The following is a 67,886-nucleotide window of genomic DNA, read 5'->3' as shown; positions in this document are numbered from 1 at the left end:
GGACACAAATTTACTTCTATCTCCACAGGAAATGAAAAGCTGTAGATACCATCAAAATTGATAAAACATTAGAGAGCAGCAGAAAACCTTGGTCACTGACCTGAATATTTAATTGAAAAATGTCTCTGTTTCATTTCCCACAATTAATGGCTTAAAACAGAAGGGAGGAAATGTGAAAATTCTGATTTTTTTTAAAATACAGAAATACTATAAAAATATGTTTTTATTTTAATCCCAGGCATGGGATATGGGTACTTTTTCGAACTGACTGGAGCAGCCCACTATGATTTACCTTGTACTTTTGCAGAAGCATGGTTTTGCCAGCAATTGTGGGTACATAAATTCAAGGCCAAGGGGGGAGAGGGGTCAGGTTGCTGTTGGTCCTTTATTGAGGTTGTTTGCAGTTTGTTAGTAGCCGTGGTCAAAAGTAGTCAAAGAAGAAAGAAAAGGAAAGAAATTAGATTCAGGAATTTTCCTGGGGTTGGGGAAGATAAAGGATGGGAAAAGAAGAACTCACAGAGTAGCAAAGACTGCCAACTTATCCTACGCCTCGGAAGGAATATATCTGCATCTGCACACCACTGGGCTCCTCAGAATCACAAGTTCAAAGCTCCTTCCTGCCTACTTGGTCCAAGCAGCATAATGTCATCAATATTGTGAACCAATGTAATATTTTATGGAGAGATAGAAAATCAAGATTCCCTTCTAAGTTATGACACTGTTAAGTGACAGCTGACTCCATTTTTCTTTTTAGTTAAAACAATGTTAGACTTTGATCATATCCTTAGCTAGGGGTCAACTTTCTTTGGTTGCTGTTCTTTCTCAATACCCTTGTGAATTACACATTATAAATTGTTTCCATTGTTCTGAGAATTGAGTGACCATAATGTTTCCTGGTATGTTAATTGTCTGTCCATAAATCCCTAACAGGTAACTTTCTCATGATCATAAAAATAACTGCAAAATTCCAATTTTTAATTATTTGCTCATTTGCCATAAAAAGGACTTTCTGTTTCTGGTCTGTGCCTATTCATTCTCCTACCAAGGAGAACTGCAAGTTTGGCCTGGTCATAAAAATAAAATTTTTCCTTGCAACATCTTGGTGTTAGCTCCTGATTTTTGACACCATAACAACCCAGGGCTGAAGAGTTAATACATCCCTGAGGTAAAAGTGTAAAGGTATATTACTGGCTTGCCAACTGAAAGCAAAATTGCTTCTGGTGGTCCTTATGGCCATGTACCGAGAAAAAGGCATTTGCAAGATCAATAGCTGCATACCAGGTACCAGGAAATGTGCTAATTTGTTCAAGTAAGGTCACTACATTGAGTTCTTTCCTTCAAGAAGACAAGACCCAAGGGATCCCCCAAACACCTGCCACACTATGAACCCAGAATGGACTTAAACTCAGTTCTGTCTTAGCCTCCCAAGTGCTGGAATTACAACTATGTAATATCTGTTTTCTAAAATAAGATCTTTATACCTTTCTGGGCCCCTTAAACTTTCAGGTTAAAGTAATCCACCTAGCTCAGCCCTAGAGGAGCCAGTATTATGTTGTGCACCACATGATGCAGTTTACACAAGCTTTTACATTGATGTATATTTTTATTTTCCAAGTCTATTTACAGGAGTGGAATTGGCTCATTTGTGTCTAGTCTTCAGAACAGCCTGACTGTTTTCACAGTGGGTGTGCCATTTTACTAATAGCAATGAGATTCTAGAATGTCTGCATCTATGCTGACATTCGCTACTGTCCTCCTAGTCTGATATGTATTGTGCCATTGTTCTGTTTTGTTTGTACAGTGTAAGGACTCAGGTAATGACATGGGCCTTGCACATACGAGCCAAGTACTCCACCACTGCACTACTCCTCTTGCCCTGCTTGCTTTGATTTGCATGTCCCTAGTGGCTAATGATAATGGAATCTACTCATGTGATTAGTTATCGTTTATATTACTTTATTTTGGCAAACTGCCCCTTTTCCATTTCTGAGTCCAGTTATTTCTCTTTTTATTACTGAACTGTGCTCTTGGAAGTACATGTCTTAAATATTTAAGAAGTATAATCTCTTTTTTCCTCCAAACTGAGTCTTGGAGACATGACTTCAGCAAGGTAAAATGTTTTTACAACAGGATTTTTTTGTTTGTTTTGGGAAACAGGGTTCTTCTAGTTATCCTAGTTATCCTGGAACTCACTCTGTACATCAGGCTGGCCTCTAATTCAGAGATCTGCCTGCCTCCTGAGTGCTAGGATTGAAGGTGTGAACTAAAATGCACGACACTATTTTTAATATTTATTAAATTGTGTGTGTATGTGTGTGTGTGTGTTTGTGTGTGTGTGTGAGAGAGAGAGAGAGAGAGCACGAGCATTCGCACCACATGCATGAAAGAGCCTTCAGAGATCAGAGATCAGAAGAGAAGTCAGATTCCCTAGGATTGGAATTAAAGACAGTTGTTAGCTACCATGTGAATGCTGGGAACAGAACCCCCGGTCCTTGGCAAGAACAAGTGTTCTTAACTGCTGAGTCACCTTCCCAGCCCCATCACATTACTTTTAGCATCGCTGGATCATTCAGTTTTCACATAATGAAGAATACATGCCAGAAAAAAAGAGGCAGGTATAGTGGTATACACCTCTAATCCCAGCACTCCAGAAGATCTCTGTGAGTTCAAGGTCAGCCTGGCCTAGAGCTAAAGTAGGACCCAGTTGCAAAAAGTATAAAAAGTCATGATGGTTTGCATATAATCCCACACACAGGAGGCAGGGACAGTAGTAACTTGACTCCAGGGCCATCAGGGGCTATTAAAGAGCAAGACCTTGTCTGAATCTATCCCCAAAAGTCAAATTTCAAAAAGTGTGAAATGTTTAGTTATGGGGCTGGAGAGATGGTTCAGCAGTTAAGAGCATTTGCTGCTGTATTAGTTAGGGTTTAATTGCTGTGAAGAGACACCAAGACCATAGCAACTCTTATAAAGGAAAAACACTTAACTGGAACTGGCTTACAGTTTCAGGGATTCAGTCCTTTATCACCATGGTGGGAAGCATGGCAGCATGTAAGTAGACATGGTGATAGAGGAGCTAAGAGTCCTACTCTTCATCTGCAGGCAGCAGAAAGGGATTGTATCTCAATAAACACAGGCTGAGCATAGATATAATTCACTGTCAGTCTCCACAGTGACACACTTTCTCTAGCAAGACCACACCCCCTAACAGTGCCACTCCCTATGGCCAAGCATTCAAACATATAGTCTATAGTCTATGGAAGCCCTATCCAAACCACCAAAGCTACTCTTGCAGAGGAGCTGGGTTCAGGTCCAGCATCCACAGGACTGCTCACAACTCTACCTCCGTTCCAAGAGATTAAGACATCCTCTTCTGGCCTCTGAACAAAACACACATGTTATATATATATATATATATATGTATATATATATATATATATATACACACACACACACACATACACATGTATATGTATACACACATACACACACACCCATATATATATTTATGTGTATGAATACTCATACACATAAATATATTACATATATAATATATATAAAGTAAAATACTCATACACATAAATAAATCTTGGGAGAGAAAAAAATCTAGCTGTGCTAGGCATGGTGGCATGTGGTTTTAATTCCAGCACTCTGGAGAAGGCAGGCAGGCCTCTTGTGTATTTGAGGCCAGCCTGGTTTACAAAGCAAGTTCCAGGTCAGTCAGGAGAATATAGTTCAATGGCTGACAAGGAAGACTAGTTCAAAAACAATATTTTGTATTATCTAAAATCATAGGATGGAGTGAATCAGGAGCTAAGAGTAGAGAGGACAGGGATAAATATAAGAACTATCATTTATGAATGGAAGAACAATTAGCCTACAGTTGTTGCTAAAACCTTAGGAACTAGTAGGAAAAGAGGCTACCTGCAAAGTGGGAAAAAAAGGGAGAGGAAAAGGCCATAAGAGCTACCAGAAAGAAGGTTCAGAGCAGTCAGGTGAGCTCAGAATCGGACCCTAGGAAAGCACTGTTCTCTGCTGCTGTAAGTGAAAAGTTACGACCAAGTAACTCAAAAACACCAGTAAAATTGGGATTTGGTTACAAGGCTGCAGATTCCAGCCTATATCCTTCCTTTGAATTCAAGGTTTTTTTGCAATTCAGCATTTCCCATAGGAAAGGAAATCATAGAAGAAACATTTTGTCTCCTGCAAACTGCTACTGACACTATGGTTACACAGAAGCTGAGTCACTGTAGCAATAGTAGCTTACCCAACCTGTGGTTTGAGTCCTAGAACCAAAAAAAAAAAAAAAAAAAAAAAAGTATACACACACACACACACACACACACACACACACACACACACACACCTACCTACCTAGTGGCTAATTTTACGTGTTAAGACTACTGTACTACAGTTAGAAAAATATCATTTTTAGGAGTGCATGTGAGGATATTTCCAGAAGTAGTTATCAGGCAAATTTCAGGTGTCAGACTTACAGGTCTAAATTGGACTGACTTTGGCTTTTCTAGGCCTCCAGCTAGTAGATGGCAGACCACAGGACTTCTCAGCTCCATAATCCTGTAACCTGACCCATGCTAACACACTCTTTCATGTATCTTGATCCTACTGGTTCTGGTTCTCTAGAAAACCTAATGGGTGGGGTGGGAGTGGGGAGCTGGAAAGATGAGTCAGTGGTTAAGGCACTCACTACTGTTGTAAAAGTTCTGAGTTTACTTCCCAGCACCCACATGGCAGCTCACAACTGCCTAATGCTGTCTTCTGATATACAGATGTATATACAGAAAAGTACATACATAAGATATATAATATATATGTATATAAAACAGCCATTCTTTTCTAAGCACTACCATGTATCAACTGCTTGTATGAAGGTCATTTTCCTAATAACCCTGAAAAGAACTGATCATTTAGCACTTGCTGGAAACTGAGTCTGGAAAAACAGATTATCAAGGTTCACAAGCAGTAAGTGGCCAAGATGGGGTTCTAACTCAGTTCTGTGTGACTACAGCCTAAGCCTGAATACTCAAGCAACCCTTAGGGGCATCTATATCCAACTCACAATGGTCAATGTTCACCCAACTACCTTCCACCTGATAGGCTGGAACTACAATTTGAGAGATACCAACAGTATTGTTCAACCCAATCCAACTTGTGGGCTGGAGAGATGGCTCAGTGGTTAAGAGCACTGACTGCTCTTCCAGAGGTCCTGAGTTCAATTCCCAGCAACCATATGGTAGCTCACAACCATCTGTAATGAGATCTGATGCCCTCTTCTGGTGTGTGTGAAGACAGCTACAGTGTACTCACATACATAAAATAAATAAATAAATCTTAAAAAAAAACAAACAAACAAAAAAAAAAACTTTGTAAGAATCTCCACACACGGGGTTGGGGATTTAGCTCAGTGGTAGAGCGCTTGCCTAGGAAGTGCAAGGCCCTGGGTTCGGTCCCCAGCTCCGAAAAAAAGAACAAAAAAAAAAAAAGAATCTCCACACACATTTAGAAATCTGTAGCGATAGGGGTATCTATGTCCCTACTTCTAGCTTCAGAAAGTTGGGAGTAAAACCAAGGATTCACCTGATCTCTCTGACTAATCATACACACTACCCAGGATAACCAGAGTCTACACCTTCTTCACCCCAAACAAGCACACACTCTTCCCTGTTCTGTCTGCCTCAAGTGCCCCTGATCCTTCTCTTCTTCCCTTCTAGGTCACTTTAACTTATTCAACTTTCAAGATTTAAATCACAGTCTACAGCCTAGTTTACAGAACAAGTTCCAGGACAGGCAGGGCTATACATAGAGAGAAACCTGTCTCAAAAAATAAAAATTTAAAAATTAAAAAAAAAATTCAACAAGTTGAGCTTATCAACATTGCAACCCAAGAACATGATATTTACATATGAAGCTGGGGGAGGACAACACAGCTCCCAAACAGCCACAGGCTCCTCCATTTGCCCTCGTCTATGGCCAATCACAACTTCAGGAAAGTGCCTAAGCACTGCATTTAAACTTTATTCTTGTTTTGTTATGTTTTTATTGTTGTTTTGAGACACAGTCTTAGTATGCAACTCAAACTGCCCTGGAATTTACACCTGGAACTCCCAGAGATTCATCTGCCTCTGCTTCCCCCGTGCTGGGATTAAAAGGTGCGTGCCACCATACCAAGCTTCTTTTATTGCTTTAGGGGCAGGGTCTCACTGTGCAGTTCAGGCTGACACTGAACTCACATTTCTCCAGCCTCAGTCTTCACAGTAAACTTCTGTTCTTGCACCTGTCACTCATGTAAATGATGAACTGCTTCACTGACAGCTCTCCTACCAGATGACAAGCATGGAGCATACAGGCTGCTACTCTAGATATCTTTCTGTTCTGCCGGGCCTTGGCACATACTGCTGTCAAATCAGGTTGCTGAATGGAGCTGAGTCCTGAACACCCTTCAAGCAGTCTTTCAACTTAGAACACTGAAACGGGTTTGAAGCTGAGCTACTCAAGGTCTCCTCTGTCTCCATGTTAAGTACTAACATCTTCCGTGAGAGACTACCTACTTCCCCCATGCAGAAAAGAGAAATTATGCCCTTTCATAATTCCATTCAGCAGCATTTACTAATTACCTAAGACATAAGGGATATGCAGTAGTGAAAGGACAATGCAGAATGGACACATATTAAACAAATAGAGCCACATGCCAAAGAATACATCAGAAAAAAAAAAAAGATTGAACATGATGTAGTCCCATGAGATTATAATGCTCAAAAAGATGTATGAGATTATAAACCCAAAACACTTTCATCACCCCATTATTTCTTATTAAACATTTATTTATTGAGTATGGGTGTACATATGCCACAGTGTTTACTGGTTTTCTTCTTACCACATGGGTCATGCTTAGGTTGTCATGCTTAGTGACAACTTCCTTTACCCTCTGAGCCTCTTCACTGGCCCTCACCTAGTATTTTACTGAACTGTTTCTGTATAGATACTCAAATACTTTTCATTTTGTGGAAACCACCTTTATAGTATTTGCTGTAGTAACATGCTACATATGGAGTGGCAGGCTATGCCATGTGGACTTGGTGTGTAGTAGGCTGATAATCTAAGCTGTGTAAGAGCACCGTGTCCTGTCTTAGGATAAACACCTCCCAGTGCATTGCTCCCAGTGCACCCCCTTCAGCATGCAATGCACACATCCCATGTATTTACTCTCGGGATGAAAAAGCACTGAAGCACATGACGGCTAGTTTTAACTTGACATCTAAATCACCCGGGGAAGCTGGCAGTGGTTGCACACTAATACCAGTACTTGGGAGGCGGAGGCAGCTGGATCTCTGACTTCAAGGCCAGCTTGGTCTACAGAGTGAGTTCCAGGACAACCAGGGCTAGACAGAGAAACTTTGTCTCTAAAAAAAAAAAAAAAAAAAAAAACAAGGGCTGGAGAGATGGCTCAGTGGTTAAGAGCACTGACTGCTCTTCCAGAGGTCCTGAGTTCAATTCCCAGCAACCACAGAGTGGCTCACAACCATCTGCAATGGGATCTGATGCCCTCTTCTGGTGTGTCTGAAGACAGCACCAGTGAACCTATATAAAATTATTAAAAATATGTAAAAAAAAAAAAAAAAAAAAAAAAGAAAGTTGAGTGCACCAAAATAAATTTTATTTATTTAAAGTGTGAAATAGACAATGCCCAGGGAGTGAACAGAAAAAAGGCAAGATTAGGGTTTATGTATTCTGAAGGTACGAGCATTAAAGATGAAGAAATGGAAGCAAGAGTTCTTTAGGTTAAGAGAGGACCGAGGCAATGAAAGAGGATGCTACCAAGCCATTATCACTGAACTTGGGAATCCAGAACTCAAGGCGGCTTTGACAGAGCTGTTTCTGTGAGACAGCATGAGACAAGGCCTCCCTAGAGAGGCAGGTGAATGTGCTAATGAGTAGACGCAGACGTCCTAGGATACATGTGTCAGCCGACAGATGAGTGAGCTACAGAGTGGATGAAGTTACTGTTGTGAAAATGGACACCTTTAGGGCTGTGGAGTCTGTAATCTCAGCACTTGGGATTGAGGGAGGACTGCGATCTCACGGCCAGGCTGGGCTACAGTGTCCCTCTCAATAAGAAAGTAGTAAACTGTGCTGATGTCTGGGACCAAGGACCTCACCAGGTGCCGGCCTCTAGACTAGTCAGCTCCAGCGGCTTCCCACCTCTCCAGAGATGTAGGGCGCACGCGCAAACCCCAGGGCGCCGGCTCCCACAGCCCGCCCCCTTCCCCGTCCAGGGCGCGTGCGCGTTTCCGCAGAAGCCGCCTCAGAGAGCCGGGCGCCGGGCAGGAACGCTGGCCTTTCGTTCCCGCGCTGCGTGGAGGTACCTTGCCATGGCCCCGTCCCACCTACCGAGCCCAGGGAAAAACAGCACGTCGCGCTGGTAACTGCGATGGCGGGAAGAGCGAATCACTGGAACGTTTCCTCACACGATAGTCCCGCACTTACGTTCGAAGGTTCGCGGCACGTCAAGAACCACACACGCTGTTTCTCTTATGAGCGCGGTCGAGCGCGGAGGACTCCTCTGCGCATGCCGGGTACTTCTCTGTGACGTGCTGCATTGCACCCTGGGAAACGTAGTTCTTCGATACTTGTGCCTTGATGTACTCAATTTATTAGGTCAGAGTTCTTGTTTGTTTTTTATGTCCCTCGAAAACTTTCATATAAATCAAAGGACCAGAAAAGCATGTGTGAAGCCTCGCCTAACATGTGGGAAGTGATGGGATCGGATCCTTAGCACCAGAAGAAAACAACAAAACCACTTCAGATTATTGGGGATAGGGAAGGAGGGCCCCCAGGAAGCATATGAGAATTCTGTACTTTAAGCTAAAGTTTGCTGTGAATTTAAAATTTATCTAAAAATACTTTTAAATTCCAAATAAGCAGTCTTAGGTTTAGAACTCATAATTTACAGAATCTTCCCAGCAAATAAAAAATATGGACATGCAAACATTTAGCTATAAAGGTATTCTTTGGATGCCTACTTTGTGGATTGGGCAGTTAATGCAGTGGTAGGACACTTGCTTAGCATGGTTCTGGTCTCAATCCCTAGGGACTACTTCCACTCCAACTATCTATCCTAATGTATCATACATAACACCTAAAAAGTCAATATGGTTTGGTGGTTAAGAATACTTGCTGCGGGCTGGAGAGATGGCTCAGTGGTTAAGAACATTGACTGCTCTTCCAGAGGTCCTGAGTTCAATTCCCAGCAACCACATGGTGTGTCACAACCATCTGTAATGGGATCTGATGCCCTCTTCTGGTGTCTTTGAAGAGAGTGACAGTGTACTCATACCTTAAAATAAATAAATGAAAGATCACCAGAATTAGAATGCCAGTACTCACATCAGCTGGCTCAGACTGCCTCTAACTCTAGCTCCAAGGCATCTGATGCCCTCTTCTGGCCTCAGAGGGGACTGCATGGATACATATACACCTATACATAGAACAAAAATTAGTTTTGAAAGTCTTTTAAAGCCTATAATCACATATTGTTATTCTCTGATAGAATTACAAATGCTATAAGGTCAAGATCTTTAGACATTCCCAGTATATAGCACTGTGTCTGGCACACAACAAGCTATCAGATATTTTTCTATTAGCAAACCTTAAATTTTTTTTTTTTTGGTTCTTTTTTTCGGAGCTGGGGACCGAACCCAGAGCCTTGCGCTTCCTAGGTAAGCGCTCTACCGCTGAGCTAAATCCCCAGCCCCTTAAATTTTAACACAAACTATTTTAGCACCCAGACTAACAAGGAAAATTTTAAATATATATATATATGGCTTGGGAAATGCTGAGCAATTAAAAACATATACTACTTTTACAAAGAGCCCAAGTACAGTTTCCAGTGCCCACACTGGTGGCTCATAACAGTCTGTAATTCTAACCCTAAGGGTACTGATGCTTCTGCCTGCCTTTGGCACCTGCACTCACGGGCACATACCCACACACAGACACAACATTTTTAAAGTTTGAAAAAATAATTTTCTTTCATTGAATTAGGGCTAGTCAGGTGCCCTGGTTAATTTTAACAATCAAGTTGGCTAGAGCCACTGGACAATGCCGTCTTCACTGAGGAATTTCCCCAGACAGACCTGGCTTGTGGAGAATTGTCTAACGGATTGTAGGATTATAGGAGTGCACTACCATGTTACCATGTTAATCCTAGCCCACTACCAGTAGCACCATTCTCTTGAAAGGTGATCTTGAACTACATAGGAAAGCTAATTAACAGCATTTGAAAGACAGACAGGTAGATGTCTATGAGTTTGAGGCTAGCCTGTTCTATATAGAGAGTTCCAGTCTAGCCAGTGAGACTAGTCTGGAAAGAAAGAAGTCAGGCATGGTGGCATATGCCGTTGATCCCAGCACTCAGGAAGAAGAGGTAGATTTCTGTGAGTTTGAGGTCAGCCTGGTCTACAAAGCAAGTCCAGGACAGCCAAGGCTATTACACAGAGAAACCATGTCTTGAAACACACACACACACACACACACACACACACACACACACACACACACACACAGGAAAAGGAAGGAAGGAAGAGAGAGGGAGAGAGAGAGAGAGAGAGAGAGAGAGAGAGAGAGAGAGAGAGCACAGCAGCTAAACTTGGGCCAGTGAGCAAACAAACTAGCAAGTAGCACTCCTCCCTGTTTACATAAATATCCTGACTGAATTCCTGCTCCACTTTGCTCCAGTGATGGGCTGTTGCTTCAAAAGGCCAAATGAGGGGGATGTTTGCCCGGAAACCGGGAAAGGGAATAACACTCGAAATGTATATAAGAAATACTCAAGTTAATAAAAAAAAAAAAAAAAAAAAAAAAAAAGGCCAAATGAACCTTTTCTTCTCTAAGTTGCTTTCAGTTAAAATGTTTTATAGCAACAAAAATCAAACTTACAGGCAGGCAGTGGCAGTGCATGCCTTTAGTCCCAGCACCTGGGAGGCAAAGGTAGGCACATCTCTGTGACTTCAAGGCCAGTTCAGTCTACAGAAGAAATTCTAGGATAGCTAAGGCCACACAGAGAAACACTGTCTCAAAAAAAATCAAACTAGAATACTAGGCATGGTGGTGCACTGGTGGTGCACTTCTATAACCCTGTAATCCTGTTGGGGATATTCATCAGAGAAGACCACTTAGAAATGGGTATAAGCCACAGAAAGTCTTTATTAGCTGGCCAGCAATTACCCTGGCTGCTTGGTATTCCAGGGTAGCCCCTAGCCTTTCTCTGGGTGAGCTTTTAAGCACAAAAAGCACAGTCTGGATTGACATACTTCAGTTAACAACAACAGCAAGAAGCAGAATTACAGAAACCAGAGAGAAAGGTACATTGACAAAGTATCTTAAGAGACTTCCCACAACTATGAACTTTGATGGATTTGACTTTTGTTTCCATTTTTGCTAGGTGATGTTTTCTATCTGCTGAGTTTTACAGCAGATGAATGACACTTCCATCATGGAGTCAGTTATGCTAAGGTCGGGGCCTGTTACAGTCCTAGTACTCCAGGGGCAGAGGCAGAGCATCAAGGCTTGCCTGGTCTACATGGTGAGTTTTAGGTTACCTATGGCTATATAATGAGACTCTGCTCAAAAACCAAGGCTCAGAGAATGCCTAACTACAAGATGAGCCCTTCCTCTTATGGTGGACCTGGGTTCCAGTCCCACAACCAGTGGTGGCTCACAGTCATCCTCAGAGCCAATTCCAGGGAATTAGATGCCTTCTGCTGCAGTGCATATGTATACATACCTGCGGGCAAAATACTCATACACATAAAATGAACCTAAAAAAATTAAAAACACAAGTAAGAAAACTACCTTCCATTCTTTTAAGAAGTACTTTTCTTTATTTTACGTATATGACTGGCTTGTCTGCATATATGTATGCGCTCCACGTGTATGCCTAGTATTCGAGGACAGAAGGCATCAAATCCTCTACAACTAGAGTTACAGATGGCTCTGGGACACCAGGTAGGTGCTGGGAACTGAACTGTGGTCCTCTGCAAAAGCAACAAGTGCTCTTCCTTTTTTCCTTTTTGTGGGAGCTGGGGACCGAACCCAGGGCCTTGCGCTTGCTAGCTAAATCCCCAACCCCGCAACAAGTGCTCTTAACTGCTGAGCCATCTCTTCAGCATCAGTCTTACGAATGTTGTTGACTGATATTGTTTACGTTGTTGACTTACATTGTTGTTGTTGTTGTTTTTGCAGGTGGCAGGGGGCCGTCAAGTTTCTCTGTGCAATCTTGGCTGTCCTGGAACTTTACAGACCAGGATGTCCTTGAACTCATAGAGATCCACCCGCCTCTGCCTCCCAAGTGCTGGGATTAAAGGTGCGCACCACCACTGTATTTCTTATCATGGCACAGTGAATGACACCACCACCCATCCTGTCTCAGTTCTACATCCATAAGTTTGGAAAAATTATATTATGAATTCCAGAGCCAGGTGTGGTAGCTCACTCCCCAGCACTCAAGAGGCAGAGGCAGGAGGATGTCTGTGAGTTCAAGGCCGACCTAGTTATACCGGACATCCTGGACTACATAAAAAGGCAGAATACACTATCTCAAACAAAGAATTACACATGTTTTACTGTCTAGTATAACAGGACTTTTGACTGCCAGTGGTATAAATAATGACACAGCAGCTTTTTAATATTTTAAAGCTTAGGTCTTCTAGCTAGAGCAGTCTTCCAGCCAGCCATGTAGTTTAACCCTATTCATCCTGGAACTGCGTCCTGCCACTTGGCTAGCTCTCTGTTCTGCTCTGGTCCATCCATTTACCTTTGTGCACCTCCCAATTCTCAATTCTTCTCTCAGAGCCTCTCTTTGTCTCTGCCTCTATCTCTGTCTGTCTCCCTCCCTTTCTCCATCCCTCCCTCTCCCTCTTTTTGTCTCTCAGAAGTTTCACCCTCTACGTCCTGCCAGCTATTGACCTGACATTAGCTCTTTGTTACAGACACTCAGATTCAATGCTAGATTGCCCGTAGCTAATGAGGAAGGGTGAATATCTGTAAAGCATAAGGCCAATGGTGGGCCACAGAGGTAACAATATCAAGATCCTGCCAGCATTTAGCTCTCTGCAGGTACAAAACCAACGATTGAGTATTCAGAGGCACACCTTCACACAATGTACCCCAGCAATTTAGTTTGCTGTTTGTCTTTTGTTTTGTTTTGAAGTAAGATTTCACTATGCAGTTGTGATTGGCCTGGACCTTGATCTGTAGACCAGGCTGGCCTTGAACTCATAGAGACTTTGGGTCTCTGCCACTTCCCTGTTTTATTACTTGAGGCTGGTGGGCCTTGCATGGGCGATTCCACTGCCTCTGCCTCCCAGGTGCTTGGTAACAAACCTAGGGCACCACGCCCTGCTACAAATTTCCCATTTGCCAAGGTCAAAGCATCTTTCTCTGCTGAATGTCAAATATGGACATAGCTGCTCATCCTGAGACATTTAGGGTTCATAATTGTGGTTTTTGTTTCTTTTCCTGTTGCTGTGATTCAAAATATCCTTTAAAAGGTGATGTAAGGAAGAAAGTTTTATTGGGTTCGGTGTTTGATCAGGACTGATGAAGGTGATGTGAAAAGAGAAGAGACCTACCTGCAAAGAGGCATACTGTCTGTAATTAGAACAATGGAGGCAGAGGTCTGCCTTGAGAGTGGAGACTGCCCAGAAGCACAGGGGACTTGGGGAGTTTCAGGAATTTTTGTACAAGATTTCATATGCAGATTTGCCCCCTAAATTCTCTAGGTCAGTGTTGACCTTCCTGTTTACTGGCTCAGAACTTCCTGCAGATATTATCAGCTTGTCAACTTCTGGGTCAAAAATTTCTCAGGTCCCCCCCCCCCCAGGCTTTTAAGCCATGAGCCATTAGCTACAGTTGGGGAAGTCACAGAGGCAGTAGCAGAGTCACAGGAACGCAAGGTTAGAAGCAGAGTTGCTTGCTAGCTTTAACCCTTCACTGGGGGTGGGGCGGGGGTGGGTGGGTGTGGGCAGAGGATCTCTGTGACTTTAAAGCCAGTGTGAGACAAACCAGGAGCCACATTGTTATACATTATATCGAGGCTCCATACCTTTCAAAAACAAGTTTCTGTTTCCTAAGCCTGATGTGTCCTGCAAACTGATAGGTTATTCTCCACCTCAAAATGTTTGGATCATATGAGGAGGAACCTCTGGGGGAAAGCTCAAGGTTAGAGACTGAGGGATGCTGGGAGAACCTGGAAGCCAGGTCTGCTTTGATAGGTAAAATATGCACCTAATCCCCTCCCCACCACCTTCCACCCCCATCCCCAGCTCAAAACCAAACACAAACCATAATTTTCAACCTACCCTGAACTTGTAACCCCGTGATATATGCCCACGCCTTTGCCTTGGTAAACTCCTGAACCTGTGATATATGATACACCCTTTTGCTTTATGAAAGTGTGTCTTCCCAGGTACCTTGATGGCTTTCCTTTGACATGATTATTCTTGCTTTTATTTTTATTGCCTCCTTTCTAGCAGCCACTCATCTTGTTTCCCGTCACACTTATCTACCCCACAAGCAGCCTTGAGCCCTGAGTGCCTGCATTCTCTGTCCAATGCTAACAGCCAATTCTCTAGTTGCTAATTTATAATTATTTAGTGGCTGTTTTCTATTAACCCTAACCCATTCCCAATAAAAGGGACCCCAAAAGCCAAGGAGGGACTTCTATCTCTTCTATCTGAAATACTGATTTGGGGAGAGGCAGCTGTCTGGTGGGTTCCCTTGTGCCTTTAACTCCTGGTTTTCTATATATGTTAGTGGTTGTTTGTTTGTTTTTATTATTGTTTTAGTTAATCCTTATTGTTCACATCTATAGTCCCAGCTACTTCTGAGGAAGAGGCAGGAGGAACATTTGGACCCAGGAGTTAAAAGCCAGCTTAGAGGAGAGAGGACAAGGAAAAGAGAAGAAGCAGTGGGTGTGTGATTATAGAGTTTTCCTCCTCATAAGTCTCAAAAACAAACAAACAAACCTAGCTGGGGTGGTAGTGCATGTCTTTAGTCCCAGAACCTGGGAGGCAGCAGCAGAAGGATCTCTGTGAGTTTGAGGTCAGCCTCTCTGCCCAGTACAGCCAGGATGATAGGATCCTGTCACAGAACAAAAACAAAACAGCACGAAATATCATCCTCTCCTCTGTTTTCATTTTGTTGGCACTCACTTGACATACTATTCAGAGCCAGAGCCTGGAGGTTGTCCTTAACACCCCATTTCCCTCCAACCTTACAGTCAACCCACCAAGTGCCTACAAGATAAAAACACATTTGTGGGACACCTGGCCCTGCTGGGAATGCTTTGCATGTATATTGAGTTGTAGAACACAGTTCGTGTACGTCCCACATCCACGGAGTCCACTGGCCTCTGCTGTTGCAGCTGCAGGGTTTTTCTGTTGTCTTTAGCCTGGTGTGCTGGAGCATGCCTCTAGTTCCAACACCTCGGAGTCTGTGCCAAGAGTCTGAGGAACAGCAAGGGAGTGCAGCAGGTAAAGGCACTTGTCACCAAGTCTGACCAACCCATGTGGTAGAAAGAGAAGACCAACCCCTCCACGGTGTCCTCTGAGCACCACACTCATGTCACAGCACCTATGCATCTGTGCATGCACTCATGCGTGTGCATACACACACAATAAATAAATGTGATAGGTGATAAAATTTAACTAAGGCCAGGAGTGGGGGCACATACTTAACTTAGAAGGCAGAGGCAGACAGTTCTAGACCAGCCAAGGCCACATAGGAAGACCTTATCTTTAAAACATTTTTTAATTTTTTTTTTTTTCGGAGCTGGGGACCGAACCCAGGGCCTTGCGCTTGCTAGGCAAGCGCTCTACCACTGAGCTAAATCCCCAACCCCTAAAACATTTTTTTAACTAAAAGAAGGTGGTGGCCACCATACTAACTGCAGCACTCAAGTGCCTACATGCACAATACACACAAAGTAAAAATATATCACAAAATAATTTTTAAAAAAATCTATTCTTCGGGGGTTAGAGGAATAGCTCAGAGGTTAAGAGCTCTGGCTGCTCTTCCAGACATCCTGCCTTTAACTCCCAGGAACCACATGGTGGCTCACAACAATCTGTAATGAGATCTGGTGCCCTCTTCTGGGCTGCAGGCAGACATGCAGGCAGAATGCTATATACACAATAAATATGTCTAAAAAAATTATTCTTCTCTCATATATCCCTACTGGTTTCCCTTCCCTCTTCTCCTCCCAGTATGTCTCCTCCACCTTTCCTCTCCCCTAGATCCACTCTTCCTGCAGTTCCCTTCAAATGGACCCTTCAGGTGGACCTGGAATTACAGATGGTTGTGAATCACCATAAGGGTGCTGGAAACTCTAACCATGTTCTCTGGAAAAACAGAGGATACTCTTAATGGCTGAGCCATCTTTCTCTCTCCAGCCCCATCTCCCTTCTTTGTCTCCATGGCTCTTACTAAAGATCTTCCTGACTGGGTCATCCTCTCTTCCAGTCTCTCACAATATCGTGTAGATCTCTGTCACTGCGATGGTACAAAAGTCACAGTTTTAGGCAATAGAGGCCAAAACCATGGTAGAGGCGTGTATTTCTGGGAATTGAACTCAGGACCTTGGGCTTTCTAGGCAAGTACTCTACCTAGAAGCCTCCATCTAACAGTTGTGGCATTTGATTCATGTCTATCCTTTTTTCCTTAGATACTAAATTTTATTTCTTAGATATTAAACAACTCATGAAGGCTAGATTCCTTTCTGTGTTCTCAGCGTGGCATTTAATGTCAATATTTAAGTAAGCCGAGCAGTGGTGTGCTTGGGAGGCAGAGGCAGGACAGTCTCTGGATGGAGGCCAGCTTGAGAATTTTCTCCTTAAATAAAAGGGCACAGGAAGGTGCAGATTCTTAGTTCCTTGCTTGGGAAGACTTACAAGCAACATTTTTGGTGGAACAACTGCTACAGACTTTGCTCTTCAGCTCTGCAGGGCCAGGAATTGAGTTCTCCGGATAGAGTTGCAGTGATGCAGGAGATTGACTCCACTGACTCAATTAGAGGAGTCAGCTGGGGTGCTTACCAGAGTATTCCCTTTTCACAGAAAACCCACAGCATGTGAGGAAATCCGGGTCTCTGCGCAATGCCCCCACAGCAGAAGGGGGGAGCTGGAGAGATGGTTCATCTGTTAGCCCATTTATTGCTCTTGAAGAGAACCCAGGGTCATCCATAGCACCCATAGCAGCTCACAACCATCTCCAGTTCCAGGAGATCCAATGCCCTGTTGTGACCTCAGGTACCAGGCATACACAATGAACCTGCACACATACAAAAGTCCATAGAGCCATAGTTACCATTGTGAGCTCTGAGAACCAAATCCGTGTTCTCTGCAAGAGCGACATGCACGCTGAGAACCAGGCACCTTTCCCACTGCCTCTTGAGACAAGATCTCACTATGTAGTTCACACTGGCTTCCGACTTGCCACCATCCTCCTGCCTCTGCCTATAAAGAATGCTAGGATTATATAGGTACAAAATCACACCTGGCTGTTAAGGTTTTTCTGGCTGTTTTTTTTTTCACCCCCATGAATGATTTTGAAAATAGTTGAGCTGTTTACATTAATAAAACAAAATCAGATGGAGACTATATGTCATTATTCATGAATCAAATGACTAGTAACAATACTGAGTTATTTTTATAGCTTTTCTATTTTTGTTTTAAATTTTATTTTTTCCTTTTTTTTTTTTTTCTTTTTAGTTTTGCTTTGTTTTGTTTTGAGCAGGCTCTCACTGTGTAGTCCTGGGTGATCTGGAACTTACTAGGTAAACAAGGATAGCCTTAAACTCAAGAAATTTGCTTGCCTCTGTCTCCAGAGTGCTGCAGTTAAAGTTGTACACCGCCATGTTTAGGTGTTTTTATTAGTGTGTGTGTATGTCTGTGTGTCTGTGTGTGTGTGTGTGTTCCCCGGAGGCCATGTAGGCGCATGCTTGAACCAGAACCAGAGGAAGTGTGTTTACAGTTACCCTGGGAGGCCAGAAGAGGGCAGGAGATGCCCTGGAACTGGAATTTCTGGTAGTGGTTAACTGCCTAAAGTGCTGGGACCTAACACTCTTAACTTCTGAGCCATGGCTCTAGTCCTGGGGTCCCCCCTCCTTCTTTTTATGACTATGCAGACTATACAAATTTATTTTATATATTAAGGTCTACGGGAGCAGTTTGCCCTGGCAGAGAGTATATATATCTCATGGTGACATACATATCTCATGGTGACACACATATCTCATGGTGACACACATATCTCATGGTGACATACATATCTCATGGTGACATACATATCATCTCATGGTGACACAATTGAGCATTGAGAGCAGCTACAGACCGATTAGATCAGACTTATTAAATTCTTGCCAAGTATGTGGTGACGCAGGCCTGCAATGCCAGTAACTTTGGAGACTGAGCCAAGCAGATCACCTGAGCCTAGAGACTCAAGGCCACCCTGGACAACATAGAGATATCCTGTTTCAAAATGAAACAAGCTAAGTTCTTTGTACATAGCAGCCTCTCTATTGACTGTGGCAGGGCAGCTGACAGTGTTCTCACCTAGTCACAGATGTTCTTTCTAGAGGGAACAGACCCGATGAATACAAACATTTTTAGCTCAAGTAAAAGTCTATACTATGAAGGAACTACTTCTTCAAACATCATAACATTTAAAATGAGAGATTTTACAAACCTTTTTTTAAAGATTTATTTGTTTATGATAAGTACACTGTCACTGTCTTCAGACACACCAGAATTGGGCATCAGATCTCATTACAGATGGTTGTGAGCCACCATGTGGTTGTTGGGAATTGAACTCAGGACCTCTGGAAGGACAGTCAGCACTCTTTTTTTTTTTTTTTTTTTTTTGGTTCATTTTTTCGGAGCTGGGAACCGAACCCAGGGCCTTGCGCTTCCTAGGCAAGCGCTCTACCACTGAGCTAAATCCCCAGCCCCGACAGTCAGCACTCTTAACTGCTGAGCCATCTCTTCAGCCCAAGGGTTTGCAAATCGTAGTATCTTCCCCTGAGTGTATCCTATGTGCTGATCCTTGTCAGTGAGCAGAGAGAGATAGTACTTTTGTTGTTGGTAATGTTTATTTTGTGAGTGTATGTGCAGTGTGTGTGTGTGTGTGTGTGTGTGTGTGTGTATGTGTGTGTGTGTTCTTCATGTCATAGCACACACATGTAAAGGACAGAGGACAACTTGCAGGAGTTGGTCCTTGCCCTCCTCGTGATATGGGTCCTGAAGACATAAGTCAGGTTCTTGGGCTTGGTGACCCAGCACTTACTTGCTGAGCCAACTTGCTGGCCTGGACCTTAATTAATTAATTAATTAATTAATTTAGTAGACCTGACCTGTCTGGCCTCAAACTCACAGAGATCCATCTGACTCTACCTTATGAGTGAAGGGATGAATGCATGTGTCAGCATGCTCAGCCTGCTTCTATGTTTCTGAGACAGGGTTTGTTTTTTTTTTTTTTTTTTTTTCTTTTTTCTTTTTTTTTTTTTTCCGGAGCTGGGGACCGAACCCAGGGCCTTGCGCTTGCTAGGCAAGCGCTCTACCACTGAGCTAAATCCCCAGCCCCGAGACAGGGTTTTGTTAAGTTGCCCAGAGAGCCTTGAACTCATGATCTCCTTGCTTCAGCTTCTTGAGAGTTGGAATTTCAGGTGTGTGCTACTATGGTGAACTTGACAGGCTGAGTTTTTAGAGCTTCCCTGAACTGAGATTGGGTTATTGCCTCTGAATCCCGGACTAGAATTCCCTATACTCGGGTTGGGGATTTAGCTCAGTGGTAGAGCGCTTGCCTAGCAAGCTCAAGGCCCTGGGTTCGGTCCCCAGCTCCGGAAAAAAAAAAGAAAAAGAAAAGAAAAAAAGAATTATACTCCTTTGATTAACTAAGCTTTCCTCCTTAATTTCCTGGGACACTTCTGAGATGTCTTGGTCCAGCTGACTTTGTTTGTCTTTTTTACATGGCCTTCTCTGGAAAAGGGATATCAAGCAGCCTATTATTCTCCCACTACTTACTATGCTATATGGTAATTTCCTCCCTGGATCCTTGAGGACAAGGTTCTGAGTATTGCACATTTTTTTTTGTTTGTTTGTTTGTTTTCAGATCCTCAGCAATAGGCAGGGCTCTTGCAATGGCCTGTGCCCAAACGCTCAAGCAATAGAGAATGCTTCTCTGGTTCTTATTTTCTATCATCTTGTCTTGCAGATCTAGACATCAACATCTGGTCTTCTCAAGGCTAAGGACATGCTTTAGCCTTGAACTCCATGCTCAGCCCTGGTCCTTACTTTCTTCTGTTAAATGGGATTTGATTTCTTTATCTGTAAAATGAGACTGTGAGGGAGAGAGAGATGGCTCAGCAGTTCAGAACATTTACTCTTGCAGAGGACCCAGGTTTGATTCCAGCACCTACCTGGTGGTTCACAATTGCCCACAATTTCAGGGTGCACATGATTCAGACATAAATTCAAGCAAATTATTCACTCACATAAAACACAATGAAGAAATCTTGTTTTGAAAAGATTAAAAGGGGATTGTGATTGCTAGTCTCTTGGGTTGTATCCAGGAATTGCATTTTTTTAAAAGATTTTATTTATTTTATGTGAGAGGGCATCAGATCTCATTACAGATGGTTGTGAGCCACCATGTGGTTGCTGGGAATTGAACTCAGGACCTCTGGAAGAGCAGTCAGTGCTCTTAACCACTGAGCCATCTCTCCAGCCCCAGAAATTGCATTCTTATTCTATATTCTTCTAGTATGTTGCTTTATTTGTCCATTATCTTTTAGTTACCAGGAAAATGTATGACACCTATGTATAACTCATAGGCAGTTGTTATTAAACAGATTTCATGCAAATAGCATTCTGGTTGGTTGGTTGGATGTTTGGTTGGTTAGTTTGAGAAAGCATTGTTTTGTTTTGTTTTTTTTTTAAGATTTATTTATTTATGAGCCATCTCTCCAGCCCAAGAAAGCATTGTTAATCATGTAGCCCACTCTGCTCTGGGACTTGCTATGTAGCTGTTGTGACTGTCATCATCCCAGCCAAGTAACTGCAGACTTGAGGAGTCCAACTGTACCCCCTTGCAAAAAAATTGTTCTAGCTGAGTTTCTTGGCTATGTACACCTGCTCATGGAGGAGTGAGGAAGCTCATGAGACCCTCACCTGCTCATCCAGGGAACAAAACCCCAGCACCTGTCATTCGCAACTCTGCCTTAATTGAACATGACCTGGGAAGAGACTAGAGTATACAGGCCAGGGGAGCACAGAGGAAGGGGAGCCCATCTTTACTGGGTGTTGTAGAGGAAGGAGCACCTATGAACAGGTAGGTACCCCCCTTACCTGTGCTCTGAAAGGAAGCCCAAGAAATGCATTGTTTCCCTAGGGTAAGCTTAGGCAGAATCACGTCTTCCTTTGATGTTGGGACCTTAGAAGAAGAAGTAGACTTTGTGTTCATGTCTCTAGGGAAGGAATTTTAGCAAAAGTAGCTGGGATAAGCTTGACCTTCTGATCTTGGGTTACAGACGTGTACTACCACACCCAGTTTATGAAGTTCTGAACATAAAATCAAGAGCTTCAAGTATACTAGGCAGGCACTCAACCAAGTAAACTACATCCCCAGCCTTGCCCCCACCTCTTTCCTTGCTGTAGGGGAAACTCTGCCTGTAGTACCAGAGTATCAGGGAAGTGTGTGCAATTCAGGATTGCACCAGTATCTCCCAAGCACTCCTTAACAGCAGCATTCATTTATGCTAAAAATACAATCTCAGAACCAAGAGAAATTAATTCCCAATGTAGCCCTGGGTTTGAGGGTTTTATGGACCAGGCACAAGCTGTAATTATTGGGCTGTACTAGGTATTCCTGGCAACCTCTTTGAAAGTTATAAAGGTATAATGAGTGATAAACAGCAACCCCTCCCCCAAACAAAACAAAACCCCAGAATTCCCTGGAGTTGACTACTTGGAGGCTACAGGATGTGAAAACTTAACTCTTTGTTTCCAGTGAGTCACTTTGAATTCCTACTGATCTGAGTGGAATTTTAGATTTTTCCAGGAACCCCTTTCTTGGGTTCCTTGGGTGCACCCAATACCCGCCCCCTCCATCCCACCCCCCCAGTGTTTACGTTTCCTTTCTTTTTTATTCCTGCAAGATCCCAGCCAGGGACTTTTACCTCACTCCATCCCAGAGTATCCTAGGCTCTTTGTGGACATCTGTGAGTCCCGATTGAGGTGGCTCTGCCTCTAGAAGCTGAGCACTCAGTCCTGATGCCTCGTGTCAAAGTTCCTGTATTTGGGTTGTCTTTTGCTGAGCTGGGTGTTCAAGGCATGGAGGATAAGCAAGTTGCTTGCCCTAGTGAATAACAATACTATCTTTAAGGCACTGTGCTGATAAACTCCCCTCGCCTGTCATTTTTTTCTTCTTAAGATGGAGTCTTAGTCGAGTGCAATGGCACATACCTGTAATTTTGTCTAAGTTAGCATTTTGTCTAAGCTCTGCCCCACAGTTGCCTGGCAACAGCCAGATATGCTTGACACTATAAAAGGGGCTGCTTGCCCCCTCCTCTCTCTCTTGCTCTTGCTCTTGCTTTCTACTCCCATCCCATTCTGTGCTCTCGCCCCTTCCCCATCTCTTTCCTCATGCTCATGGCCAGTTCCTCTATTCCTATTCTCTCTCTCTCTCTCTCTCTCTCTCTCTCTCTCTCTCTCTCTCTCTCTCTCCCCTACCCTCTTAACTCCCCATGCCCTGAATAAACTCTATCCTATACTATACCATTGTCCTGTGGCTGGTCTCTCAGGGGAAGGGATGCCTCAGCATTGGTCGCTAAGGTACCCCCTTCCCCCGTGCCTTATTACACTTTCACCAAAAACATATTCCTCCTCTCTTTATCTTTTTATAAACATCACCTAGCACAGAGGAGGCAGCAGAATCATGAGTTCTAGATCAACCAATGACACATAGTAAACCCCTGTTTTAAAAAACAACATGCCCAGTGTGATGGTGTACACCTTTGATCCCAGCACTACGGAGACAAAACCAGGCAGATATCTGAGCTTGAGCCAGCCGGATCTACATAGTGAATTGCAGGATGGTCAGGGATACGTAGAGAGAAGTTGTTTCACACACATGCCAAAAAGCAAAGCCATGATCGTGAATGCCTTAAATGCCCAGCACTCAGTGTTAGATTAGACTTGGTAAGGTGATATGAAAATAAAAAGGGGGAGAAGGACAAGGAATGGGAATCTCTCCTTGGGAAAAGAGACTCTGAGGTGCAGGGGGCTTAAGGATCATAGTGATTATAGGGCAGCAGAGGGACGCGCAATTCTGTCTGCAGATCTGTTCGATGAGTCTCATGTTAAATACCAACTGAGGTTCTTAAGAGAGGTCGACTTCCTGGTCAGGCAGCTGTACTAATCAGAAGCTCAGTCCAGAGTTCCGCAGCTCACCTGAGGCTCTTTGTTTTGGGTCATTGCCTCTTCACTCCAGGAGGCCGAGGATCTCTGTGACTTTAAAGCCAGTATGGGGTTGGGGATTTAGCTCAGTGGTAGAGCGCTTGCCTAGCAAGCACAAGGCCCTGGGTTCCGTCCCCAGCTCCGGGGGGGGGGGGGGGGGGGGGGGAGCCAGTATGAAGCAAAAGGGGACCCACATTGTTATACACTGTTACTAAGTCTCCATACCTTACAAGAATGAGTTCTGTTTCCTAAACCTAATGTAACCTACCCAGAACCTGCAACCCCATGATATATGCCCATGCCTTTGCCTTGATAAACTCCTGAGCTTGTGGTAAATGATACCCTTTTGCTTTATGAAAGTGTGTCTTCCAAGGAACCTTGATGGCTCCCTTTTGACATAATGTATTCTTGCATTCTTTGACATGATTGTATTTTTTTAAAGATTTATTTATTTTATGTATATGAGTACACTGTTGTTGTCTTCAGACACACCAGAAGAGGGCATCAGATTCCATTACAGATGGTTGTGAGCCACCATGCGGTTGCTGGGAATTGAACTCAGGACCTCTGGAAGAGAAACTGGTGTTCTTAACCACTGAGCCATCTCTCCAGCCCCATGACTGTATCTTTATTGCCTCTTTTCTAGCAGCCACTTGTCCCGACAGCTGTTTCCCGTCACACTTATCTACCCCACAGGCAGCCTTGAGCCCTGTGTGCCCCTATTCTCTGTCCAATTCTCTCTAACAGCTCTCTCTAACAGCCAATTCTCTGTACCGCTGTTTTTTCCTCTTCTTTTGTCCCCCCTCCCCACTCCCCAGGTAGCCTTGGTTGTCCTGGAACTCACTCTGTCTACCAAGCTGGCTTCAAATCCAGAGCCTGCCTGCCTCTGCCTCCTGAGCACTGAACTGTAGGCATGCGCCACCACCATCAGCGACAACTGTGTCTATCAACCCTAACCCATTCCTCATAAAAGAGTTCCCAAAAGTCAGTGAGGGGCTGCTCTCTGAAACCCCAACTTAGGGTAAGGTAGTCATCTGGCCAGTCCCTTGTGCACTTCTCAATAAAGCTTACTTAATCAGACAGTTGTGGAAATGGTTTTTTCTCAGGTCTAACACCAGCTGGCTCTACACAGTGATTCCATGCCAGCCAGGGCTCCAAAGTAAGACGGTGTCTCAAAGCAAAGAAAGAGAAAGAACGAATAATGTGGACAAGGATAAGGAGGGGACAAACTCTGCTCTGTCTTCTAGGCCAGTCTCAAACTTGTGATCCCCTTCTTCAGCCTTCCAAACAGCTAAGATTACAGGCGCGCGCCCCAGCACCAAGCTAAGAATTCTGCCTACTTTGAAGTTAGAGAGAGAGAGAGTATGTATGTATGTATGTATGTATGTATGTGTGTATGTATGTATGTGTGTATGCATGCATGTACGTACGTACGTATGTGTGTATGCACAGGAGTGCCTTGGGGGCAGAGGGTGGAGTGGTGGGCATACAGAGCTTGTATGAGGACAATCACTGGAGTTGGTTGGTTCTCTCCTTCCACCGTGTGGGTCTTGGTAATTGAACTCAGGTGCTCAGGCCTGACAGCAAATGCTTTGACCTGATGAGCCATCTCATGAGCCCCAAGAATTGTCCTTCTAAAGCTCCCAGAGACCCCACCGATGTCTGCAAATGGGAAAACAAAGACACAGAGAGGTTAAATAACTTGTCTGAGGACACACAACCAACAAAGTGGGGGAGGAACTAAAACCTGGGCTCCAGGCAGCTGGATTCCAGAACCTTCTCCTTAAACCACTGTCTAATCAATGGTTTGATTCTAATAAAGACACATTTTCAAAAAGTGAAAAAGATACTTTATTTGGTTTGTTTTCCTCTGTGTAGCTCTGGCTGTCCTGGAACTGGTTTTGTAGACCAGGTTGGGCTTGAATTTGAGATCCACCAGCATCTGCCTCCGGAGTGCTGGAATCAAAAGCGGGCGTCACCATGCCTAGAAAGATACTTTTGTTAATGCTAAGTGGATGCTGTGCAGAAGGTAGACTAGAGCAGGGTGGCAGCGAGACTAAAAGCTGTGCTGATGTGTATGGAGTTTGTTTGTTTGTCTATTGTTGTTGTTTTGTTTGACCTGGTTTAGTCTGTTATTTATTTTTGATAAAGTCTCATTATGTTGCCCAGGCTGGCCTTTAACTTAAGATCCTCCTGCTTCAGCCTCCCTGAGTGCTTGGGCTACAGGCCTGTGACACCATATGTGGTACTTTGGACAGGGATGTATACTGCTACACAGAACAGTTACCTCCCTACCTCACAGAGCTTTCAAAAGGCACTTGAAGTTCTCCACAAGCTCTGTGCAGGGTCTGGTCCAGAGAAGACACAATGCCTGGGAAAGAAAAGAGTGCAGAGGGAGAGGCCTGGCAGATGACTCAGTGCAAATTCTTGTCTCTGTTTGCCCAGCTGGGGTCTGTGTGGAGATCATGGGTCCTGTGACCTTGAAACAGATACCCTGGAGCCTCTGTTTTCCTTCTTGGAGGAATAAGGAAATAACAGGACGTCACATGTTGGCTCTGGGCTAAGCCCTGTCACACACGTACAGGTGTTCTCGTTGTCCTGGAATTACACAGGAACAAACTGAAACTTGGAAGGTGACAACATGGAGTGCCGTGGTGAAGCAGGGACGTCTCAGTGTGCCTTTGGGAAGGAAAAGAAAGGTGGGACAGTCGTGTTTCCATGTGTCCCATGTCCTGATTGTCCTGCCATCTTGCTGGACATTCAGGACAGTAGTAAGCTCTTTACAGTCTGTTCCCCTATAACCTGACTCCGACCCTATGTCACAGGAGAGGAAACATTTCCTGTCATGGTGATCAAGCCGCACAGATCCGTCCCAAGGACATCATTTTCTGCACTTCTTTGTTTCTTTTATGCTTTGTTTTAAGATTGATCTGGGGTCAGAGCCTCACTGTGTAACCCAGGCTGGCCTTGTTTTTTTGTTTTTTGTTTTTCTTTTTTTTTTTTTTTTTCGGAGCTGGGGATCGAACCCAGGGCCTTGTGTTTGCTAGGCAAGCGCTCTACCACTGAGCTAAATCCCCAACCCCGATCAGGCTGGCCTTGTTAATCTTGTTGACACATTAAAGAACTACACAAACAAATCGGACATAATCCAGCAAGGCAGTTTCTTTTTATAGTCATGACCCAAACCAGGCTAGCAAGCACACTGGAGCAGGAAGTTCATGTAATTGTTATTCCAACTTTAGTGGTGACTGAGTCTTGCCTCATTGGTAGGAGCTTGACCTCATCATCTGAAAATACTGGCTAATTTATAATCACACACAAAGGAATTGAGAAAAATGGAGGGCCCTGTGTCATCACATTCTGGGACTTAGCAAGGTTTTATATAAAACCAGATAGGGAAGATTAAAAGGTTTTGGGGGGGGTTGGGGATTTAGCTCAGTGGTAGAGCGCTTGCCTAGGAAGCGCAAGGCCCTGGGTTCGGTCCCCAGCTCCAAAAAAAAGAACAAAAAAAAAAAAAAAAACAAAAAAAAAAAACTGGGACTGGGGGGGGGGGGGGCTGGAGAGATGGCTCAGTGGTTAAGAGCACTGACTGCTCTTCCAGAGGTCCTGAGTTCAAATCCCAGCAACCACATGGTGGCTTGCAACCATCTGTCATGGGATCTGGTGCCCTCTTCTGATGTGTCTGAAGATAACTACAGTGTACTTACGTATAATAAGTAAATTTTTTAAAGTTTTTTTTTTTTTTTAACATTTTACAGTGTGAGATCTATGGAACATTGGCCCTTGGTGGGCTAGCCACCTTAGATGATGATGATGGCGGTGGTGGTGGTGGTGATGATGATGATGATGATGATGATGATAATAAAAAGTTTCTCAGAGCCTTGACTTGAAATCCTGCTGTTCCAGCCTCTGGTGCTGGGGTTTCAAGCTGGTGCCACCACACCAGGCAGCTTTGCCTCAAGTGTTCTTCCCTTGTGTTTATTTCTGCTTTTGGGATTAGACCCAGAGCCCTAGACATGCTATTCTCTACTCTGAGTTCCATCTCTAGTCTTCTTTTAACTTTTCGTCTTAGGACAGAGTCTCACCAGAGCTTCCCAGGCTAGACTTAAATTCATTCTGTAGCCCAGACAGGCTTTGAATTTGCTTTGTCTCCTTAGTAACTGAAACTTCTCATTCTTGCCACCAGGGCCAGGCTTCATAATGTTATCCTCTCTGGAGTTCAACTAGCCCAACACTGCTCTGATTTGAGGTTTACATTTTGTTTTACTCTGTTCTGTCTGCCTGCCTGTTTGTCTGTCTATCTACCATATATATATATATATATATATATATATATATATATATATATATATATATGTATGTTTGTATGTTTGTGTAGGACTGTGATATATGCACTCCCTCTGTGGTCATCTATGTGTGTGTGAACATTTGTGTGTGCGCCTGTGTGTGTGTATGTGTGTCTGAGTGTTTGTGCATTCGTTCCTATGAGTGTGCACCTGCATGTGTGCATGCCCCCCCCGTGTGTATGTGTGTGTGTGTGTGTGTGTGTGTGTGTGTGTGTGTGTGTGTGTGTGTTTGCAGAGGATGCTGGCTTGCTTCCCTTGAAACAGGGTCTGTTACTGAACTTGAAGCTAGGCTGACAGCCAATAAGCAGTCCTGCTGTCTGCATCAGCAGTGTCCACGGGGTCGGGGTCAGAGGTGTGTACCCAGCATGCCTGGCTTTTTACCTGAGTGCGGGGATCTTAACGCAGCCATTCCTGCTTATGCAGCAGGTGCTCTCACCCACAAGCCATCTCTCCCGCCCCTGTGCTGGGGCTTTAAAGCAAGTACTCGACACAGGGATCTGGAAAAGAGACGCTTGGTTTTGTTTTTGCTCAGGGAAGCAAGCAGCAAATAGAAACACAGCCTCTTAACAAGAGTGACCATGGTCCTCCAGCAGGCCTAGGGGTCTGGTCCAATTCATGTGCTGAGACTTGAGTTAGATCAACTAAGAAGCAACTAGCGAGTCCACAGGCTGTGGATATGGGCAGAGGAATTGATATCTGGCCCGGGTTGGGAGGGTTTGGTTTTACTGGAATCCAGTTTTGTTTTGTTTTTAGCTGTGGAATGTTTTGTCTAATTCCCTGCCTGGATACAGCAACGCAGATAGAATTGGTGTGGGCCCCCTCTGGGCTAACATGACTCACAGGGTTTGGATCCTTCCATCAAGAGTAGAAAATTCCCCTTGTCTTAGAGCTCAGGGAGCTATGTGGAAGAGGAGGTGCAAGAGTCAGAGAGTGTGGACGCCACCAAGAAAGCAGTGTCTTCCAGACACAACAGGACTGATGCTCGTATGAACTCACAGATAGGCAGCGTGCCCCCAGGCCCAGGCTCAAGCTGTGTGGGGTACTTTTGTAGACGCTTTGTCTCACGTTGATTTGTTCCGACGTGTATTGTTCTTATTGGCCCTTTGTTTGTTTGCATATTATAGCTTCTGATTTTGTGGTTTTATGGATTTGTGTGTGTGTTGTTGTTAGGACTCAGCCTCTGGACAAATGACTAACTGAGGTGCCGAGTAACATGTCAAAGCAGATGCTGTCGGCCAGCCTCTCTCAGCTTTGCTAGCACCTGCTAGGGAGCAAGCCTGGCTGGTGTACCCCACACGCTACCCTAAACTCTCCAGCCCAAGGCTGGGCTTCCCTTCCCCCAGTCTCTCTGATTTTTTTTTTCTTTTTTTTTTTGGATCTGGGGACCGAACCCAAGGCCATGCAGTTGCTAGGCAAGTGCTCTACCACTGAGCTAAATCCCCAACCTCTGATTCTTATATAACTTGGCCATACCAGTATCTTTGCCTTTTTTATTGCCTCTTGTATACCTCTTATATCTGGGTTCCCAGATACTCTTTTTGTCTCTTGGCCACTTGGTCCAAGGTTCTTCTCTCAGCCCTCTTCTCTCTCTTCTCTTCCTCCCTGTCTCTCCCTGTCTCTTCCACAAGGCCCTGTTCACTCTGGACTTTTACAGATATCTACAATTAAACCTTTTCCCCCATACCTAGGAGCAGTCATGCCCTCCATTTTTTTCATTCCTATTGATGAGGAGGAGGAAGAGGAAGAGGAGGAGGAGGGAGAGGAAGAAGAGGAGGAGGAGGAAGGAGAGGGGGAGGGGAGGAGGAAGGGGAGGAGGAGAAGGATTTACCCATTTGTTTCCTAAACAGTAAAAAGTTGGGTGGGTGTGTGGGTGTGTGGGTGTGTGGGTGTGTGGGTGTGTGGGTGTGTGGGTGGGTGTGTGGGTGGGTGGGTGGGTGGGTCTGCAAGGAGTTGGGGAAGAGAAACCTTAATCAGATTACATTGTATGGAAACTTTTTTTAAAAAAATAAAGAGCAGTAGAAAATTCCATTTCACATTTTCTTATTTGAACTTAAAATTCATACTAATTCCTATCAAATCCACACAAATAACACAAGGGAGGCCAGCATGGACTGAAAAAGTTTTTTTTTCGGAGCTGGGGACCGAACCCAGGGCCTTGCGCTTCCTAGGTAAGCGCTCTACCACTGAGCTAAATCCCCAGCCCCCTGAAAAAGTTTAATATTAATTCATACTTGAATTCATACTGACTGGGTGTGGTAATGCACACCTTTAAACCCAGCACTCAGTGGGTAGAGGCAGATTGATCTAAACTCAACACTAGACACAAACTCCACAAGAGAACCATCATAGGCTGTTCTACAGAGCAAGTTCTAAGCCAGCCACAGCTCAAAGGTGAGACTCTGACTAAAACAAAGAGGGGGGTCAAAGCACAAACACCTGTTTATTTCATTATGCCCTCCACAGCAATGTATTATTTAGAATGTAAAAGTCACATGCAGTTATCGTGTGTGTGTGTGTGTGTGTGTGTGTGTGTGTGTGTGTGTGTGTGTGTGTGTGTGAATGGGCATGGGAGGGTCAGAGGACACTCTGTGGGAGATTTTTCTCTCCCATACTGTTGGGGTCCTGGAAACCGATGAACTCAGGTTGCCAGGCTTGGCGGCAAGTACTTTACCCATTGAGTCATCTTGCCAGCCCACAGTATTTTATTTTAAATCTCCCCCCCCCCCTTTGGTCACAGCAAAAACACTGTGTGGCTGTGTGGGAAACCATGGAAAATTATGACTAATCCTTATACCATTCCCAGCTGCTGTGAAGGCTTTTCCAGGCCTCATGTCCCTGCAGCCTCTCACAATGGAGGTAGATGGGGTTATCCTCTGTTAAAGGGGAAAACTGAAGCAACTAGAGAGGGAAAGTAACATGACCAAGGTCACACAGGAGACACTGGATCTGAGCTGATTTGTAATTCCAGCGTTTAGTATGATGAGGCAGGAGAATTGCAAGTTCAAGGGCTAACCTGGGCTCCATAGAAGGCCTCTGTCAGAAAGCAGGGCAGAGGGAGGTGGATCAGGAATCAGAGTGTGGAATCCAGAGTATTTGCTGTCTCTACCAGATAGCTATCCTCCACCTTGGATGAGGAGGAAGTCCCTGGGAACTCTATTGAAGTAAAGTGAGGGGACTTTCCTTAAAAATAGAAGCCTTGGTTGTGACAGGAACTGCTGACTTAGCGAGAAGTGGGTCAGTGTCTCTCCTCCCTCCCTTTTCAGTGGGTATGCTGCCACTAACTCCTGAGTCTGAACCAGACTACAATGTACAATGTACTCTGTGTGTGTGTATGTGTGTGTATGTATGTGTGTGTGTATGTGTGTGTATGTATGTGTGTGTGTATGTGTGTGTATGTGTGTGTATGTGTGTGTATGTGTGTGTATGTGTAAGTGTGTGTGTGTATATGTGTGTATGTGTGTATGTGTGTATGTGTGTGTATGTGTGTGTATGTGTGTGTGTATGTGTGTGTGTATGTGTGTGTGTGTGTGTGTGTGTGTGTGTGTGTGTGTGTGTGTGTGTGTTCTGCGGCCCTCTGCTCTCTCTGGCCAACATCCCAAAGACTGTTTGTACCCAGATCCTGTCTGCTTCCTCCTCCCCCAGAGGCAGGAGCTTTCCACGTGGAAAAACACAGCTGGGCTTGGGTGAGTCCTGTGAGGGAGGAGAAAGGGGAGGGTGCTCCTCTCTGCTCAGGACTGGTGTATATGGACCCAGTTCTGGAAAAAGGCCAGATTGCATCAGACAGGGCTTGGAGGGCGGGAACCAGCCCCATGGTCTAAGGAGGAGACAGCGTTATAAGTAGGGGTGAGGGAACTGGGAGAGGGCAGACATTTGGAAAACAGGCAAGACTTTGGAGAAAGCAGACCAGGTATGATGGCCACTTTGCCACCAACAGCCCACACTTCCCAGCAACCTGTAAACATAGAGGACGAAGATGGGATCCTGGATGAGTATGACCAGTACAGCCTGGCCCAATCTTATGTCGGTAAGGTCTGCATGGCAGCTCCTTGGTCAGCTTCCCCTCTTCTCACCCCCAACCCCATCTTACCTAATCTATTAGCTAATCTATTCCCAACTCCCAAGTACCCCCTTTCTAGTCTCATCTACTGAGTTTGTCTTCCTTAGCCCCAAGAACTCACAAGTGAGTGTCTCTCCTTCTAGACATGAGTAAACAGCTAGGGTAGAGTGCCTCAGATGTACAGGGTGACCATCACATTCTGGCCATCCTGCCCTACCCACCCCTAAGCTCCCAGCTATTTATTTGCCTGTCCCCTGAACCTCACACACCTCCTCTGCCCTGTTTCCTCTAACGCCTGCTCAACCAGTCGGTGGAGGTCGGAAAGGACGTACCAAGAGAGAAGCTGCTGCCAACACCAACCGCCCCAGCCCTGGTGGGCATGAGAGGAAGCTGCTGACCAAGTTCCAGAACTCTGAAAGGAAAAAGGCCTGGCGCTGAGACAGAGCTGGAGGTGAGGAGTCAAGAGCCAGAGAGGCAGTGAGGGAGGCACTTGCAGCCAAGCAGGACAACCTATGCTTGATTGATCTCTGGGATCCGCATAATGAAAGAGGGGAGAGAACAACTGCAAGCTGTGTTCTTGAGGGGGCCCTGCAGATACCCAGGCAGGGAAGTGATAAGAATGAAAACCCCATTCAGATTGACTTCCATCAACTTGGATCAGATTTCAGGGTGTCTGATGCCAGGAGGGTTCATTGTCAGCATATTTAAAACACAGTTCAACTTGGGAAGAGGTTTCTAGGCAACAATCAGTCCAATTCCGGGAGCACAGTAAAGCGTAAGGTGTGACTACTTGGAAGCTCATTTAAAAGTACACGTGACCCTGAGGGTGGGTTCTGTACAGCTGAAGGACCTAGGATCTAGTGTGGTCTCTACCAATAGCATGGAGTTCAGCAGGTAGATGTGACATCTCTCCTAAGAGCGGGGAATGCTCTAGGGAGGGAAGAGTCTGGGATAATCAGTCTGGAGAATTCGAGTGAGGTCTGCCTCTATAGCAAAAGCTGGGGGGAAGTCTGACTCCACACAGAGCAGAAAGGTCACTGGGTTGTTAACAAAAGTCCACTCTCAGATTTCTAGATGGAATGCAAGTATTTGACTTGCCTCCTCCATTGAGGAGACACTCTGTGTGATCGACATTTCTCGTTCTTAGTGTTTCTCTGTGAGTACAAGGACCTCTGTACCCTCGATGTCCTCCGACCTCCACAAAGTAGCACTTGCCCAGGAGAATACACATGTGCCCACATGCATGCAAACACATCAGCAAATCGGTAAATGAAAAAATAGTGCTGTCATCTACATCTAGAACAATGTGAGACCCATACTTGACTGAAGTTCCCTGGCAACCAAAGGGGAGAAAAGTTTCCCAGAGAGCCTTTCCAATGGAGGGGAAATTTGGTTTATGGAAAGGGAGACTGAGGCAGAGAGAGCCAAGTACTTCTCTAAAGTTATAGAAAATACGAGCAGGAAGGTGGGAATTCAAACTCTGATCTCTGTCCCTTTCATCATCTGCTTTCCCTCTCCACAGATGAGGCCAGACCACGGACACCACACCCAGCAATGGATACAGGACCTTGGAGAAATTAGGAGTTGTAAGCAGGACCTAGGCCTGCTTGATTCTTTCCCACCTAAGTGAGGCTCTGGAGAGGGAACACCAAAAAAAGCCCTTCCGGACCCAGCTAAAGGGCAAGTTAGGAGCGAGAAGCAGAGGGTAGATGGGCAGAGCTAAGAAGGCACCCCCAAAAAGAACAGTGGGAAAAACTGGATGCCCTTGGGTGGCAGTAACAATAAACTGTACAACAGTGACAGCATTTGTGTGTGTGTTGTGCTGTCTTTGTTGTGTTTGTGTGTATTGTATCTTGCTGTGTCCATGGTGTATCTCTCTTAGGAGACTATCTGGATGGGAGTTTTCTTACTGTGTAGCTTAGGGGGCTGTGACCAGTTGTCCAGTATTGTTGCCTTACCTAATGTATGCAGATGCTTTGAGGTGCCTGTTTCTATGGTCTCTTCTGGGGAAATTGCGGTTTCTTTGCAATACTGCCCCAGAGACAAACTGGCCAGTCCCTTCCCCATTCTTGAGCACAATGAGGTCCTATTATGTAGAGCTGCTTTTTGAAGAGAATGTTTCTATTAATACTATTTGCAAAATGACAAAAAAACCCCAACAACCTGAGGTTTAAAATATGCAAAGGATTTGTTTTAAGCAACTGAGGGCTCAAATCCAAGCATGGAATGACAGGCTGGCTTCCAGGGCAGGGTGCTTGGTGAACTGAAGAGAAAGTTCTCCTTAAGCAGGGTGGGTTGGTGGGTGCCAGGACCAGAATTCCAGGCGAACGTGGGGCAAATGAAAAGACAATTGGATACAAGTGTAGAGTTGCCTGAGGGCTGAGTTTGGGCTCCTGTAATTTCACTCAGACGAACAAGGTAGAATGTTCTTTCTTGCACACACAATAGCTCTGTGAGTAAACATCCCTAAGTTGCAGGTGCTAAGTCCATTTTATTGAGGCTGGTCTCAAACTCAAGTGGCCCTCTAGCCTCAACTTCCAGAGCGTTGGTTTCTAGGCATCCTATACCACCACTCCCACTTATCATATTCATTTTTTTTTTCCGGAGCTGAGGACCGAACCCAAGGCCTTGCACTTGCTAGGCAGGCGCTCTACTACTGAGCTAAATCCCCAACCCCTAGGGCAGAGTCTTATTAGAGAAAGAAGATGGGGGATACTGTAAGAAATGGGCAGAAACATTACTCAGCACTCAGACTCAGCCAAAGTAGGAGGAAAGGGCCCTAGCTCCAGCCTCTGTCCCTGTCTCACACACCCAGTTGGTAGAGCTTGGAGGCCATTCACGTAGATAGGGCCAGAGGCTGAGGTACTTACTGAATCAATGACATTACAGCAGGCTGTGAGTCGGCTGGAACTCTTAGAGACATAGTCAGCCACTTTCTGTGCAGCTGGGAACATTAGAACAATTTCTGGTCTGACTGGGTATGGTGGCTCACACCCATAGTCCCAGCATCCAGAAGATAGAGGTGGGCAGTGTTTTATGGGTTTGAGGTCAACCTAGTTCATGTAGTTCCAGAGTTCCAGGCCAGCTGGACTCATAGCAACAGATGCCCTATCGAGAGAGAGAGAGAAAGAGAAAGAGAGAGAGAGAGAGAGAGAGAGAGAGAGAGAGAGCGAGCTTGCTTCTTTCTGGTCCTATCTCAGTGCTCACAGGAACACCTAGTTTCCTTAGTACCAGAGCAATAGGACTGGCTTTCTTGAAGGGTGTTAAATTCTACCTCAGGGCAACGGCTTTCTGTGGTCAGAAACTGACTACAGACCAACCACCTGCTCTGGAAGCAGCTTCTGTTTTTCTGTCCAGGATGCCTGTGATGCCACCCAGCTTGCAAGGCTGAGTCTCTGATGTGCCTTCTCTCTGCCTTCCGTTGCTCTCTTCGCTGGGATGCCACAACAAACTAACAGACTCACAGATTTTTCTTCTGACAGGTAGTTTTCTGAAAATTGTCCTGGTGGTGATGGGGTGGACTTTTTTCATTTTTCTTTTCTTTTTTTTTAGATAAGATCTCACTAAGTAGCCTTGGCTGTGCTGGAATTATGTAGACCAGTAAGGCCTTGAATTCATAGAACTCTGCCTGCCTCTGCCTCTCTTGAGTGCTGATAGTAAAAGTGTGAGCCCAAATCATTCATTGCTTTAACATCTGCTAGTTGCTTGTTTTTTTTTCCAGGGCAGGGCTGAGGCACAGATGTTGTAAAGAGGGACACATGGTACTACTTTGGGCTTTAGAACCTAAAATAGCATTGGTAGCACCACCTCTGGGCAGCGTGCTTGCAGCAGTATGCATCTGGGCGTCGGCTTCAGAAACCATAGCAACAGTTCCCATGTGTTGGACTGCTGTCCTAGGACAGGTTTGTTCATTTGTTTGTTTGTAGCATTTGTTTTCTGCAGAGCATCAAACGCAAGGCTACAACGCAAGGCTACATGCTAAGACCTGCTAAGTCTGCCAGTGTCATCTGCCCCTGCCCTGCAACAGGATTTTACAGTTATGACTCCATTTAATCCTTATAGTAACCCAATGGGATGCACTACTAGTGCTCCCAATTTTCCAAACAGAAATCTAAGGCCCGGGGCTGGGGATTTAGCTCAGTGGTAGAGCACTCAGTGGTAGAGTGGAAGGAAGCACAAGGTCCTGGGTTCGGTCCCCAGCTCCGAAAAAAAAAGAACAAAAAAAAAAAAAAAAAAAAAGAAATCTAAGGCCCAGAGATTTGCAAGTTCATACTACACTATATAGAGTAAGTTACAATGTGCGTCCGTGCTCATTTAGAGTCACACAGCTTCAACCAACACCAGAAGACACCCCGGAAGAGGGCATCAGATCCCATTACAGATGGTTGTGAGCCACTATATGGTTGCTGGGAATTGAACTCAGGACCTCTGGAAGAACAGTCAGTGCTCTTAACCGCTCACCATCTCTCCAGTCCTAACCTATCCATTTTTAAGGATCCATTTGAAAGCAGAACAAACAGCACCTGCTCATGGTTCAGTCACATACTACACCCAACTGGAAGACAGAGGCTGGGGAATGCCACCCTTGGCCGCCAGCCATTTGCTAACCCAAGCTGAGCTAAGCCTCAACAAACACCACATGAAACTATGAGCTCAGGTTTCCAACTCTTGACCTTTTCCCTTCTGGTGGTATGTCTAAGAAACACAGGGTCCTTGCAATGGGCGACCCTAGATTGTAGGTCTTCTAAGGATGGTTTTGAGAGCAACCCCCCTTCTGTCAGAAAATGAAGGTCAGGAAACACTCCATCCCCAGCGTTCATGGTCAGTCCTAGCTGCTGGGCCCTTGAGCACCTGCTTCTTAGGAGATGAACACACCAGGGCTTACTCTTGACCTCTGGGTGACAGCCCTCTGCCTCACCTGTCTCTGGTGCAGCCTCTGTGCCAGGAACTGTTACAGCAATTCTTAGAACCTCGGATATCTCAGATCAGGAAGGACCCTGAGCAGAATGTCCCTCTTTTCTACCCTGTTTTCATCTAGTGCACATAATGTCTGATTCTCTCAGTTTCAGGGATTCCTTATTAGGACTAGAGAAATCTCTGACCTCTTTCCCTTCAGGGCCTTCCAGAAACTTAGGAGATTTCCATAGCTGAAAGGACTCCTAGTCTCTTGCAGAGAATGGAGAAACTTACTATTTTTTAACGCTTGTGGTTTTTCTATAACCAGTCCTTTCTCAAAAATTCAAGGCCTGGCTGGTCAAATGTGTGTGTGTGTGTGTGTGTGTGTGTGTGTGTGTGTGTGTGTGTGTGTGTGTATGTGTGTGTGTGTGTGTGTATGTACATATCATACATTCATATAAATTTCAGGATGACTCAAAGTTAATTTTCAACTAATACTCCTTAAAGATAATGGTAGTAATAGTCATAGCCGTAGCAATTGCTATGCTGGGTGCCGTGGGGCTTCCCCAGAGTCATCTCTCACACAGCATTCCTTCCAGTTCTGTCCCATGAGGCATATTTGCTATATTGTGTTTACTTAGCATTGAAAAATCACCCCTTTACCTTTTTTACTCAAATGCATTTAAAAAAGAAACTATGTAGTCACCCTAAATAGGAAGCCACGGTGAAACCCATAAGCACAAGTTCACTCTGGCCAAGTATGGTGCTTACCACTATAAGCCTGGCTTTGGGGGGACTGAGGCAGAGGGACTACTGTCTCAAAACACAAGACAAACAAAACTTACATACAAATTTAACTTCTTTTAAAAGTTCATCTAAGCCAGGCAGGATGGTTCATGACTTTAATCCCAAGCACTCAGGAGGCAGAGGCAGGCTGATCTCTGGGAGTTCAAGGGCAGCCTGGTCTACATCGTGAGTTCCAGGACAGTCAGGACTATATAGTGAGATCCTGTCTAAAAACAAGCTACAAAAACAAGAACAAAAGGTATATGTGCCTTTCTACAATGACCAAGAGTCACAATTGTGCACACTAGGAAGACAGTGCAGTGTGGTACCAGAACAAGAAAAAGTATACATAGTGTGGCCACGGATGGATGGCCTCCAACTTACAATAGTTCAACTTGTTCTTTTTTTTTTTTTTTTTTTTCATCTTTATTAACTTGGGTATTTCCTATCAACTTGTTCTTTTTGAGGCAAGGTCTCACTATAGAACCCTGGCTGGCCTCCTCTTGCCTCTGGCTCCTGAATGCTGGGATTAAAGACACACCTGGCCTCCATTACGTTACAGTGGTGCAAAAGTCATTCACGGTCAACAGAGAGTGTGCTCTTGCTTTGAGACAGTCCCTTGGAATCCAGGCTACGAACTTGGTATTTCTTTGAGCATGACCCTGAACTTCTTTGAGTATTAATGTTGAGGGGAGGCCTAGGTGCCACAGTGTGTGTGTGTGTGTGTGTGTGTGTGTGTGTGTGTGTGTGTGTGTGTGATCAGAGGACAGTTTTTCTGGGATCAGTTCTTTCCTTCCCTCTTTACGATCCTTCTGAAACCAAGTAGGGTTGTCAAGATCGTCTGGCAAGCGCCTTTCATCCTCTAAGTTGTCTTGCTGCACCCAACTTTGGGCTTCTGAACCTCCTGCCTCCCGTGTTTGAGTGCTGGCATTACAAGTGAACACTGCTGGCCCAGAATGAGAACACACACCCTTAATCCTACCATGTGGGAGGCAGAGGCAGGTGGCTCTCTGTGAGTTCAGCCTGATCTAAAGAGCGAGTTCTAGGACAACCTGGGCTAAATAGAAAGATCCTGCCTCTTCCACTCACCCCAAAAAAGCACATCACTGCTCTGCATTTTTTTAGGTGAAGGGATCAATCCCAGGGCTTCATGCGTGCTAAGCAAGCGCTCGACCAACAGAGCCATAGCTCCAAGTCAGCATTTTAACTTTAAAAATAATTACACTAATCTATTATTTACTGTGAGTGAGTGTGATGGTGTATGGTACACGTGTGAAAGTCAGGACAACTCTCCGAAGTCAGTTCTTGCCTTCCACTCTGTAGGTCCTGGGGATTGAACTCAGAACATGAGGCTTAGCGACAAGCACCTTTACCTGCTGAGCCATTTTGCTGCCTCTCCCTATTTTTAAAATTACATTTATTTACTTATTTAATGTGTGGGGGAGACTACAGTATGCATGTGCAAATCAGAGGGCAACCTGTGGGAGTCAGGACTCGACTCCGTTCAGCGCCTTTGACTTGGTAACAAGTGCCTTTTGTTAGAGCTACCTCACTGGTCTTATTTTATTATATATTTAAAAATATTTGCTTTTATTCTCATGTGTATGGGTGTTTTGCCTACATGTATGTCTGAGCAGCATGTGTATTCGGTGTCCATCGAGGCCAGAAGAGGGTGTTGGATTGCCTGGAACTGGAACTATAGATGCTTGTGAGATGCCATGTGGGCGCTGGGGGTTGAAGCATCATCTTCTAGAAGAGCAGCAAGTCCTTAACCACTGAGCCATCTCTCCAGCCCTTTTCAAAATACCAATGAGTTAATTATTTAAACATTTAGAAGGTCCTAGTTTGCTCCTGTTCTTGTTAGGAACACTATGACCAAGACGAACATAGGGAGGGTTTGTTTTGTCTTAGTCACTTAGCAGGTCACAGTCCATCACTGAGGGAAGTCAGCACAAGAATCAAGCAGGAAAGTCAGGAATCATGGAGGGCCGCTGCTTACTTCCTGCTCCCTCTGACTTATGTCTGGCCAGATTTCTTTCTTCTCTGGTTTTTTTTTTTTTGGTTCTTTTTTTTGGAGCTGGGGACCGAACCCAGGGCCTTGTGCTTCCTAGGTAAGCGCTCTATCACTGAGCTAAATCCCCAGCCCCTTTCTTCTCTGTTTAAACGTTGAGTGTGTGAGTATGGCAGCGCACAGAGGGCAGGCGCCAAGTCAGATCCCCCAGGAGGTGGAGTTAAAGGTGACTGTGAGCTGGGTGCTGGAACCCACACTGGCGTCCTCTGCAACAGTCACATGTACTCTCAGCCGCTAAGCACAGGTCCCTCAGCCCCTCAGTCAGCTTATGCAGCCTGGACTCACCAGTGGAGGGAGGGACGCACTTACAGAGAGCTGGCCCTCCCACATCAGTTAGCAATCAAGAAAACGACAGATATGTACACAGGCCAGTCTGAGCCAGGCGATTCCTCAGCTGAGGCTCACTCTTCCCAGGTAACTAGTTTATGTCAAGGTGTCAATAAAACTAATCAGTAATACACAGGTTTTACAGTGTAGCCAGGCTGGCCAGGAATTCATGATTCCCCTGACCCAAGCTCCCCTGTGCTAATGTTGCAGGTGTGTGATAATGCCCCCCAACTTTTTTATTTCCTGCTTATTTTTTTCAGCATACAGTAGAATCATCAAAGCATGAACCCATCATAAACTAGGTGAAGTGCTCCAGCTGCCTCCCGCTGTTCTCTAGATTGACAGACAGCTTTTACCCCAATTTCATGCCAAAAGTCTACACTTCTCTGGGGACACCTACAGCAAGTCCTGTGATTTATCCCGATACTGTTATGAATTTAGTGCAGACTTCACAGTAAAGGCCAAGCCTGCTGTCACCACAGAAGCCAAGCCAAAGCCTGAGGCCTTCCTCACTTCTAACCCACTAAGACAGGTCAGGGACTGCCACGAGGGCACAAAGGCAAACTGGCTCTGGGCCCTGTGCAATGGACGCATGGTGTGCGACTGCATTCCCCTTGCCCTCTCTAACAGCTTTGCCATAAGACATTAGATTAGGCCATCAGGGCAGAGTGCTTACAGAGTAGAGAAGACCCCTGTGATTGATATACCCAAGCTAACATTAGAGGTGGCTGCACAAATGACAAAGGCAGAGGAGGATTGCTATTGAGGGAAAACTTTGACCCATAAAACGTCCTTGGTAAACCCCCAAAACCAACTTAGATTTTGGGCAATCTGCCAGAGCAAAACCCACAAAGCCTCTGTGTGTGTGTGTGTGTGTGTGTGTGTGTGTGTGTGTGTGTGTGCTTATGTGCTTGTGTGAGTGCATGTATGTATTAGTGTGGGAATTGAACCCAGGACCTTCACACATGTTATAGCTTATACCACTGAGCTATACTCTCAACCCTTGTTTCCTCTTAATGGACCTAAAAATTGCTAGATTTGGAGGTAACTACTAGGCAATACGTTGCTGACTCCCATTAGCTGTAACATCTCTGATCTGTGGCCTATGAAGACAGTTGCCAAGGTTCTTTTGCAGAAACTTGAAGGATGCTTTTGCTGGTAGCATCAGAATCACTTGAGCCTACAGGTGGACCATAAGCATGAGATGAGAAGCTTGGCAACTCTCTTCTCCTGTTGTTCCTGCCCCTTTTGCTTCCTCACAGTTTGAACTAAATTCTACTCTGCTTTGCAGAGAGACATGTTGCTTATGGGAGAAGTGTTTAGTCCAAGGTAATTAGAGAACTTGGCCTATTTCTCATTGAATCATTTCTTCTTTCCCATCCTTGGGCTTTCTCTGCATCACAGCAGCTAAAGACTGTACAGTCTCTCAGCCTTACCCTTGGGCTGAAACCAACCCTGAGGACAAAGCATTTATGGAAGAGGATGACATCAAGCCAGGTATGGGGTCCTGTGATCTCATCCCTGGTAAAGTAGAGACCGGAGGATGTGAAACTCAAAGCCAGTCTTGGTTATACAGTAAAGTCAGGCCAGTCTGAGTTGTGTGAGATGGGAGAGGGTGGAGGAGCCAATGCTGGCCATGGTGGTACATGCCTGTAATCTCAACATTTAGGAGGCAATGGCAGAAAGACTGCAATATGTTTAAGGCAAGCCAGATGAGGCAGGGTAACTACATCAAGAATCAAAGCCAGAAGCTGAGATGTAACTCAATTGGCAGAGTGTTTACCTGGTATTCTCAAGACCTTGTACTCTATTCCCTGTGTCTCATAAACCAGAGATGTAGACGAGAGAGTCAGGAGTTCAGGATCATCTAACTACAGTGAGTTCAAGGCCAGCCTGGAAAACATGTCTCAATAATAATAATAATGATAATAATAATAATAATAATGATGATGATGATGATGATGATGATGATGACATCAACAACAGAAGAAGCTCAGTTTCTGGGGTTAAGCTACTGCTTCCAGGTCAGGATGATCACTCAAAGCAAGGAAAAGCACCTTTACTTTAAAAATTGTGCCCCTGACCAGTGCTTTAGTTCAATTTAGAAAACCAAAGTCTGTTGTCTTTGCTAAGTGAGCAGCTTGTTGACCTCTTTGGCCTATACCAGCTCCCTTCCCCTCCACAGATGAAGTCCCTTCAGGAAGCTTTGTCACCCACTATATAAAACACAGCATGCCCTCAGTTTTTAGGACCCACGTCATCAGAGCCTGCCTCCTGGTAGCAAGTCCAGCTGTACATCCAGGCTTCCCAGAAGCCTCTTCTAGGACTCAATCCTTTGCCGAAAGGGTTCACAAAACTCAGAAACACCTCTGCTTCTGAGGAGTGGTTTAAGAAAAGATGAGCACTCGGAAGCAGCCGAGCACAGGGAAGGTGAGGAAGTGAAGCTCTCTCATCTGTCCCCTTCCCAGGCTCTCCACAGGTTCTTCGCATCTATTTTTATGCTTCTATTATCAGTTCTACCTCAGAGATCACAGCTCCTTTGCCTTTGAAGATTAACTCACCTCCCTTCCCCTCACTGGAGGTTGATGGGGAGGTGAGAGCTAAGAGTTCAACCTTCCAGTGTAAGGGTCCATGATTTGATGAAGACTGACGCCCCAGACTCAATAGTAGGTAAACGCAAAGAGTGTTTTATTCTGCAGAAGTCCAGCACGCTGGGGTCTCCCCATTACCACGATAGAGAGACCCTGAAGACCTGAGACCCATCTCAGGCCCAACTTAAAGCACCTTAGGGGATTGCCGGGGTAGGTGGGCTTCTCTATCTCTAGGCATTCCAGAACCATTACAGGGAGTGGTGGCTGGAAACTGTAGTTGAGGAATCCTGGGGTAGGTGGGCTTTGTCTTACTCTATCTCTAAGGTCATTCCATTTCTGGGGCATGGGTGTTGTGGTAAATATTTAAAAAGAATCCACCAATCTGCACTATAGCTGACTCGGGTGGGCTATATGGTGTCTGTGGGGCATTTTCATCTCAGTCAGCAAAGCATCTTACCCACTGCGCTCCCAATCACCACGCCCGTTACCCCCAGCTATTCTCTGTCCCGGCAGTCTCCTCGTCCCCATTGCTAGCTATATGCCATGGGCACCCTCTCCTGGTGGCTCTCTGCCTCGAACTCTGCTCACATTCCTAGCAACCATCCCCTGTGGTTATTGTCACAATTCCCACTAGTCTGACAAAATCAAAACTCTATAAACTTGGAATCAGATTTATATCTTAAATTCTCAATCCACGAAACATCCACATAATAAATTCACAATCAATTGATAGTGATATAAACTGTCCACCTAGAGAAGATGAATAGTCCTATAAAAATCTATCCCTTAAGGAATATTCATAACTGCCTGTGGCTGTTTAAGGCCACACGGATCTGGGTCGTCTTTCTCTGCCTCCATCTTGGTTCTTCTCCTTCTCTTTTCTTCTCTCCCATCTTCAAAAACTCTGTCCTCGCCTTACTTTTTCACTGCCCAATCACAGGCCTTGCCTTATCTTGTGCCTGCCCTCACCTTTATAGAGACAACAATCTACACATGGGGGCTGGCTGGAAACTGTTGACCCATTGTCCTGTCTCAGGCCAGATGGTAAGGGCAGTTTCTGATTAGCTGCCTGAAGCCTGGGTTTTAGGCCTAGTCTATTTAACTGCCAATTTGAAACCTGTCATGAAATCAGCCTAGTCTTCTCACTAGATCAGGATAGGTTCCTCTGGTGGCCAGTCCCATTTTTCAGAAGCCACCCCAGTAGGTTAAATGCAACTATGACTAAAAAAGTTAGGAAAAGAATACTAGCCTCTGTTCTTACTGCTGGAGAGAAAACTCAAGGGTTTCAGGGGCTCTGTGCCTGGACCTTGGGAAAGAAGGCATGATTGCTTAGGTTGAAGAGATTTGAAGGAGTTACAGGAAAATAATTATACTTTATTTATTCTGGCTGAAGGTTGCTAGGCAGGCAGCCATTAGTCGGCCTTCAGCAAGCACACAGGCACATCTACAAACTGCACACAGGCAGATACAACTACAGACAAATAAATACGCACAGGCAGACAGTTGATGTTGGAGGAGATGGACTATTGGTGTACTTTTTGACTACTTTATTGGGTTCTTTTGCTTACCATCTTTCTCCACCCACCCTTATTCTACCCTAATCCCTTCCAATCCCCCAACACTAGGAAGAAGAGAGAGAAGATTAGATGGGAAAGAGGGCATAGACTTCTTTGAATTATTTCCTTCTGATTAAAGGCATCACGTTCCTTGGGGCAAGTTCAATCTTCATCCTTAGGATATCTCCAAGCAGCAAATGCAACAGCAGGAGTCAGCAGAGGCAGGGACTGACAGCAGTGGGAGCAGGAGCAGCAGCCACCTCCACAACCATCTGAGGGCTCACACATTTATACCCTCTTAAGAGTTGCCAGAATTCCAAATGTAAACTATCTGCTGCTGACAAAAATTATGCCCCTCCTAGAGCACGGGACAAATCATAGTGACTGTCTTAGGGGTTTCTTACTGTGAAGAGACACCATGATCAAGGCAACTCTTATAAAGTGAAACATTTAATTGGGGCTGGCTTACAGTTTCAGAAGTTCAGCCTGTTATCATCATGGTGGGAAGCATGCAGCTTGCAGGCAGATATGGTACTAGAAGAGCTAAGAGTTCCACATCTTGATCCTGGCAGCCAGGAGGAGGCTCTCTTCTGTATTGGGCAGGGTTTGAGCACTAGGAACCCTCAAAGCCCACCAACATGGTGACTCACTTGCTCCAACAAGGCCACACCTATTCCAACAAGACCGCACCTCCTAATAGTGCCACTCTTCCTGGGTCAAGCATATTCAAACCACCACTGAGGCTGTGGACATTCTGAAGCAGCCCCATGTCCCACACCTCACTACAATGGACTCCTCCTACCTCACGGCCATATTTGTACAAAAGCACATTTTAAAAAAAGACTTCGGGCTGGAGAGATGGCTTAGTGGTTAAGAGCACTGACTGCTCTTCCAGAGGTTCTGAGTTCAAATCCCAGCAACCACATGGTGGCTCACAGCCATCTGTAATGAGATCTGATGCCCTCTTCTGGTGTGTCTGAAGACAGCTACAGTGTACTTATATATAAGAAATAAATCTTAAAAAAAAAAAAGACTTCAGTGAAATGATTCCTAATGATACCCTGCTATATTCATAAACTGAGCCTAACTTCATCAGAGAGGCTTCATCCAGCAATTGATGGGAACAAATACAGATACTCATAGCCAAACATTAGGTAGAATTCATGGAATCCTGTGGAAGACGGAGAGGAAGGATGGTAGGAGCCAGAGCAATCAAGGACATCATAAGAAAATGGCCCACAGAATCAACTAACCAGGGCTCATAGAGGCTCACAGAGACTGAACTGACAACCAGGGAGGCTGCATGGGTCTGACCTAGGTCCTCTGCAGATACGTTCTGTAGCTTAGTGTTCTTGTGTGACTCCTAACAGTGAAAGCAGGGGCTGTCACTGACTCTTTTGCCTGTTTGGGGGACCCTTTTCTTCCTACTGGGTTGCCTCATCCAACCTTAATATAAGGGGAGGAGCCTAGTCTTATTGCAACTTGACATGCCATGTTTGGTTGGTATCCCTGGGAGACTGGTCATATTCTGAAGGGAAATGAAGGAGGAATGGGTCTGGGGGAGAGGGAGGGTTGGAGGAAGGGACTGGGAAGAGACCGGATTCCAGGGGCCCACAAGGTGGTTTATAACTGTCCATATTTCCAGTTCCAGGAGATCCAGGGCCCTGGAGACATATGGCTCAAGGTACTAGTCATGAAGAGGACCCTGGTTTGGTTCCTAACAACCATATCATGTGACTTACAACAGCCAACAATCTGAATGTCAGATCTAGAAGATCTGACAACATCTTCTGGACTGTTCAGGTCTCTGCACTTCATATGCACACACAACTAGGAAAATAGCTTAATGGTAGGGCACTCGCTTTGCAAGCACGAAGCCCGAGATTCAGTCTTCAGGAATATAAAGAAAAGTTCATTATGAATTACCTACCTAGGTGAAGTGAACCATACCTATTATCCTAGCCCTTGGGAGAGAAGGAGGATTAGTACTCCAGGGTCAGCCCTGGCTAAAGAGACTGTTTTAAAAACTAAGAATGGATGAGGGGATCCTGAGACCCCACCCTTCCCTGAGACTATATAGGCAATCAGCGGCTGATGTGGGAAGGACATTTTCTTCAGTGGTGTAGCCACTGGCATAAGATGCCCGTGTTTCTGTAAGCAGCACACAGAAAAAAGACACGAAAGCAGAGAGCCCACTATTTGGGAAACAGAGGAGATCAGTGGGTGTAGGAAAGGGACAAGAGATGGTAGTGAGGGTGTTATGGTGGGGGAAGTGGGTGCTAGAGGGGAAAACAAAATAGGAAACAGCTTCGTAGGCTGAGGTGTGCTCATGTATGTGACTGTTTGCTCATCTCTTCTGGAGCCTCCTTTCTTCCATCGTCCTTCTCATTCCAGCCATGACTAACTGGTAGGCCCTTATGCAGAGCCAAAGAGTAATTGAGGAGAGTTAAGTCCCAGATCCAGTGGTGACTAAAACCAGGCATGCCCTACTACCGTCTTAGAGTGTACCATTACCACTCTTCCTTCCCATCCCTCATCAGGGTGCAGAGAAAAAGTGTCTCTGGATATAGAAGACACAAACCATGAAGAAATCATTGTTCGACATTAGGATTATGCTAGATCAGAACTGCAAAAGCTAAAACAAGACTTTCCACAGAAAGGAACGACTGAAGTAAACTAGCTGCCCAAAATCTAGGAAGGAAGAGAACAAACTATAATAGTAATTAGAGATGAAGCCCTACAATTAACTGTACACCACCCTTCACTCTGAGCTGTAGCCATGAAAAGGCAGAGGACTTGAGCCAGCCTACCTCTTTCCTTGAATCCATGCTAGACGCTCTTGCAGCTATTCTCTCTCTCTCTCTCTCTCTCTCTCTCTCTCTCTCTCTCTCTCTCTCTCCCCCCCTTCTCTGTTAGATGCAAACACTAGAGGTGATCAAATTAAACAGGAAATTCTTTTTTTTAAGATTTTATTTATTTTATTTATATGAGTATACTGTAGGTATCTTCACACACACCAGAAGAGGGCATCAGATTCATTACAGATGGTTGTGAGCCACCATGTGGTTGCTGGGACTTGAACTCAGGACCTCTGGAAGAACAGTCAGTGCTCTTAACCGCTGAGCCATCTCTCTAACCCCCTAAACCGGAAATTCTTAAGCAAAACATTAAAACTTTTAAAATTTAGCTTGCAGTCTTATATCTGGCATATGAAATAGGAAGCAGACAAGCATCATGGTGGGCAAGCTGTTCCAGAAAGATCACAGTAACGATTTACCTTCACTGGGGGGAGAAAGACAATATGCCTTCCAGGGACTACCACATTGATAACATTGCCCATTATCAGAGCATTGCCCATTATCAGAGCGTTGCCCATTATCAGAGCAACTTTTAGAAATCAAAATGCACTCTTTCTGAGCTGATAGAGCTCCTGCAAACATTGTGAACGTTCCTAAGACCCGCCAGACATTCTGCAAGAATGTGGGAAGCACCAACCCCACAAGGTGACGCAGTACAAGAAGGGCAAGGATTCTTTGTCTGCCCAGGGAAAGCGGCGTTTTGACAGGAAACAGAGTGGCTACGGTGGGCAGACTAAGCCCATTTTCCACAAAAAGGATAAAACTACAAAGAAGATTGTGCTGAGACTGGAGTGCATTGAGCCCAACTGCAGATCTAAGAGGATGCTGGCTATTAAGAGATGCAAGGATTTTGAACTGGGAGGTGACAAGAAGAGAAAGGGCCAAGTGATCCCGTTCTAAGCTGATTTTGTTATGAAGACAATAAAATCTTGACCTTTCAAAAAAAAAAAAAAGAAATCAAAATGCAGAGTGAAACCCGATCCTGTGGGGGTCCTTGCATTACAGCTGACAGGGAAACAATCCCCGTGACATAGAAGAAAAACTCAGTTCAGCCCAACTTGGTGCCAGGTCAGACTTCTAGAGAGTCTAAGAGCAGGTGGTTTATTGTAGGCATATTTAAACACAGTACAATTTGGGAAGATGTTTCCTGGTGTAATACAATCTCTGGTGCACAAGGAGTCACATTGAAGGTCATGTGGTCATGAAGAGAGGTTCTATAGCTTAAGGGCCTATGGTTGGGTGTGGTCTCTGATCAGGATACGGTAGAGGTCAACAGGCTATAAAGACATCCTCTCAAAGGATGGGTTCTATTGACTGAGAAACAAAGCTGACGCTGAAGGCCAAGGGAGGGAGGGAGGGAGAGTCTGGGATAGAAGGTCTGGGAGATTTAGGTGAGGTCTGTCTCTACAGAAAGCAAAAGTCATCAACAACAGGCACTCCCAGCTTTCTGGGTGGAAAACAGCTATTTATCTACATTGAAGAGACAACCCAGCATGATTTAACTTCCCTGGTTTCTCCAGTGTTTACCTGTAAGCTCTTGTGCCTACTTCGCAGTCCTGCATGGATGATATAATTATTTATAGTAATGATTAAAAAAAACCATGAAGAAGATCAGGAACATCTATTTAGAGAACTTAGATCTAGGGAACGGACTACCAATGAATCTAAAACCAAAGGTTCGTCTGAAGAGGCAAAATTCTTAGGGAGAGAATGGCCTTTTGAGGGAAGGAACGTGACAAATGCCATTCTAAACAAATTGCAGACAGTAAAAGCGCCACAGAATAAAACAAAGGCATAGAGACATATAGGTTTATTTGAGTATTAGAGGTAGCATATACCTTATCTTTAATATGCCAACCTATCTATTTATTATAAGGTCACCTGAAAGACATGGAACTCTGAATGGGGCACTACCCAGCGAGAGACATTTGACATTATTTTAGGATACAAAACAGACTATAAGACAGTTGTACACCTAGACCCCAACGTTACCTTGCACCCATAGACATAATTTATATTATGGGATATGATAATTTGATACTATGGCAAAAACAGTGAAATATGAAACCTATTTGTTTTTGGTGTAAAACATTCCCATATTCTGAGAATAAATACTTAAATTTTGAGAGACATATTTCGACCTTTTTTGAGACATTAGAAAATCTTAACCTCAGAGGCTGGAGAGATGGCTCAGCAGTTAAGAGCATTGGCTGCTCTTCAAAAGACCTGGGTTCAAATCCAGCACTCATACGCTAGCTTATGACTGTCTGTAACTCCAGTTCAAGGGCTTCTGATACCCTTACACAGACAAACATGCAGGCAAAACACCAATGAACATAAAATAAAAATAAATTTTTTAAAAAAGATTAAAATTTTTTTTCAGGGGTTAGGGATTTAGCTCAGTGGTAGAGCGCTTGCCTAGCAAGCGCAAGGCCCTGGGTTCAGTCCCCAGCTTCGAAAAAAAGAAAAAAAAATTTTTTTCAACTCATGCCCAAGTGCCACCAAGAAAATATGAGACGGAGAGTTGGGAAAGAGGGAGTGCTGTGTGGAGAGATGGGAAAGGGGGAGTGCTGTGTGGAGAGATGGAAGAAAGTGAAGCTCAGTAGTTTGTATGCTGTGGAGAAAGGTGGAACTGGAGACATGATAGAGCTGAGGAATAGACAGATACAGACCTGGGCTGCTGCTGAGGGCCATGTCTGGGACTCTGATCCTACCGCAGCCAGAGTCTGTGTTAATGTTGTGGCCCGAGTTACCACCAAGGCCATGTGGATGTCTGTGGAGCCCATGTAGATGTCTGAGGGACATGCTGCCACCAGAGGACATACTGATCTGGGTGGCCTGCATTGCCACCTGAGGCCATGATGACATCTGGGTCCATGTTGCTGCTGGGGTCTGTGTCTGAGTCCCCAATCCTATAACAGCCAGGGTCTGCGTTAATGTCTGAGGTCTGTGTTACTGCCAAAGGCCATGCTGATCTTTCTGGTTTGGGCTACCACCTGAGGCCATGTTTATGTTCTAGCACTGTACTGAACTGTCCACACCTCTTGCCTGGACCACATGAGAGACTGGCTCCGGTGGCATGAGAGAACTGGCCCTGCCTCTCTCATGTCCCCACGTGGGTGAGGGATGAAATAGGGGGAGATGCCCCCAACACCTGAAGCAGGCAGGGGCCCTGCCCCTCACCAGCTGCAGCACTTGCGAGAATGCCCCTCCCCCTCCTCTCCCCACTTCCCCTGGGCAGCACAGTAGAGCTGGCCCTGGTGGTAGAACTGCAGGCTCAAGGGTGTGAGAGCAGGAAAGTTACTCCTGTCCCTCGCCTGGGCAAAACCAGAGAGCTAGCTGGTGGGCTGGCCAACTCAGTTTCTACCTAGGCACAGATCCAGGGTTCTGAGTTGGCCTACCCCAACATCTACCCCTATTCATATTCTGCTGGAGCATTTGAGAAGATTCAAAGCAGCAGGATCTCCATGACACGAGGCAACAACAGGGTCACAGAGAGGAGTCCAGGTGAGGATCCAGTATTGATAGTAGAAGAAGCCAGAGGCCTTGTTGTACCAGGCCAACAGGTCATTGCAATGAACATTTGCAAGTAAAGCTTTTGGAGTAAAAGGACACACATGGTGAGAATTTGTTGTCGTCGTTTTCTTGTTTGTTTTATTTTATTTTATGTTTTCTCTTGGAGGAGAGGTTGCAAGGGCCGAGGGTGGATATGAAGGGACCAGGAGATGATCCAGGGACCAGGGATTGGGGTACATGGTAACATTCACACACAAAAAAATCAATAAAAACAAAAAACAAAACAAAACAAGCTCAAACCATTGCTACTGGACCAAACTCTAACTATATAATGCTATATACCACTGTTGCCTTGGGACAGAGAGTGACTGGAGAAGTACTCTGAAGAGTACACGTAGAACCTGGAAACGTTACATCCAGTCTTCGGAGGAACTCCTACAGGGTGGAGAAGTATACAACCTGACAGAAGGGCTTTCAGTCCACAGCGCTCTCCCTCCAGAGGTGGGAACTAAGAGCGAGCACTCATCCCCTTACAGCTCAGACCTACAAATGCCTTGTCTACGGACGCCTCTGCCTCTGACAAGGAATGTGGATGTCTGGAAGTTAGCTGCTTTCAGATCCACCGACGGTAAAACAATCACAGAGGACAACATGCCCAAGTCTGAACAGCATGCAGAAGCCCCAGCAGCAAGGCTCTAGAGCAATCCTTAAAGAGAGGCCACAGATTATATGCATAGGGACTCTTGGGTCTTAGCAAATGGTATTGCCATCTGGTCTTTAAAAAAAGAAAGAAAAAGAAGAAAAGAAAAAAGACCTTTGGTCTAAAGAGGACCAGATTTTTCTTCTTTTCATTTGTTTATTTGTTTTTGGTTTTTGTTTGCCCTATCTGTCCTGGAACTTGCTCAGGCCTGTACCTGGTACAGATTTAGTTCAAACCCTCCTAGTCACCCACACAGCGAACAGCTCCTAAATACTGGTCCATGTGAATGGCTTGTCTGTTCCTTCAACAACTTTGATGCCCTCATGTACTATAATAAAACTACATCACACAAAGATAGACCAAACACAATCATATCGTAACCGAGAATGTATGCACTTAATGGGCCTTGAAAAGTATGTATTAATAGTTGTTATCAAATATCTCTTTTTCGTCGGCTATGTAACAGCACTGCTGAAACTTTAAGAGAGCACATCGTTGGGGATTTGGCTCAGTGGTAGAGCGATTACCTAGGAAGCGCAAGGTCCTGGGTTCGGTCCCCAGCCCCAAGGAAAAAAAAAAAAAAAAGAGAGCACGACATCCCGAAATCACTCAAAAAAAAAAAAAAAAAAAAACCCTACCACAAATCTCAAATAACCTAGAAGACTAAAAAGAAATTCATAAATCAGCTCAAACAGATAATAATAGTCTAAATTCTTGTGCAGAACAAGAATATGACTTTACCACTGTGGTGCATGTCCTCAATACGAAGGCTAAGTAGGCTTAACAGTTTGTTAAAGGCATTAGTGAACCCTGCCACTTAACTACATGGTTGGTCCTAGCTTTGGGACAGGCATACTGGTGACATTGTTGACATTGTTAAACTTCTGAGTTTGCTGTGTTATTGTTTGCCTTTATTTATATGCAATGGTAGTAAGACATATTATTCCAAAAACCCTTAAATATTAGGGCATTCTGGGAGCTAGGGATATCACGGAAGAATATCGAGCACCTTAGATTGTACGGTGTGTCAAATTATGTTTTTGTTGTTATTTTGTTTTGCTTTGTTTTTTTAGAGAGTCTCTCTATGTAGTCCTGGCGGTCCTGGAACTCTCTCTGTAGATCAAACTGGCCTTGAGCTCATAGAGATCCGCCTGCTTCTGCCTCCCAGATGCTGGAATCTAAGGTGTGTGCCACCCCGCCCAACAAGGCTACATACACTGTTCTGATACTTGCCTTGACCAGGGCTATATAGCTCAAGATAGGATCAAGGGGACGGAATGCAAGGAATATAACTTAAAACCGCTTTGTGTGACTCAAACATCATTTTATGTGGCTTAGAATAATATAGCGCATGTGAGAGAGAAGTTTGCCGTCAGAGGGCTCTAATAAGAGATAGGCCTTAGCAGCAACCCCCTGGCAGGCATCAGGCAGCTCAGATACCAGCCTAGCTCTGGGCAGAAGCTTGATGTGCTAATGAGCTAACGTCCAGGCATCACTGATAGGCTAGTGGACTGGTAGTACAAAGCTATTGCCCAATGAAATGATACAGAAAGCAGAACTGTGGAGATAGACTCGAAGACCACATTGCCATACTCTGAGACATGGCTTCTCCAGCCTGTGTTGCTACTCATTTGCAACAAGATTTGAGACTGTGCGTGGCCTGGTCTCAGGGTCCATTGGACTTCATGTGCTGCCACAGGGCCCACACAGGCCAGCTTGTCAGTTCTAGCCATTGACCTAGGCTTTCAAGGACTTTGTGGATCTCCATTAATGCTGTCCTCCCAGCCTGCCATAGCTAAAGGACTTGACAGTTGTGGGTTAACCCCAAAAGCTTCCCAAGAGTCCTCACCAGAGAAGATTCCCCAGGGGAACCCTGCAGCGGCCTTTCTGCACAAACAACTGTTCTCTTGGTGAAATGTCTGTTTAACCTTTATATAAGCATGGTATCGTAAGGAATGTCTGTCTGAGTAAACCGAGGATACTGAAAGGCAAATCTTGTCCTAATTGCTGGATGCCTTTCAGCCCATAGGCTGTGCTTCCTGGGTTCAGGCTGACCTTGAACTTCTAATTCTATTTTAGCTCAAGTGCTGGAATTAAAGGCTTGGGGCCATATACCTGTTGACTGCTTGCTATTTTTCATTCCCCCCCCCACAACTCAACACTCAGTATGTAGCCTTGTCTGGCCAGGAACTTGATCTGTAGACCAAAGCTGGCCTCATAGAGATCCACCTGCCTCTGCCTTCTCAGTCCTGAGACTAAAGGCTCACACTACCATAGCCCAGGGTGGATAGCAAAGGAAAGATGCTACAAGAGTGCTCCCCAGCCCCCAGCCCCAATGGCCAGAAAGCTGGTGCTACCAGGGGAGGCAACTTTCCAGGGCAGGGGTCCAGAGCCAGCTCTGTCATCTGGACACCTTCGTTTTCCTTTTCTGACCATTAAGCCTACAGGCTACAGATCACAACGGAATCTCAGACTTTGTTCTGTCCTCTGTCCCCTGGAGTAAATGGGTCCTCCTCCCTGCTTTTACAAAATACACTTCAATTATAAAATTAACCCACTATAATCCCATCTTGGAGTGTTCTTCCTAGGTCTGTTCAGCTTAATCCTAGCCTCTCTTTTCTAAAAAGCCATTTGGGGGCTTTTCCATTAGTTTGATTTTTACCATTTGGGGAAAATGAGCATTTATTATCTAACAAATCTTTCCTGAGTTCCTACAGTAGCATATGGACTATGCTAGAAGCCACAGACACAGCAGTAACTAGAGAGACACTTCGTTCTTCCTGGAACTTTTCATCAACAGCTGAGCACAATTATAAGAGAGCAAACAGATAAGAATCTCACCGCGCTATGCTTTTTAAAGTACCTTGCTTGGCTGAGAGAGGCTTCATCGAGAAGCATTTAAGCAAGGCCGGAAGGAAGGTTAGGTCACTCATTTAAGACTAATGCAAACATAGCTGGGCGGGTGTGGTGCACACCTTGCACACCTTTAATTCCAGCACTTGGGAAGCAGAAGGAGGTGCATCTCTGAGTTCTAGGCACCTCCTAGTTCTAGCCTGGTGGATAGAATGAGTTCCAGGACAGCCAGGGCCAGACAGAGAAACCCTGTCTTGAAAAAACAAAATCCAACCAACCAAACAAACAAACAAAAAAGCCTAAACTAAACTAAAAGAATAATGTAAACAAACACAATCAGAAAGATTTTATTTTGTGTTTTTGGTGCTGGGAATAAAATAATTTCTTTTTATGGGCTATGGTCTGTGTGGCTCTGGCTCCCAATTCCTCACATCTCACAATCCTGCAATCAGGGTGCTGGGAGAGGGCTGAAGTCTTAAGGCCCAGTACTGGGATCTGCTTCCTAACTCGGCATAAGGACCAGGCCTTCAGGCCCCATTTACTACAATCAGACATTTTTTTATTTTGTTTTAAAGTTATTTTTTCCTATCTTCTGTGTTTGAGTGTTTTGCCTGCATACACCCACAGAGGCCAGAAGAGAACAGATCCCACCCCCCCCTGAAACTATAGTGGCAGATGGTCATGAGCCGTCATGTGGGTGCTGGAAATCAAACCCAGGTCCTCTACAAGTACAACAAGTGCTCTTAGCTGCTGAGCCATCTCTCCAGCCCATACTGATCAGTTCTTAGTTTGTTTTGTGTTCCTATATAAAAAAACAAACAAACAAAAACAATAATGGGCTGGAGAGATGGCTCAGTGGTTAAGATCACTGACTGTTCTTTCAGAGGTCCTGAGTTCAATTCCCAGCAACCACATGGTGGCTCACAACCATCTGTAATGGGATCTGATGCTCTCTTCTGGTGTGGTTGAAGATAGCTACAGTGTACTCATATAAAATAAATAGAGCTTTTAAAAAAATAATAAAGGCTAGATAATTTAATATAAGAAGGAGCTTAATCAGAGGAGAGAGAGAAAACAATCAATGTTTTATCTCATAGGAAGCTGAGGCAGGAAGATCTATCTATTCAAGGACTGGATTACATGCAAAGCAACTTCATTTAAGAAAAATTAGCCAGCTCTGAAGGATCTGCCTTTAATCCCTGTAATGGAGAGCAAAGGTGGGCAGAGCTCTGTGAGTTCAAGGCCAGCCTGGTCTACATATTTAGTTCTAGGACAGCCAGAGCCACATAGTGAGACCCTGTTTGGAAAAACAACTGTAACAGAGAATGTTTGTTTTCCAAGTAAAAGAAAAGAGGATTATTTAGTTTGTGGTAATTATGGCTGGGATATGCATCAGGATGGGAACGTCAAGTTGTGTCACAGTATGAAGGTTGGCATCACGTGGGGCAGGCAGAGCTCTCACATGGTAAGAGAGGAATCAAGGTGTGAAGTATGCCGGCTCCCTCTTCCTCCTCCTCTGAAGGCAAGATCTTACCATGCAGCCCAGGCTACCTGTGATGTCACAGGTCACTTTCCTACCTTACTCTCCATACCGGGCTTGCAGGGACCATCAGACCTGTGGGCTTGCTATTATGTAACAATCACCCTAGCAAAAGACTCCCCCACACATTTCCCTTATTCTGTTTCTTAGAAGTGAGTCACTCGCTATGTCTAGTCTGTCCCTGTCCCTGTCTGCAAAGCACAGAGAGGATTATAGCCTAGGTCTCGTGGCCCTCCCCTATCACACTCAGAGGACTGACTATGGTCAAAGGATGCAAATAGCTTGGCTTCCGAGGTAGCACCAATTCATGCTTAAACAGGGTGGGAAAAGAGAGGAAGCCATCACACCACTATTTGGACAGGAATGAAGTTTGAAATGACTGCCCTATAACACAGAAGCAATGACCAGTAAGCCAGTCAGCGTTGAGGTTGAGACAATTATCTGGGCCAGCACAGACGCAGCAGCCATTCAGGTCACTCTACCCTGCTCTGACCACTTCCTATGTTTGTGGGCTGCAATGCAATTCACATCAACAGACAGTTCTGAAGAGAGAGAGCTTAGTCTGTGCTGAGCGGAAGGTTAGCTACAGATAAAGACCAGACACGACTTTCCTCATACCTCGGCCTCCTGAGCACTGCAGATATAAGTATGAGCCTCAGGAGCAGCTGGCCATTTAATTAAGGGATTCCTGTGGAGAACTTCCCCTGCCCAGGGCTCTCTAGCAGTAGTCCAGTCCATGACCTCTCGTACTCCACAGTGGCCCCCGCACTACTTACAGAGTTCTTACAAGCTTATCGGACTGTTTCTGCAAATATTCCTGTACTCTAAGGCAGGACAGAGAAACACAGAAACCATGGGGATAGAGGAAGGAAAGGGGGCCTCATTCCAGGGTCTGGTCAAAGCCTCCTGCCTGTCAAAAATCAAGTATTCTAACACAGTTAGCTGTGAATGCTGCTGGGATAGGACAATAGAAGGCTGACGCAATGGCTCAGTGGGTTAAAGTGCTTGAAGTGTTGCCTAACAACCTGAGGTCAGTCCCCAGAACCTATGTGATGTAAGGAGAGAACCAACTCCTGTAACTTGTCCTCTGATGGCTCCATGTGCCCCCTGATAAACAAACAAATAAACTAGGTTAATTAATTAATTAATTAATATGCCCAGACATTAGTTGGAATGATAGGATAGAGTTTGTTTGTTTTCAAAGTGCTGGGTCTCAAACCCAGAGCCTCAGAGATTCCGGGGAAAAGGGTCTATTACGTAGGCACATCCCATCCCTGATAGGAACAGATCTGGATCAGTATTAAACCATTGCAAATGAGTTCAGTACGACTTGACTCTGGTTTCTGCCGAGGAGAGTGAGGAGACTGGGAAGACAGGCGTGGTGAACTCAGCAGAAGTGAACATTACAAACCCTGGAAAGGAAGTATTGGTTCATGCGAAACCCACTGGGGTTTGGTTAAGTGGTGATGATGAAGTCACAGCCCTTCAAGGCTGGGAGACAGACTTCAGGTTGTAGCTGGAGCAAACAACATTGTTCTCATGTCCACACATGTTCACATGTCTCCTTATGTAGCTCCTTATGTAGCTTGTGATCATCTTGCTGGGTTTATAGGAATGTTAGTCTATTGCTTCTCGGCCTTTTGGCTAAGAGCAAGTGTAGTACCTGCTCTTATCAGTTTAATATCTGATCGTCCTCTATCCGAGGACAATATATTAAGTGGATTTTTGGAAGTAGGAGTTGGAATAGGATCTTGCCCTGTCCACTCCGCACATCGACCTAGTATTGCAGTACTTCTGGGAATGGTGCACCCCCTCAGGGGAAGAAAAAAAAGGAATATTAGTCTATGTACCTGACTATACTTGACTTCAACAAGTCAGACAGGCAGATAGACAGACAATACATATATGTGATGCGGGGGAGGGGGAGGGAGAAATGTGGCCTTTTGTTTTAAAGTCTTATATGGAGCCAAATGAACCTGGAACTGGTGGTCATCCTCCTGCCCCAACTTCCTGGGTGCTAGCACACCAGGTGGGTGCCTCCATGCTCAGCGACAGTAAATTCTTTGGGGTAACACTAAGGATCATAACCTGAGCTGTTAGAAACTTAGTGTCTGCTCAAATCTTTGTAAGTTTGGGTTCTAGTTTGTAAGTTTAGGAGAAAGGGCTCAGAGAGTAGAGTTTGGACACAGGTTTGGGACTTCTTTAGGCTGTCCGGGCTCTTCTTCCCAGTTCAGGTAAAAAGGTCAGAGGTCAGAGCCACCCCTCTCAGTGGCCCCACCCTCTCCATGAACTCCAGCTCTGTACTCTCTTTGTTCAGGACAGCTTATTTTAGGGTGTTTGTGCCCACATCTTCCCTTTGAAGGAAGTGAAAAGCCATATCTGAATGGCTTTGTGGCTTCTATTGGAGTTGGCAGGGCCTGCTCTATTCTCCTCCAGGAACAAGGGATCTTCTGGGCTCACCAGCAAGGATGGCATGAGCCCACTGAAGGCCTAACTACCCAGTCCTGAGGGACAAAACCAGTCTATCCACAAGACCTCCCACCCCCAGAGCAAGTGTGACCCAGGATGGGTGGAGAAGGAACTCGATGTAACAGCCTGGTGGAGTCCCACTGTGCTGGGAGACATCAGAGCTTCCACACTGTCTCCTCTGCCCACACTGTGCTTCTCAGTTCCCTGTGTGCTCTGACTGCTGCTGGTCACGGTCATCATGAACACGTCTTCAGTGATGAGGAACACCACCACCTGTCACCACCCCGGCATGATTTTTTTTAAAGAATATCTTAAGGGGGGCTGGGGATTTAGCTCAGTGGTAGAGCGCTTACCTAGGAAGCGCAAGGCCCTGGGTTCGGTCCCCAGCTCCGGAAAAAAAAAAAAAAAAGAATATCTTAAGGGACATAAGGGGCACCTGGAGGTAGTAATACACACCTTTAACCCTAGCACCGCGGAGGCAGAGGCAAGCGGCCAGCCTGGAATACAAAGTAAGTTCCAGAACAGAGAAACCCTGTCTTACGAAAACATACGTTGGCTAGGGGATTTGCCTGTGTGAGTGTCGGTCCCCAAGGAGGCCAGGACACAGCAGGGGTCCCCTGGATGAAGAGTTACAGATAGTTGTGTGCTACCTGACACAGGTGCTGGGAATCAAACTTGGGTCCTCTGTAAGAGCAGGACACCTTAACTATCCAACCATAGTGCGTATTCTGAGTTTGGTTTTGGCTTGGTTTTTCTTGATACAGTGTCTCTCTACATAGCCCTGGCTGTCCTAGAACTTCTCGTGTAGACCAGGCTGGCCTCAAACTCAGAGAGATCTGCTTGTCCCTGCTTCCTAAATGCTGGGATTAAAGGTGTGCGCCACTATTCCCAACTTGAATGTGTATTCTTGAGCAAATCAGTTTGGGGTTGATTCAGTCCAATTTCTTCTGCTCATGAATCTTAACCTCAGTGTCCTCACCTGTTGAATAGTTTGCTTTGGGGATTGCATGCGCTTATGCATGAAAAGCTGTTGGAACCACGTCTGGCATGTAGATAGATTCAGCATAGTGGTGGTGTACATGCTCAGCACTCAGGAGACAGAGGCAGGCAGATCTCTGCAATCGTGGGCTCCCCTGGTCTATATAGTAAGTTACAGGCCAGCCAAGGCTGTTCCTAAATAGGAAGAAATTGTAACTTAGATACAAGGACAGGAGGGAGTTAAGTAGATGGGCGAAGGCTTCTTAAGGAAGAGTCCTAAGTGTCCCAGTAGTAGCTAACGATAGGGTTTGGGGATTCCACTGCTCAGTAGATCCCTAAGACACTCCTCTCATCTGTATCCTTTCTCCTTTTCATTGAGTGAGATTACAGGGTGGTTCTGGAGGTGACTCAGACAAAATCGTAATTAAAAAAGATAAAACATGGAACAGAAAGGTCTCATAAGGGGGCTAAAAGTCTTTTCCTATAAGTGGGCTTTCTTGTGAGATTCCTAGAAAACTGCAGACTTATAGCTGGGAACGGAGAAAAGCTGCAGGTGCTTAGGCCATAAAGCAGGATTCATTAATATCTTCACATTCATTTGAAATATCTCTATGTGAAAAAAATTTGTTTCTAAGTAGGCAATCTCCATAGCAAACATTGTTAACTCTATTGGAATTTTGAAAACATTAGACTTATTTTATGTGTACGAGTATTTTGTTTGTATGCATGTCTGTGCACCATGTGCATGGAGTACCCATGGCGGTCGGAAGTAGATTTCCTGATATCCTAGAACTGGAGTTAGAGATGGCTGTGCATTATATGTGTACTGGGACTCGAACTCTGGTCCTCTGAAAGAGCAACAGCCACTGAGCCATCTCTCCAGCCCCACATATTGAAAGTCTTGACTCTCGGCTGGTGAGACAATTCAACCAGATTCCCAGTCTTTTCTATTACCATTTCTATTTCAGACCCAGATTGCTTGGATTCAAATTCCCATGCTACCACTTGTTAGCTCTGTGGTCTCAGGAACGTCTTTTCTCGGGAATATTAATATCCTCTTTCGAATAACGTGAACATGAATAAGAGCATAGGAATATTAGGAGGATTAAATGAGTGAATAGCTGAGGTGTGATATATATATATGTGTGTGTGTGTGTGTGTGTGTGTGTGTGTGTGTGTGTGTGTATCATTGTCTGGGTAAGAAAGTTGCAGACTACCAAGGGTACGAAGTCAAATTAGAGTTTTTATTAAGGAGCAACAAACAAAAAGAGCTTGCTCTTGCCCTAAAGAACTCTTGACAGTAGGGGTTGGGGATTTAGCGACAGTAAAGCTCAGTAGTACAGAGATTTTTAACAACAAGCCTCACTGTAAGTTTAATTTTTTTCAAAGTTTAATGATGGTTCTTTTTTTTTTTTTTCCGGAGCTGGGGACCGAACCCAGGGCCTTGCGCTTCCTAGGCAAGCGCTCTACCACTGAGCTAAATCCCCAGCCCCATGATGGTTCTTAAATGCTTTAACCTCTCTTCTGGCCCACCACCCACTAGAGGTAGTGGAAAAGAAAGGTTATTATGATATGGGGAGTGGACCTGTTTAGAAATCATTCTTTGAAGAAACTTCCATCTTCTTTGTCAGGAAATCAGCAGTTCAGTTCACAGGTCAGCAGCGGCAGTTCAGTCCACCAGCAATCACTTCATGGACGCACCAGCAGTCCTGGTCAGTAGAGCCAGCGGAGCAGCAGTGGTGGCGCGACCTAGCAGGGACAGCCAGACCTCAGCTGATTTACAGAGTCAGCAGGAGGTACCAGGATCTCCAGGAATGCCAAGAAGTTCTTTGCTGTGCCTCTCTCCACAAAGCAAAGATCAGCAAAGACTCAAAACTCGAGACCAAGAAGCGTTCAGCTATGCAAGCAAGCCAGGCCCCATCACTGTTGGTTGAGTCCCATTTATACTCCCTCCAAACATCACGTGCCCTTTCACGTGCTTGCTTTAGCAGAACATCCTTTCACCGTGTCTGCTTTAGCAAAACGTCCTTCTGCCTGTGACCGATTCAGGAAAACACTCCTTCATGTGATTGCCCCAGCAAAACACCATCCAACATAACCGACTTTCCAAAGAACCCTTAAGTTTCCACTTCAGCTCACAATTGCTATGTCAGGTGTAAGTCGGGGAAACCCTGGTAACATTTGTGTTGACTATAAGTTAGCAGATAGGTTATCTATCTGGGCCATGGTCAGGGTTGTGAAAAGTCCCGACTATGATGTGAATGTCTGGCCAAGGTGAACATGAAAATTGCCTGAGCAAACACAGCATGCAACCAGAGTGAGATCAGATGTCTTACTCACTGTTCTAGTGCTGGGAAGTGACACCATGACCAAGGCAGCTGTTACAAAGGAGAGCGTTTATATGGGGCTGGCTTATAGTTTGAGAGGGTTAGGCCATCATGATGATGACGGGGGCATGACAGGAACATGGTGACACTCATGGTGCTGGAGGAGTTATCTGTGAGTTACATCCTGATCCCGAGGGAGAAAGGGGCAGGGGTGGGGAGAGGGAGGAGGGGGGTACTGAGAGGGGGCCTGGACATAGGCTTTTGAACTCTTGAAGCCCACTCCAGTGACACATTTCCTCCAACAAAGCCACACCTCCTAATCCTTTTCAAATAGTGCCTCTCCCTGAAGACTACTCATTCAAGTATCTGATCTGTGGGGGCCATTCTGATTTAAACCATCACCATCACACAGAATTAGGAGTGATTACCTTGGTCACTTCATAAATATTTGACTACACTTAGCTACGATCTACTGTATTCACCATGAGCTTCACTAGGGTGACTAAGGCTGTGAATGTCGTTTAGTAGTAGACTGCTCGCTTTAGTAGTAGACTGCTCGCCCAGTGAAAGGGTCTGGATTCAATCTCTAGTCCACAAATAAAGCAAATAATAAGATTTAAAAAATTTTAAAAAAGGAGAGCAATGCCTGGGCCACACTTAATTGGTGTTCCATAAATGTGGATTGATATAACTACCATCTATCATCTGTCTCAGTCCTGGGGATCACATTCCAAGACATTATTTTGTATTCTTTATCCTTTTTGGATAAGTTAAGGGTAGTTGAGACAAGATCTTTTCTTGTAGCATAGGCTAGCTTCAGCCTGCCAGGTGCTGGGATAAGCATATGCACCCTTGTCGTCTCTATGTCTTTGTTTAAAAAGGAGTGGTGGACAAAAGGAAATGATCTGACCTGTCACCTGTATCCCAAAGGGCCTCTCACTCCTCCACTTCCTAGACAGCTGGCAGGTCTTGGCTTAATTATCAAATGGGTTGAACATTGCTAACTCAACTTCCCTGGTCTTGAAGGGGTGTGTGTGTGTGTGTGTGTGTGTGTGTGTGTGTGTGTGTGTGTGTGTGTGTGTGCAGATGCCAGAGAAGGGTTGTATGATTCCTTGGAGTTACAGGTGTTTATGAGCCACCTGATATGGTGGCTGGACTCCAAACATGAGTCCTCTGATAAAGCTTCAAGTATTCTCCAGCTCCCAAACCCATTGTTTTAAAAACTTTCTTTCTTCCTTTCTTTCTTTCTCTCTCTCTTTCTTTCTTTCTTTCTTTCTTTCTTCCTTCCTTCCTTCCTTCCTTCCTTCCTTCCTTCCTTTCTTTCTTTCCTTCTTTCTTTCTTTTTAATTTTTTGAGACAGGTTTTCTCTGTGTAGCCCAACTGTCCTGGAATTCACTCTGTAGCCCAGGCTGGGCTCAGACTTAGGGATACGCCTGCCTCTGATGTTGGGATTAAAGGCGTGTACCGCAGCGTGTACCACCACCGCCCAGCTAAAAATCTTTTTCTTGCTTTTGTGTATGGATGAGTGTTTGGTTTGCAAGTGTTTCTGAGTGCCATGTGGATGCCTGATATCTGGCGGGAAGCCAGAAGAGGGCATAGGGAACTGGAGTTACAAACAGTGCAGTTGTGAGTGGCTGTGTGGGTGCTGAGAATCACACCTGGTCCCCTGGAAGAGCAGCAAATACTTTTAACCAATGAGCTGTCTCTTCCAGCCCCCACTGATCTATCTTGACAGATTCAATCTAGTCTTTTGAGTACCAACATGATGCCACCATGGGAAGTTCCACACTTGACCCTATGTAACTCCACAGAAAGCATGAAAGGATTGAAAATACAGAACGTTATTGCTTCTTGGCCTTGTGAGATCAATCTAAAGGATAGAGCATTACTTATGAGTGTGTGTAGAAGGCACTTAGGAAAACAATAAATGTATCTGGCGTTTGCCCCTTTCACAGGGGTCTCCTTGTGTAATAGCCTCTGTTCCTCTGGGAAAGAGGTGTCTGCTTGCTGAGCCCTCTCTCCAAGGGAAGAAAGGAAGACCAGAGAGTGATTTCCAAAGGTTTCCCAGCAAGTTGCAAGCTATGTGCCTCATCTGGCTCTCCTCTCAGATTAGCAACGATTGGTATTTCTTGCTGCTTCCTATGAGTCAGGCCTTGTAATACCCACTAATAGCTGAAGCCCAGTATGAACAAGGCCCCCTCTTAGTGCTTCACACTCAGTGGCGTGGCGAACCCCTCGGTCTGGCAGTTTGCATTCTCTGTCTCATACACGGATGGTACAGATGGGGAAGCTGACAGATAGGTCAGTAATGTGCTACCTCATGGCAGTGCTAACCTGCTTTATTCGTTCATTTGTTTCTGAGACACTCAGTATGTGTCTTTGGCTGTCCTGGAACTCGCTATGTATGCCTTCCATCCTGTGCCTAAACATAGTGTCTTTGAACCAACGACCTTGGAGGGCCAGAGGCAAAGCCTTCATTTTTCCCAGTAAAGGGGCTTTGTAAAGTTAGGTCTAGGAATGCAGGTCTGTTTAGGTACAGGACAGCAGGGTGATGGGGAGGGGTGTGGGAGCATTGGGGAGGACTGGACAGTGAAGTCCCCTGCTCGTTCTGTGAGTAGATACTGTTGGATTTCTCCCCATGGACTGAAAGTGTAGCTCAGCGGTAGAGTGAGAAAAAAAGAATCCTAGCTGGGCATAGTGTTATAGACCTAGAACTCCAGACCTTATGGTGGAAAGATCCAGACCAGCCTAGGCCATATAGCAAAATCCTATATTTAAAAAGGTGTGTGTGTGTGTGTGTGTGTGTGTGTGTGTGCACGTGCATGTGGCATAGTGGCAAATGCCTTTAATATCAGCACTCAAAAGTTAGAGGCAGGTCACTGTGAGTTCTAGGCCAACTTGGTCTACATAGCAAGCCCCAGGCCAGTCATGGCTATGCAGTGAGACTCTGTCTGAGAGGGAGCTGGAGAGCTGGCTCAGCAGTTAAGGGAGCTTACTGATCTTTCAGAGGCTACGAGTTCAGTTCCCAGCACCTATGTAAGAGAGTGCAATTGCCTGTAACCCTAGTCCCAGGGGATCGAACACATTCAGTTTCTGTGAGTGCACAGAGATGAAGTGTATCCCGTTACAGCCTCATCTACTTCCTGTCAGAATGAGAGAGGGCTGTGCTGGCATCGGGGGCTCTCTAGCTGGGCTCAAAGCCTCCAGGTAAGGTTCAACTTCAGGCCTTCCTGCCTTCCCCACAGGCCATCTCTGTGGCACCATGGGACTAGTTCTGAGCTTTGGTGATGACATCACAGAACCTAGGGATTCCCCAGTAAAGCCCAAACTGGAAACACGGGAGGCTGAGTTCCATTCTCCATTCTGTTACTGCTCTCCACGTGCCTCCACTAAGACTTCTCTCCCAGTGGCTCCACTGAAGTCAGCAGCTGCTGACCCCAAGCTCAGGGTTCCCCCAAGCTCTGGAGAACCCACAGGGTGTGGGAAAGAACTAGAAACTTGGCAGGCAGTTCTTTCGATCTTGCTCTAGGTTTTCATTTCTTGTGTATTGCAGTGGCTGCTCTTGAAACTAGCTGTCAACTCACAGTGAGGAAACCAAGGTCCAAGACAGGCAAGTCACAGCCCAAGCTTCCTAGTTTCCATTTGTCACCTCTTACCACATCCCTTACATTTCCTGCTGGCTCCAGCCTAAGCCAGAGCTCTCAGGATACTGAGAGATCAAGTCAGAGGCTGCTCTGGGCTACATAATAAGACTGTGTCTGTTTATTTTTATTTTATTTTTCTTTAATTTTTATTTTTAGTATATATATATATATATAGATAGATAGATAAGAAGAAGAGCAGGAGGAGGAGGAGGAGGAGGAGGAGGAGGAGGAGGAGGAGGAGGAGGAAGGTCTTATTATGTAGCAGACCAGACCTGCCTCCTAGGGATCTGCCTGCCTCTGTTCTGTTCCCAAGTGCCACCATGCCTGGGTTGAGGCCCCGTCTTGCAAAACATTGATGGATGGATGGATAGATAGATAGATAGATAGATAGATAGATAGATAGATAGATAGACAGACAGATAGGCAGACAGACAGATAGACACTCAGACAGGTGAAACTCAAAAATATAGCAGGGAGGGCTAGGCTAGCAAGGTGACTTAGTGAGTAAAGCATTTGTCATACAAACCTGAGTATCTGGATTGAATCCCTGGAACTCACATAAAGGTAAAAAAGATGGGGATTGGAGAGATGGCTCGGTGGTTAAGAGCACTGGCTGCTCCTCCAGAGGTCCTGAGTTCAATTCCCAGCAACCACATGGTGGCTCACAACCATCTGTGATAGGATCTGATGCCCTCTTCTGAAGACAGTGATAGTATACAAATAAATAGATCTTTTTTTAAAGATGAAAAAAAGATAACTGACTCCACAGAATTGTCCTCTGACTTCCACATGTGTGTCTTGACATACATTCTCTCTCTCTCTCTCTCTCTCTCTCTCTCTCTCTCTCTCTCACACACACACACACACACACACACACACACACACACGCACACACACACAATTAATCAGGAAAAAGGATGGAATTTGCAGAGACAAGTGGGAGAATTGTACTGAGTGAGTCATCTGAGGTGAGGCAGGAGGCAGGAATCTTTTGAAGACTAAACTCTTTAGTATCTGAGGAAAGGAAGAAGGAACATCGAGTGTAAAGGCCCTGAGGACCTGGGGTTCTAAAAGCAACAGAAGGGCTGGAGGGATGGCTCAGTGGTTAAGAGCTCTTCAAGAGGTCCTGGGTTCAAATCCCAGCAACCACATGGTGGCTCACAATCATCTGTGATAAGATCTGATGCCTCTTCTGGTGTGTCTGAAGACAGCTACAGTATGCTCATATACATACATACATACATACATACATACATACATACATACATACATTTAAAAAATAAAATAAAAGCAACAGAAGACCAGTGTGTCAGAAGTGTGTGCATGGGAGCAGAGCGAGCAAGCTGTAAGAACGTTGAAGGAGGGGGCTGGAGAGATGGCTCAGCGGTTAAGAACACCGACTGCTCTTCCAGAGATCCTGAGTTCAAATCCCAGCAACCACATGGTGGCTCACAACCATCTGTAAAGAGATCCGATGCCCTCTTCTGGTGTGTCTGAAGACAGCTACAGTGTACTTATATATAATAAATGAATAAATATTTTATATAAAAAAAAAACTTCGAAGGATAAGACTTGTGTGAGGAGGGGATAAGCCGTCCCCCAGGGAAACCAACAGCAGAGGGAATTGGTCCAGGGCTCAGCTACTCATAGGTGGAGCCACTTATGCAACCCTTCGGACAGCAGTGTAGTTTCTGAGTCCAGATGAAGTGAGGGTCCTCCTACTAAAGGTTGGTAGAAGTGATGAAGGCCAGAGTGACTGAGAGGGAAGGCCAAGGGTCCAGAAAGCTGTAATCAGCAGGTTCACTTGCAGAGGGACAGACAGTGGCAGTGGACAGAACTGAGGGAGTACCAAGGATTGAGTGCTTCATGATAAGGAGAGGAATGGCATGCAGAAGAGTAGGCTGACCTGTGTGCTTATCCCTGTCACACACACACACACACACACACACACACACACACACGCGGGCGCGCGCGCGCGCATGCCCCGGTAGTCTGGCAGTGGGTGGAGGAGATGCTGCCACTGGAACTGATGCTGCAAACACCTGCCAGGCCTGGGATGTGCTGCTCCAGCTTCCCCTTCCTTCCCTGAAGCTCTCTGATAGCTTCCAGGATTTGATCTCTCCCTGGCACTGTGGCCCAAGGATCCTTAGGTGGGCAGTGCCTAGGCAGGGATGTGGAGGTGTGATACCCGAAGGGGAAACCCCCTTAGTTTCTATCTCGCAGCAGGAACCCAGTAGGGAAACCCCACAAGTCCCAAAAGGAAAGCAGGACTTTGGGGAAGAGCAAGAAACCCCCATGCTCTCTCCGAAGATGGGAAACCAAGGGTGTGATTGAGAGCAGGTTATGCTAAAAGGATCGCTGTGGTCAGGCCCCAGCCCTGTGAAGATCATACAGTCCTATGGTATTCATGGTGCTGAAGCACTGGGATTACTGTGGGTCGTGGCTGAGCCTTGACCTGACCTCATGCAACCCCAAGCTGGCCACAGGCTGAATCTCAATTCTAGTCATTGGTTGAGTGCTTATCCTAGAGTAAGCCTTCATCTTCCATAAATCATAGCTTCAGTCAGAGGCTGCACAGCTCTGTCTCTAATGAAGCTCGAAGCCCAACCCTGACCAGCCACAGCAGATGGTTCATTGATAGCTCTGGCCCCTAACACAGAGGGACCACATACACTGTCCCCATGCTAGGCACTGAGTTTAACCTTAGACTAAGTTCTACATAAGTTCATACGGACTGACCCCCTAATCCTATGTGACTCTGTCCATAGACTGAGCCATTGTCTGAATGAGGCTGATGAGAGCATGGCCTTGAGATAGGTCTCCTTCATCCATGGCACTTGGTT

The 67,886-nt window shown here is 45.2% G+C and overlaps 2 protein-coding genes, 1 long non-coding RNA gene, 1 other non-coding gene and 1 pseudogene across 7 annotated transcripts in view; 3 read left to right on the top strand and 2 right to left on the bottom strand.

The window, feature by feature from the left end:
- The window catches only part of Sgf29 (SAGA complex associated factor 29), a 33,698-nt gene extending 24,899 nt beyond the window's left edge, over nucleotides 1-8,799 (bottom strand). For 2 of the 4 annotated variants that reach the window (NM_001398753.1, NM_001398755.1), the window contains exon 1: nucleotides 8,410-8,574. The gene's annotated coding sequence lies outside the window, so the exon portion shown is untranslated. Of the gene's footprint in view, nucleotides 1-8,409 lie in introns of all 4 variants that reach the window. The other 2 variants (XM_063286083.1, NM_001398754.1) reach the window with 2 other exon arrangements.
- Nucleotides 8,800-15,193: 6,394 nt separating this feature from the next.
- Nucleotides 15,194-17,423, bottom strand: LOC134483843 (uncharacterized). The gene is made up of 2 exons (XR_010060937.1): nucleotides 16,968-17,423; nucleotides 15,194-15,524 (listed from the first exon to the last, which is right to left on the bottom strand). It is a non-coding gene; the product is annotated as an uncharacterized LOC134483843 (long non-coding RNA).
- Nucleotides 17,424-31,700: 14,277 nt separating this feature from the next.
- On the top strand, nucleotides 31,701-33,736 carry Nupr1 (nuclear protein 1, transcriptional regulator). Its single transcript, NM_053611.2, has 3 exons — nucleotides 31,701-31,898; nucleotides 32,239-32,382; nucleotides 33,454-33,736. Exons 1-2 carry the CDS (start codon nucleotides 31,787-31,789, stop codon nucleotides 32,367-32,369), a joined length of 243 nt encoding a protein of 80 aa, NP_446063.1. The 5' UTR covers nucleotides 31,701-31,786; the 3' UTR covers nucleotides 32,370-32,382; nucleotides 33,454-33,736.
- Nucleotides 33,737-46,297: 12,561 nt separating this feature from the next.
- Nucleotides 46,298-47,963, top strand: Rpl36a-ps16 (ribosomal protein L36A, pseudogene 16; annotated as a pseudogene).
- A 9,286-nt stretch (nucleotides 47,964-57,249) lies between these two features.
- On the top strand, nucleotides 57,250-57,439 carry Rnu2-62 (RNA, U2 small nuclear 62). The gene has a single exon (XR_005500074.1). It is a non-coding gene; the product is annotated as a U2 spliceosomal RNA (small nuclear RNA).
- Nucleotides 57,440-67,886: the final 10,447 nt, after the last annotated feature.

The sequence above is a fragment of the Rattus norvegicus genome, chromosome 1, assembly GCF_036323735.1.
Source record: "Rattus norvegicus strain BN/NHsdMcwi chromosome 1, GRCr8, whole genome shotgun sequence".
NCBI lineage: Eukaryota > Metazoa > Chordata > Mammalia > Rodentia > Muridae > Rattus > Rattus norvegicus.
Note: the sequence above shows the minus strand (reverse complement) of the source record. Positions and strands in the feature narration are given on the sequence as shown.

Coding starts and splice junctions, on each gene's coding strand:
- Nupr1 (NM_053611.2), top strand. CDS start 31,787: ATGGCCACTTTGCCACCAACAGCCCACACTTCCCAGCAACCTGTAAAC. Junction 31,899..32,238: donor CCTGGCCCAATCTTATGTCG/GTAAGGTCTGCA, acceptor CTGCTCAACCAG/TCGGTGGAGGTCGGAAAGGA.